This window comes from Herpailurus yagouaroundi, unplaced genomic scaffold (assembly GCF_014898765.1).
Source record: "Herpailurus yagouaroundi ecotype Mexico unplaced genomic scaffold, PumYag 211, whole genome shotgun sequence".
Taxonomy (NCBI): domain Eukaryota; kingdom Metazoa; phylum Chordata; class Mammalia; order Carnivora; family Felidae; genus Herpailurus; species Herpailurus yagouaroundi.
Window position 1 is genome coordinate 8788947 of NW_024412442.1, and position 60948 is coordinate 8849894.

General features: G+C 40.2%; 2 protein-coding genes across 13 annotated transcripts in view; one reads left to right on the forward strand and one right to left on the reverse strand.

Annotated features, from left to right (window-relative positions):
• Window positions 1–12289, reverse strand: part of ZNF248 (zinc finger protein 248) — a 20514-nt gene extending 8225 nt beyond the window's left edge. For 2 of the 5 annotated variants that reach the window (XM_040454285.1, XM_040454281.1), the window contains exons 1-6: window positions 12181–12289; window positions 11294–11365; window positions 10450–10551; window positions 10307–10348; window positions 2569–2695; window positions 2212–2307 (exon numbers count right to left, since the gene is read on the reverse strand). In XM_040454285.1, coding sequence (XP_040310219.1) covers window positions 2212–2307; window positions 2569–2695; window positions 10307–10321 — 238 coding nt within the window. In that variant the 5' untranslated portion in view covers window positions 10322–10348; window positions 10450–10551; window positions 11294–11365; window positions 12181–12289. The remainder of the gene's footprint in view (window positions 1–2211; window positions 2308–2568; window positions 2696–10306; window positions 10349–10449; window positions 10552–11293; window positions 11366–12180) is intronic. The other 3 variants (XM_040454282.1, XM_040454283.1, XM_040454284.1) reach the window with 3 other exon arrangements.
• A 17488-nt stretch (window positions 12290–29777) lies between these two features.
• Window positions 29778–60428, forward strand: LOC121016593 (zinc finger protein 345-like). Of its 8 annotated transcripts, XM_040454277.1 has the most exons (7): window positions 29885–29990; window positions 31425–31527; window positions 32221–32283; window positions 36306–36464; window positions 44549–44675; window positions 45123–45218; window positions 56597–60428. In XM_040454277.1, the coding sequence occupies exons 5-7, from the start codon at window positions 44642–44644 to the stop codon at window positions 58840–58842; spliced, it is 2376 nt and encodes a 791-aa protein (XP_040310211.1). In that variant the 5' UTR covers window positions 29885–29990; window positions 31425–31527; window positions 32221–32283; window positions 36306–36464; window positions 44549–44641; the 3' UTR covers window positions 58843–60428. The 8 variants fall into 8 exon arrangements, with proteins under 8 accessions (XP_040310206.1, XP_040310207.1, XP_040310208.1 ...); XM_040454275.1 differs by lacking the exon at window positions 36306–36464; XM_040454272.1 differs by lacking the exons at window positions 31425–31527; window positions 36306–36464 and having other exon boundaries at window positions 29778–29990.
• The last annotated feature ends 520 nt before the right edge of the window (window positions 60429–60948 follow it).

Sequence of the window (60948 nt, forward strand, 5' to 3'; positions counted from 1 at the left end):
AGGAGGAGGAGGAGGAGCAGGAGGAGGAGCAGGAGGATGAGGAAGAGGAGGAGGAAGAGGGGAAGGAAGAGGAGAAGGAGAAGGAGGAGGAGGAGGAGAAGGAGAACAAGCAGGAGGAGGAGGAGCTGCTGCTGGAGGAGCAGGAGGAGGAGGAGCAGGAGGAGCAGCAGCAGGAGGAAGAGGAAGAGGAGGAGCATGAGCCACCACTGGAGGAGAAGGAGGAGGGGGAGGAGGAGAACAAGCAGGAGGAAGAGGAAGAGCGGGAAGAGGAACAGGAGGAGCAGCCGCCACCGCCCAGACCACATGTGACCCACGGAACCTAAAATATGTGCTATGGTCTTTACATAAAAGTCCGCCGACCTCCGATCTAGAAGCTCTCTCCCAGCCTCGTGCCTTCCTCGCGACCCACAGCTGACGACTCTCGCGTGGGCACTTCTGGCTCTGGCCTCAACCACATCCAGCACACTCGCATACATCCATACTCTTGTTCAACACACAACTGGATTCTAGCAGCTCTCTGGAGCTTCTCGTGTCCAAATTTAAACATGTCGTGATTCCCCTATAATCTCCAACGTCTCTCTCAGTAAAGGGCACCCTCGTTGGCCCAGTTGCTTGAGACGGAGCAGTGGAGTCAGGCTGGACTCCTGTCTCTCTTCCACGCTCTCATCCTCGAGATACGCGTACAAATCTCCTGCTCCTCAGCACTTCCAGTATCGCCTTAGCTGCTATCCTCTCCCCTCTGGAGTTCAGAATAGTCTCCTAAATGATATTCTTTCCTTGCCCGCGCCCAAGCACCATCTAACCACCACGGTGTATTTACTGCATAAACAATAAATCACATCTGATGACTTAATCTGACTTACATTTACTCAAAAAAAAAAACAAAAAAACAAAAAAACAAAAAAAAAAAAAAAACACAAGGTTTTCTCATATCACTCAAAATAAAATTACCAAGGGCCTGGGGTGTCTGGGTGGCTCAGTTGGTTAGACGTCCGACTTCGGCTCAGGTCATGATCTCGCGGTCTCTGAGTCTGAGCCCTGCGTCGGGCTCTGTGCTGACAGCTTGGAGCCTGGAGCCTGTTTCAGATTCTGTGTCTCCCTCTCTTTCTGACCCTCCCCCGTTCATGCTCTGTCGTTCTCTGCCTCAATAATAAATAAATGTTAAAAAAAAATTTTTTTTAATAAAAAAAAAAAAACTACCAAGGGCCACACTACCTCTACGACATCATCTCCTACCAATCTTGCCCACACCTACTCACCTCCAGCCACAATGGCCCCCTTGCCATTCTTCAAACACTCTTAAACACAGCTGAGAAGTTTAGCACCTGATGTTCCCTGTGCCTGGAACAGCTCACACTTTCACTTCGTTAGAGTCTCATCTCTACTGTGGACCTCATCAAAAGGTTTTCTCTGATGTCCTTACCAAACAGCACACGCCATCATTCTCCCTCCCCATCACAAACTGTATGTACGTAGTCACAAGCACGCACGCGTGCATACACACATAGGCTCCTTGTCCTTCACTGTAATATGTGCTCCATGATAAAAGGGATGTTATCCTTTTAATTACCTAAAAACACAACCAGGTCATAGTGGGTGCCCACCACATGTTTGTTAAACAAATACCTACAAGCACAGCAGGAATACACACGAACTAACACAAGGCGTCCAAAGAGAATAAAACAATTTTAAAAGATAAACTAACCAAGAAAAATTATCTGAGATGAAACCAACTAAGTTTGCATCGTGGGCACAAGTAAATCACTCAAAAATGTTGAAGGACAAGGAAAGCATTTATGAGTGGAAGTGACATATGGAGGAGTATGATTAAGGTAATAGGGGGATGTGGGCCAACCGTCCTTACTCACTTCCAAAGCTCTAAGACTAAAAAAAGACATTTTTTAAGCATATTTATTTTGAAAGAGAGAGAGAGGGAGGGTGCAGGGGAGAGAAAGAGAGAGAGAGAGAAAGAGAGAGCAAGCAGGCTCCACACTCTCAGCACAGAGCCCAACACAGGGCTCGATCTCATAGACCACAGGATCACAACCTGAGCCAAAATTAGGAGTTGGATGGCTCAACTGACTGAGCCACCCAGGCGCCCCTAAAAAAAAGAAATTTCTGAAGAATGATTTCAAAAGTGATAAACCCTAAACCAATGGCCTAAGATCTCATCCCCTAGCCTTCCATCTGCCCATGAATTCACTAACTCACCTTGCTGGCAATGGCTTGGGAATCCTGCCTCTAATATCCAGGGCTCCTCTCCTTGCTCTATCTTGAAGACCACTTCTGGCTTAGTAAAGCAATATCCTGTTAAGAAAAAACAATACAAGACTGGTTAAAGAGCCTGGCTTCAAGAACTCTGAAAGGTACAGCTTTGGGAGCTACCCAAGGGAGATGCCCAAATCTCAACCCCTGAGAAAACAGCATTTTTTATGGGGGCCAGAGAGAGACGGGTCATCTCATGGCCCTGAATCTCGAGTTTCAAATCAGAAAATTCCACAGGCAATTCATATGTTTCAACAACCAGAAATGTACTGGTAGTCAGGCACGAGGGAAAAAAATTCTTACCTACTGAGACAAGGTGGCTGTAATTTTCTAGGATCACATCTCTGTATAGTATCTTCTGAGCAGGATCCAGCAGATACCACTCTTCCTGAGTGAAGTCCACACATACGTCTTTGAATGACACTTGTTCCTGTAATGGTATATTCCTTTTCTATATGAAAGTGTCAGAACTACAGGACACAGAAGAGATTTAAAAGAGCTTATCTCTTTCGGATTCACTAAAAATTGACATACGGGACGCCTTCTTTTGTGCTATACTATGTAGGATAAAAGAAGTATCTTGCACAAACTGAGTTTCCACTAAGGGCCTGGAACTGTTCCCCTTGCTGCAAATACTGCTGATGAAAACATCGTTCCTGTGCTTAAAGCGCTTATGATCTGAAGAGTAGATGCATACGTTAACCTTTACTAAATTACACACTGCAGGAGCCAAGAGTGTGCACACAGTACACTGGGAAGGAAGGCAAACCAAGAAAAAGTTAGCTCTTTAATATTATCATTTACGTGACAGAAGAAATAGGTAATAAAATAGAGCAGACCCCGAGGAGACCCAGATACTGGAATTAATAAACAAGAACTTTAAAACGAATTATGATTAATATGGCTAATAAAACAGAGGAAAACACGAACAAAATAAAGGAACAGAGGAGATAAGTTGACGGATACGTGGTATGGTTGCCGTGCAGAGAAGTAATAGAGTAGGCCGGAGACTGCTAGCCCCTGAAAGGTCCGCTGTGAGGCGCCCTTGACTGGCACCTGGGAACTTGGACTTCAGGAGACTCACCGTGCCCTAATACGAATGGTTTGCTGAGCCTAAACTGTGTGTAAGCAATATGCTTTATACACACACATGCGTTCCTTCTGGTCTCGAAGTTTCTGTGCTAAGCAGAGAGTACCGATGCCATCAGCTCCTGGTCTCTGAGCACTGAGTCTCCTGAGCTCCCGGGGCAGACATTTCCCATTTGCTGTCACATCTCACTGCTGGGGCACTGACGGGCGTCTCGGGCGTCTCGGGGGAAGGCTCTTAGAAGTCTGCTCCTGGCTTCCTCTCAACTCTGCTCCACGTGCCTTTTCCCGTCCCTGATTCTGCTTTGTATGCCTGCCCGTTAAGGAATCAGAGCCATAAGAAGGACTACCCGCTGAGTCACTGAACCTGGGGATGGTCTCCGGGCCCTCGGATACATGTGTCTACAGACACACAACGTACACACATCCGAACACAGATAAAATGGGCACTTTAGAGCTAAGAAACACAGCATCGGAATTAACTCATTACCTGGATTCAAGTCCTCACAGAGAACATACACATACATCTATCAAAATATGTACCTCAAAACTGACAGAACTGAACGGAGAAATACACAAGTTTATACTCATAGTCGGGAGACTTCTGACAGATCAAGGAGGCAGAAATCAGTTAAGTACATAAATGACCTGAACAGCACTATCTATCAACATGATCTAATTGACAGTTATAGAATACTCCATCCAAAATAGTAAAACACACACTTTATCATTCTATTTTAGCTCACATGGAACCTTCACCAATATAAAGCATAGTCTTGGCCACAAAACACACCTTAACAAATATAAAACAACAGCTATGATACAAAATACGTTCTCAGACTACAATGGAATTAAATAGAAATCAATAATCATGAGATAGCTGTCTGTGCTGACAGACAGCTCAGAGCCTGGAGCCTGCTTTGTATTGTGTCTTCATCTCTCTGCCCCTCCTCTGCTCATCTCTCTCTCTCTCTCCCCCAAAAATAAATAAACATCCAAAAAACAAAAACAGAAAGAAAAATTTTAAATCAGTAACCTAAGTTTCCATCTTAGTAAACTACAGAAGAAAGGCAAATTAAGCCAAAAGCAAGCAAAATAAAGGAAGCATTAGAATAAATCAATGAAATTGAAACCATGAAAAAAAAAATCAATGAAACCAACAGCTGCTTTGAAAGACCAATAAAATTAATAAACTTCCAGAAAACCTAACTAAGAAAAAAAGAAACAATTATGAATCTCAGAAATGATCAGTCAATACTGATCCTAATGACATTAAAATAATAAGAGAATATCACAAACAATTCTATTCCTGAAAAATTAGATGAAATGGACAAATTCCTTAAAAGACATGGCTACCATTTCCTACAAAAAAATAAATAGCCTGAATAGATCTATATCTGTTAAAAAAAAAACTTGAATTAGGGGCACCTGGGTGGCTCAGTCGGTTAGGCGTCCAACCTCAGGTCATGATCACATGCTCCGTGGTTCGAGCCCTGCATCAGGGCTGTGTGCTGACAGCTCAGAGCCTGGAACCTACTTTGGATTCTGTGTCTCCCTCTCTCTCTGCCCCTCCCCCACTCACTCTGTGAAAAATGAAAAAACCTTAAAAAAAATTTTTAATAAATTTTAAAAAACTTGAATAAATAATCAAATCACTCCCATTATAGAAAGCACAAAGCCCAAATGGTGTCACTGATGAATTCTATTAAACGTTTAAGGAAAAAATACCAATTCTTCACAATCTCCTCCAGTACACAACACTTGCAAATTCATATTATGAGGCCAGCAGTATCCTAATACCAAAACCAGATAAAGACATGAGAAACTAAAGACCAATATCTCCCATTAACATAGACACAAAAATCCTCAAATATTGGCAAATCAAATCTGACAATGTATAAGATGTATTTTAAACCACGACCGGGTGGAGTTTATTCCAGGTATGGAAGGCTAGATCAATGTTTTAAAAAAAAAAAAAAATCAATGAATACAATCTAGTACATCAACAGGCCAAGAAGAAAATTTACATGACCCAATCAATTGATGAAGAAAAAGCATTTGCCAAAATCTAACAGCATTCATGATGAAAATTCCCAGCAAACTAGGAATAGGGGGATCTTTCTCAGCTTGATAAAGACCATCTACAAAAATCTTACAGCAATATCACAGTTAATGTTAAGAGACTGGACACTTTTCCTCTAAGGGCAGGAATAGGGCAAGGATGTCTTGTCTCAATATTCCTATTCAACTCTGTGTTGGAAGCACTCACTAGTGCAGTAAGACCCAAAAGAAAAAAAAAAAAATATATATATATATATATACATATATATATACATACATACATGCATGCATAATTGGCTCTCTATTCTCCTCCACTGATCTATGTGTTTATTTTTGTGCCAGTACCATACTGTTTCAATTACTGTAGCTCTTTGTAGTCTATCTGGAAATCTGGGATTGTGATACCTCCAGCTTTGCTTTTCTTTCCCAAGATGGTTTTGGCTATTCGAAGTAGAACAGAACAGACAGCCCAGAAATAAACCCACAGTTATATAGTCGATTAGTCTTCAACAAAGGAGGCAAGAATATACAATGGGAAAAAGACAGTCTCTTTAACAAACGCTGCTGGGAAAAAGCTACATGCAAAAAAAATGAAACTGGACCATTTCTTACACCATACACGAAAGAGATTAAAAACCTAAATGTGAGACCTGAAACCGGAAGAAAACATAGGCTAATTTCTTTGACATCATCTGTAGAACCATTTTTCTAGATATGTCTCCTCAGGCAAGGGAAACAAAAGCAAAATTAAACTACTGGGACTACGCCAAAACAAAAAAGCTTCTGCACGGCAAAGGAATCCATCAATAAAACAAAAATAAAACCTTGGAAGAAGATATCTGCAAATGATATATCTGTTAAGGATCTGATTTCCAAAATACATAACTTATACAACTCAGCACAGAAAAAAACAAGCTGATTAAAAACTGGATGGAGGACCTGAATAAACATTTCTCCAAGGAAGACATATAAATGGTCAAGAGACACATGAAGAGATGCTCAACATCACTCATCATCAGGGAAACTCAAATCAAAACCACGAGACATCACTTTACAACTGTCAGAATGGCTAGACTCAAAAAAGAAATGACAGGAGTTGGTGAGAATGTGAAAAAGGAGCCCTCATATACTGATGGGGGGACATTAGGGGATAGGGGTGCAGCCACTATGGAAAACAGTATAAAGGTTCCTCCAAAAAAAAAAAAAAAATAGAACTACCATATGATCCAGGAATTCCATAACTTGGTATTTACTCAAAGAAAATGAAAACACTGAATTGAAAAGATATATGCACCTCTATGTTTATATATAAATGTAACATTATTTACAATAGACAAAATATGGAGGCAAGCCAAGAGTACATCGACAAATGGATAAAGAAGATGTGGTGTACACACACACACACACACACACACACACACACACGCAATGGACTATTACTCGGCCATAACAAGAATGATATCTTGACATCTGCAACAACATGGATAGATGTAGAGACTACAGGGCTAGGTGAAAGAAGTCAAATAAAGACAACTACCATATGGAATTTAAGAAACAAAAGAGACACAAAAAGAGACTCTTAAATATAGAGAACAAACTGGTTATTGCCAGAGGGGAGGTGGGTGGGGGAAAGAGATGAGATCACTGGGATCAAAGCAAAAATAAAACTCTCTATTTGAAGTCAATATGAGTGTCTATATAGAAAACCTCAAGAAATCTATAAAAAGAAAGAAAAAACCAACTGGAAGTAATAAGCAAATACAACAACATCACAGGATAAAAGTCAATATTAAAACGTCAACTGTTTTCCTATATCCAAATAAAGAACTGGAATTCCACAGGGCACCTGGGTGGCTCAGTCAGTTCAGCGTCTCACCTGATTTTGCCTCAGGTCATGGTCTCACAGTATGTGGGATCAAGCCATGGTTGGGCCCTTAGCTGACAGTGTGGAGCCCACTTGGAAATCTCTCTCCTTTTCTCTGCCTCTCTCCCTGACTCGTTTTCTCTCACTTTAAATAAATAAATAAACAAACACAAATAAAATGAAGAATTGGAATTCCAAATTTTCAAATGAATGAAAAAATACCATTTACAATAGTGCCAAAAAAAAGGTACTCAAGTATAAATATAACACAATATCTACAGGTGTTTGCAGAAAAACACAACTGATGGAAGAAATCAAAGATCTAAATACATGGAGAAATGTTCCATATTTCTAGGAAGAATGTTAAAATGTTCCATATTAATAGGAAGACTCAATACGGCTAAGATATCAATTCTTTCCAACTTAATCTATAAATTCAATGTGACTCAAATAAAAACCCCAGCTATTTTGGGGCACCTGGATGGCTCAGTCAGTTGAGTGTCTGACTCCTGATTTTGGCTCAGGTCACGATCCCAAGGCCACGAGATCGAGCCCCAAGCCCTGCTTGGGATTCTCTCTCTCCCTCTCTCTCTATCACTCTGCCCCTCTCTCCAGCTCACACACTATCTCTAAAATAAAACTTTAAAAAAATAATAAAATAAAAAATGTTTAAAAACTGCTATTTTGCAGATACTAACAAAATGACTCTGAAGCTTATATAGAAAGGCAAAGGATCTAGAACAGCCAACACAATGTGGAAGAAGAAAAATGAGAATTCACATCAACTGATCTCCAGATGTAGTATAAAGCTACAAGTATCCACAACAGTATGTTATTGCTGAAAGAGACACACAGGTCAATGGAACAAATGAGGGTCCAGGATTAGATTTACCAAAATACAGTCAAATAATTTTTGACAAAGGAACAAAGGCAATAAAAGAAGAAAAGATACTCTCAACAAATGGTGGTGGACAACTGGATACCCATGCAAAAGAAATGAACCTAGACAGAGACCCTACACCTTACACAAATATTAACTAAAGATGAATCAGAGATCTAAATGTAAGATGCAAAACCTTCTAGAAGAAAATATAGAACACAGGATATAAGAGAAAAATCTCTGTGCCCCTGGATTTGGTGATGAGCTTTTAGATACAAGAGAAAAAGCACATCCCATGGCAGGGGGTTGTGGGGGAGGGCAGGAAACATGGGCTGGGTGTTATTAAAAACAAAATCTGCTTGGCAAAAGGCATTTTCTAAGAAAATGAAAGGACAAGGCACAGACTAGGAGAAAATATTTGCAACACATATATCTACTAAAGGATTTGTATCCAAAAAATACAAAAGAACTCTTAAAGCTCAGTAAGAAAACAAATGACCCATTGAAAAATGGGCAAAAGATGTGAACAAACATACCACCAAAGACATAACGATAGCAAATAAACATATGAACAAATGTTGAATATCACCTGTTAGTAGGAAAATGCAAATTAAAACAAAAATAAGAGGTGCCTGGGTGGTTCAGTCGGTTAAGTGTCTGAGTCTTGATTTCGGCTTTGGTCCAATCTCACAGTTGGGGAGATTGAGCTCCGCATCGAGCTCTGAGCTGCTAGCACACAGCCTGCTTGGGATTCTCTCTCTGGCCCTCCCCTGCTCGCATGCATGCACTCTCTCTTTCTCTCTCTCTCAAAATAAATAAATAAACATTTTTCAAAAACCACACAAAAATGAGATGTCATGACACATTAGAATGGTTAAATCCAAAATAATGACAATACCAATTTCAGGTCCAGATGCAGAACAACAAGGATTCTGATTTGTAATTGGTAGGAATGGAGACGGATACAGCACCTTTGTAAAAATGGTTTGGCAGTTTCTTGCAATGCTAAACATACATTACATAATTGACCCAGCAATTTCACACCCTAGCATCTGAAACCTTATGTCTCCTTAAAACCTACACGTGAGGGGCGCCTGGGTGGCTCAGTCGGTTGAGCATCCGACTTCGGCTCAGGTCACGATCTCGTGGTCCGTGAGTTCAAGCCTGGCATCGGGCTCTGTGCTGACTGCTCAGAGCCTAGAGACCGCTTCAGATTCTGTGTCTCCCTCTCTCTCTGCCCCTCCCCCATGCATGCTCTGTCTCTCTCTCTGTCTCAAAAATAAATAAAACATTTAAAAAAATTTTTTTTTAATTTAAAAAAAAAAAACCTACACATGAATATTTCTAGCCCCTTAATTCATAAGGGCCCCGACCTGGAAGAATCAAGAGTCCAGGGGTTAACAACTCTGAAATCATGTACATGTACATGCATGCTCAAATTGAACTATCAAGTCAATAAAATCCATTTGATGTTAGCCAGATTCTCACTGTTAGAGTGGGAGACTACACACAAGCAAGGAGAGAAGGTTAGAAAGCTCCATGTGGTAATGATTACAACAGGAGAAAACAGTGTGAACTAATACGTAGCCTACTGTAGATATAGATGGTTGCATACTGAAGTATTTATAGACTTGTGTATATGCATGGGTTAGTACACACATGTATTTCCTTGTTCAGTTAGCTGGGAGGGTCTACCAGCAATCATGCACCACTAGCAAAAGCCGGATGCTTAACCGACTGAGCCACGCAGGTGCCCCTGAATTCTCTACTCTTGACGTACTGCCCTCAATATAATTCTTACCCACTTCTACTTTTTCATGTTAAAAATATGAATCCTTACAAACTTTAGACAACTCGTTTTAAAACAAAGTGGGGGGGCGCCTGGGTGGCGCAGTCGGTTAAGCGTCCGACGTCAATCAGGTCACGATCTCGCGGTCCGTGAGTTCGAGCCCCGCGTCAGGCTCTGGGCTGATGGCTCAGAGCCTGGAGCCTGTTTCCGATTCTGTGTCTCCCTCTCTCTCTGCCCCTCCCCCGTTCATGCTCTGTCTCTCTCTGTCCCAAAAATAAATAAACGTTGAAAAAAAAATTTTTTTTAAATAAATAAATAAATAAATAAAACAAAGTGGGAATACACAAACCAAAAAACTCACCTGGGATCTGTTCATTTTCCGCTCTTAGTGAAGGAGGCAGAGCTGAGGGGAACAAGGAAGAAGGAAGTTAGGAGACACTTGGCCTATCTTGCAGTTCCTGAATTTACCTGCCTACGCAACAGCTCCACATACAAGATACTTACGTGTCCATGTGTGGCTCCGATATATGTTGAGCTTAGACATGATACTTTTCACTGAGTGAATGTAAACATTTGTTTCTTATTGATTTATTACCAATTTAGGTTCTGTGACACAGAAAAATTAAAAACATGAGAAGATGAGTTTAACATAGAACAGTAACCTAAAGGAGGAAACACTATGGGTTTGTCAAAAAAACTGATGTGGTGGGGAAAAATTAAAAACCTCAAGCCACATTGTTAATATTTTCCTGTTAACACCATTAATCCCTTGAGGTCAGAGAATCCAAGAAACCTCTGGAAAAAAGATGGGACTGTTTAAGGCAACGTAAAAAATGTTTAATGTTTGTTCTAACCTGCTTACAACTTTCAAAAGGTCTTTTGGTAACAAACTATCTTTGACTTCACAGTGGCACAATGGGCAGTGGCCCAGCCATCGGCAGACCTAACTTTTCACCGTGTTCTGGCACTAACAAACTGCATAATCTCCGTCAGTCAGCTCCTCAGGCTCAACTTTTGCCTTCTCACTTTTCAAATAAGGTCAAAACAGACAACCCTACAAGAGACTTGCCTGCACTACCATTCTCTACGCCTGTAAGGTCAGGAAAGCGGGAACCTCGGCATCTTTCTAGATGCCATCAACAATGGGACATTGTTCGAGGGCAGCTCGCCTCCAGAAACAGTGAACAGAAAATGAGGGGAGAAGGGAGTGTTCAGAGAGGGGTGATGACAGAACTTCCTTAGCTATGGCTGGTGAACCTTTCATTCCCGACCATGCCCTCACAAACTCTCCAAAGAGGCGACGTTTCCTGCGCAGGCTGCGTGCCCACCCCTCTCAGCTCCAGCTCACCTCGCTCTTCTTAACTCTGTCCCAGACCTTCCACCGTCACACAGCCTTCGATGGCTTCAGGATACAGTCATGCTTATACATAACAAATAACAAATGAATACATAATAAATAATAACTTGGGATCTGGGGAATGTTAGAGCCAGGAAAGGGCCTTGGTGGCTAGCTAGTCCAGCCCCTTCCCTGTTCCATTGCACAAATGAGTTAACTGAGCAATGAAGGCCCTAGAGACTTGTCCACGCTCCAGCCGCACGTATTACACACATAACAAACAAATACAATAGCAGCTAACAAAATGCGAGTGCTCAGAACAATGCAGTGCGGCAAGGATTCCGGACACCCACACTTTACAGATAAGGAGCCCCAGCCTCACGTCGGCTATTCGGTCAGAGCCCTTCATTTACATCAGAAGCCCTGCCTGGCTCACTCGTTCTCTCCTACGACCGCGCCCCTCCTTAGGTAGCCAGGCGCCTATAAGACGCACGCGCACACGTCACAACGTGAAGCGCGCACGCACGTCGCGCACGCGCGTTCACTCTTTTCCGCAGCCCCACCCCCTCCCCGTGGGCCCAGCGCACACGTCACGCACGCGCACTCCCCACCCGCGGCCGCACGACGGCGCAGCCCGCTTAGCGCTGGAGCTGGACACCTGCGGACCCTGCAAGCCGGAGAGCCCACGTTCCCACGCGGGACCCCGGTCCCTTAATCTGAGACGCCCATGCCCCCTCCCCCCACACCCCGCGTCCCTTCCACTCTGCAGGCGCCGCAGAAGCCTGGGGTCCCTCCTATGTCCGCGGGGCCCCTACCCACCACTGGGCACCGCCGCCCCCGCCGGACCCCCGAGCCGCGCGGGGCCCTCTGGGCCCTCGCACCCTCCCTCCGGGGCTCACCCGCAGCTCCCTCGCCGCGTGGACCCGGAAACCAGGGAAGGTTTCCCACGAGGGGCTGGAGGCCGGGGAAGGACGAGCCGGGAGGAGTAGGCGGGGATGCACATGCGCAGAGGGAGGGAGCGGCGCGGCTGCGGCGGAGAGCTGGAGCTCTCTGCTCCTAGCAGCTTGGGCTGGGAAAGTGCCCGTATCCTCCTTAGAAGCGACGTCTCACTCCTAAGTTGTAAAAGCTAGTGGTAGTAGCCAGCGAACAGGGTTTTAGTGAAGCTTGGAGGCATTTGCGTTGTTAAAGCCCTTAGGATGTTGCCTAAATTGTTCAGTACCTCTCTCAAGATTCCCTTTCCCGATATACACCTGCCCACTCCTCGAGAAATCAGCTGGAGCGTAGCTGCCGAGTCTGCTGAGTTCAGAGCTTATCATCTGAGATATTCACTTCTGCCTGGAGCCAGCATTCTGTCCGTGCCCCCGACGCCTGCAGCAAAGCAGTGCGCCTTCTAGACACAAGCCAAAAGAAGGAAAGGTGTGCATGGATTTCAGTTATAAACGTGGGATCTGTGACCAGCATGGTTATCCTTTGGAATGAAGGAAGAAGCAAGCTAGCAATTCGGTATTCGTGCTAAAAGCCGTTGAAGTGTTCTTAAACCAAACTCGAAGAAAGCACCCTCTCATCTTCCCGGGACCTTCCCCTATACGCTTCACTCAATTTCCCCCAATGTGAACGTCTTGCAGAACTACGATACTTTCATCAAAACTAAGGAAGTAACTCGGGTGCAACTCTTTTAACTAAACTACAGAGTTTATTCAGATTTCGTCAGTTTTTCCACTAATGTCCTTTTACTGGTCCAGGATCAATCCAACATACCACTGTACAGTCACCATCCGTCACTGTCCCCTCCAATCTGTAAGAGTTTTTTTGATCTTTCACGTCCTTCAGATGGCTGAAGAATTATGGTCAGGTATTGTGAAGAATGTCCCTGAATTTATGTTTGATGTTTTCTCCTGATTAGACTGAGGTATATATTTGTAGGAAGATTCCCCCTGAGAGGATGCGCCCTACCTACGTATCAGGTAATACAGGATGTAAACATGATGTGACATACTAACCGTGATTACTTGGTTAAGGTAGTGTCTGACAGGTTTCTCCACCATATGGTTAGGATTTTTCCCTTTTCAGTCTACAGTTAAAAGTGGGTTGGGGGCGCTTTGGTGACTCACTTGGTTAAATTTCCGACTCTTGGTTTCAGCTCAGGTCATGATCTCACAGGTTGTGAGCTCAAGCCCTGCATCAGGCTCTGCGCTGTCAGGACAAGCCTGCTTGGGATTCTCTCTGTCTCTCTCTCTCCCTGTCTCTCTCTCTCTCTCTCTCTCTCTCTCTCTCTCTCTCGCCCTCCCCAGCTTGTTCTCCCTCTCTCTCTCTCTCTCTCTCTCTCTCTCTCTCTCAAATAAACTTTTAAAAAAGTGAGTTTCTAAGTCCAGTGCACACTCAGGGGCAGAGGAAATAAGCCCTACCTCGAATTTTTGCTCATATTTTCAAATATTTATTAGTAAATTTGAGGAGAGACCCTCTGAGGCTACACAAGTATACTGTTTGTATTTAGAGTTTTGGCCACTAATTTTAGCTTTCATTGCTGGATCTTGCCTGCAACCACTTTTACTACAGTGTTTTAAATGGTGACTTTTCTATTTTACTTCTTCTATATTTATTTATTGAGATTCTTCTGTAAAGCAAAAATTTTCATTTTCCCCATTTATTCCATCGTTTATTTCCGCCAGTACAGGCTCGTAGATATTTATTTTATTCTCAACCATTTTTACTCAACCCCACCTTTTGCACCCAACTCTGTGATGTGTTTTACATTTTATAATTTTACTCTTTTCAGAATGTCTGCAGAATTATCGAATATGTATCTTCTGGGTGTGGCTTTTTTCACTTGGCAAAATCCATTTAGGACTCATTTGTGCTGTTGCTCTTTTTCTTAAATTGGCTCCTTTCTCTCCACTCTTTTCATTTCATCCAATGCTATCATGTTATTATGTTGCTCAAATTGTCCCAGCTTTGGCATTGAGAGCTATCACACGTTAGCTTTGGGGTCCTTTTAACAAATCCGTATAACTGTTTTTAAAGCACTTCCTTACCTTTTGACACACAAGGTGCTCCCGGCTCCTTGAATTCTCCCTGTCTAGCCCTAGAATCAGGCCTTTCTCCAAGGAGCCCTGGTTCCTTTTATCGGAGAAATCGAGATCTGAGCTCTAGGTGTGCTCATTGGTGCTGGCTGAAATTGTTTCTAGACACTCTCAGCTGACACAGCTAAGAAATACATGTATGTACTAATCCATGCTAGTAATCTGTTTCACAGTATTCACTGTATCCATCCCAGTATGTTTCACAGTATCCACAGTATACATACACGTGACTGCCTATGTGAAAATTAGTAAGCTAACACTGATACCTTTTCGTTTAACTCGGTTCATTCTAGCCTTCCCACCCACCCCTTGCTTATTTTTAACTTCCCAGTTAGACACTGAGACACCTGCCTACCATTATGTACGATATGTTTATTCTTTTTGCCTTAATGTACTTGTAGTTTCAGAATTGCTAACCCCTGTGAGAATTTACCAAACTAGAGTGTTTATGTACATTTCTCTTTGTTTTGAGTCATAATGTATCCAGTCAAAATGTGGCTTTATGGAATTATTTAGGTCAGCTCCTATTTCCCCACTTTTTAAACTTAGGTTGTGTGATAATACATTTGTAAAAACACAATCACTAGGGGGCGCCTGGGTGGCTCAGTCAGTTAAGCATCTGACTTCAGCTGGGATCCTGATCTCCCAGTTCATGAGTTTGAGCCCCGAGTCAGGCTCTGTGCTGACAGCTCAGAGCCTGGAGCCTGCCCCAGATTTCTGTGTTTTCGTCTCTCACCCCTCCCCTGTTCATGTGCGTTCTCTCTCTCTTTCAAAAATAAATTTAAAAACATTTTTAAAAATTTTTTTAAAAAGATTTATTCCTGTGGTAGTGTGAGGCACTAGTTCATTCCTCTTTTTAGTACTGAACAGTATTCCATTTATAGATGATCCACAGTTTATTCACCTATTGAAGGATAGCTGAGCTGTTACCTGTTTTGGTGATAATGAATAGATAAGTATAAACATTTGTGTTGATACTTTTGTGTTTGACATAGTTTGCAATTCACTTGGGTAAATACGCAGGAGTGAGATTACCAGATTGTATGGTAAGTATATGTTTAAATTTATAAGAAATTCTAAAACTTTTCCAAAATGTTTGTATGATTTTCATTCCCACCACCAATGTGTGAGAGTTCCTGTCTCTCAAAGTCCACAGCGGTGGCATTTTGTATTTTCAGTGTTTGTTTTGTTTTTCTATTCTAGTAGGGATGTGAAGGCCTTATGGCAGCTTAAATTTGCATTTCCTTATAAACTAATGTACATGTTTTCACATGTACATTAGGTGCTAGCCATGAATCTTCCTTAGGAACTTGTGACATCTTTTGCCCATTTGGTTTTCTAATGAGTTTTAATAGACTTTTTAAAATGTTGGTTTATTTTTGAGAGAGAGAATGAGTGCAAGCAGGGGAGGGGCAAAAAGAGAGAGGGGGGCGGAGGATCCGAAGAGGGCTCTGTGCTGACAGCAGCGAGCCTGATGCAGGGCTCCAACTCACAAACCATTAGATTGTGACCTGAGCCAAAGTTGACGCTCAACCGACTGAGGCACCCAGGTGCCCCTTTTGTCCATTTTTAAAAAATTATTCTTTGTTTTTATTATTTGAGAGAGAGAGAGAGAGCACAAGCTGGGGAGAGGGGCAGAGAGAGAGAGAGAGACAGAGAGACAGAGAAAATCAATCAGACTCTATGCTTGGCACAGTGTCCAAACTGGGGCTCAATCCCACAACCCTGGGATTACAGTTTACTGACAGAACCACCCAGACTCCCCCTGCCTTTTGTCTGTATTAAAGATGAATTGTTTATTTTATTTTTGTTTTCAATAACTCTTTATTCTGATACAAATGCTTTGTCAGAAATGTGACTTGCACATATTTTTTTTTAACCAGTGCGTGGCCTATCTTTTCATTTTAACAGTATCTTTCTTAGAGCAAAAAGTTTCCATTTTCATAAAGTCCAGTTTATCTGAAGTTTTAGAATTTTAAATTTATGTAGGTCTAAAATCCATTTCAAGTTAATTTATGTACAAGCTGTGAAGTGTAGGTTGGCATTCTTTTTGTTTGTTTTTGGTTTTTGCATCTGAATATTTAAATTTTTTTTTGACCTTTACTTTTGAGAGACAGAGAGAGACAGAGCACGAGCAGAGAGGAGCAGAGAGAGAGGGAGACACAGAATCCAAAGCAGACTCCAGGCTCTGAGCTGTCAACACAGAGCCCGACACAGGGCTCGAACTCAGGAACCCGTGTGAGATCATGACCTGAGCCGAAGTCAGACTTTTAACTGACTGAGCCACCCAGGTGCCCCTGCATATGAATGTTTTAATGTTCCAGCACCATTTGTTGAAAAGACTGTCCTTTCTACTGAGCTGGCTCTGTGCCTATGTCAGCAACCAAGTGGCCATGTTTATGTGGGTTTATTTTTGTTCTCTCTGTTCTGTTCCACTGATGTTTCTGTGTACCCTTTCACCAATACCACACTGTCTTTAATATTACTGGTTTAGAGTAAGTTTTGAAACTGGGTAGTGTGAGACCAACTTTATTTTTCTTCAAAATTGTTTTGACTATTGTAGATCATTTGCATTTCCATATTAATTTCATAATAAGCTTGTCATATCTGTACATAGTTTTGCTGGGATTTTGACTGTATTACACTTGAGTCTATAGATTAACTTGGGAAGGATTAATGTATAATATTGAGTGTTAGAAGCCAGGAACATGGTATATCTCTATTTATTTGAATCTTCCTTAATTTATTTCATCAGTGCTTATGGATTTCACCATATAGTTCTTATACATGTTTGTTAAATTTTACATGGGTATTTTGTTTTTGACACTTTTAAATTTTTTACTTTTAAACTTTTTTAGAGTTTAAAAGTTTAAAACTTTTAAACACTTTTAAAAATTATACACATACACATGTTTACAAAAATCATACACTTTAAAGTTTAAAAGTTTAAAACTTTTAAACACTTTTAAAAATTATACACAGGGGCGCCTGGGTGGCTCAGTCGGTTGAGCGTCCGACTTCGGCTCAGGTCATGATCTCACGGTCCGTGGGTTCGAGCCCTGCGTCGGGCTCTGTGCTGACAGCTCAGAGCCTGGAACCTGTTTCGGATTCTGTGTCTCCCTCTTTCTCTGACCCTCCCCTGTTCATGCTCTGTCTCTCTCTGTCTCAAAAATAAAAATAAAAATGTTAAAAAAAATTAAAAAAAAAATTATACACATACACATGTTTACAAAAATCATACACCTGTAATTTTCTTTTCTGAAGATTTTTTAAAGCATTTTAGGGGTACTTGGGTTGGTTCAGTCAGTTAAGCATCCGACTTCAGCTTAGGTCATGATCTCGAGGTTCATGAGTTCCAGGCCCACATCAGGCTCTCTGTTGTCACCATGGAGCCTGCTTCTGAAGCTCTCTCCTTCTCTCTACCTCTCCCCTGTGCGCACACACATATGCATGCTCTCTCTCTCAAAAATAAACATTTTTTTAAAAAAGCATTTTATTTTTTTCTTTCCCTTTGTTTGTTTGTTTGTCTTTAAACCAAGTTAGTTAACATATAGTGTAATGATAGTTTCAGGAGTAGAACCCAGTGATTCATCGCTTACATATAACACCCAGTGCTCATCCCAACAAGTGCCCTCCTTAATGCCCATCACCCAGTTAGTGTATCCCACACCTCTCTGCCAGCAACCCTTAGTTTGTTCTGTGCATTTAAGAGTCTCTATGGTTTGTCTCCCTCTCTGTTTTTACCTTATTTTTCCTTCCCTTCCCTTCCCTTATGTTCATCTGTTGTGTTTCTTAAATTCCACATATGAGTGAAGTCATATATTTGTCTTTCTCTGACTGACTTATTTCGCTTCGCATAATACCCTCTAGTTCCATCCACATTGTTGCAAATGGCAAGATTTCATTCTTTTTGATCACCAAGTAATATTTCCTTGTGTATATATACCATATCTTCTTTATCCATTCATCAGTTGTTAGACATTTGGGCCCTTTCTATAATTTGGCTACTGTCGATAATGCTGCTCTAAACATTGGAGTGCATGTGCCCCTTGGAATTAGCATTTTTGTATTCTGTAGATAAATACCTAGCAGTGCAATTGCTGGGTTGTAGGGTAGTTCTATTTTTAATTTTTTGAGGAACCTCCATACTGTTTCCCAGAGTGGCTACACCAGTTTGCATTTCCAGCAACAGTGCAAAAGTTTTCTCCCTTCTCCACATCCTCACCAACTTTTGTTGTTCCTGAGTTGTTAATTTTAGCCATTCTGACAGGTGTGAGGTGGTATCTCATTGTGGTTTTGATTTGTATTTCCCTGATGATGAGTGATGTTGAGCGTCTTTTCATGTGTCTATTAGCCATCTGGAAGTCTTCCTTGGAAAAGTGCCTATTCATGTCTTCTGCCCATTTCTTCACTGGATTGTTTGTTTTGGGGGGAAGATTTATTTTTAAACAATCTCTACACGGCCCAGTGTGGGGCTCAAACTCACAACCCCAACATCAAGAGTCGCATGCTCCACCAACTGAGCCAGCCAGGCTCCCCTACACCTGTAATTTTAAAAAGCACTAAATTATATATAATTACATATATATATTACATATACATATGGCATATATTTTTTATGTATAACTTCAAATTCCAAAGGATCATTTCTGGTACCTGAAATACAATTGATTTTGTGTGATCACTTTGTATCTTGCAATCTTCTGTTATATTTTGAGCTTTTAAAAATATTTATTTAGGGAGAGAGAGAGAATATGAGCAGTGGACAGAGAGAGAGGGAGAGAGAGAATCCCAAGCAGGCTTCGTGCTGTCAGCGCAGAGCCCAATGCAGGGCTCCATCTCAGGAACCATGAGATCATGACCTGAGCCAAAATCAAGAGTCAGATGCTTAACTGGCTGAGCCACCCAGGTATTCTTTGAACTTTTTTTATGGGTTCCATGGGATTTTCCACATGGGCAAACCTGTCCTCTGCAAGTAGACATTGTTTGTATTTCTTATTTTTTATTTGTATGCCTTTTATTTCTTCTTCTTGTCCTATGCACTAGCTATAAATTCCAGTACAATGTTGTAAAAGTGGTAAGAGAGGCCATCCTTGCCTTGTTCCTGGTGTTAGCAGGAAAACATGAATTCTTTCATCATTAAGTATGATGTTAGCTGAAAGTTGGTTTCAATGCCCTGTATCAGGTTAGGGAAGTTCTCTTCTATTCCTAGTATACGGGACATTTTTACCATGAATGGATGATGAATTTTATCAAGTGTTTTTTTCCACATATACTGAGATGTGCATGTGGCTTTTCTTCTTCAGCTGTTAATATCGCAAGCTACACTGATTGCTTTTTTAATTTTTTTGTTTTAGAGTAGTTTTAGATTTACAGAAACATTACAAAGATAGCACAAGAGATTCTGTATCTCCACACCTAGTTTTCCCTATTATTAACATCTTACTTTAGTTTGGTACATTTGTCATAATTAATGAATCAATACATTAATACTTTATCGAGAGCACCTTACAAGCACCTTAGTAAGCATGTTCTAGAATGCTATCCAGGACAAATGCATATACTTGTCACCTCTGGCTCCTTTTGGCTGTGACAGTTTTTCTGACTTTTTTTTACTTCCTCTTTTTGACGATTTTGACAAATTTGAGGAGTCCTGATCAGGTATTTCATAGGATGTCCTACTAGAAACTGCTGTTTTTCTCATGATTAGACTGCAGTTCTGTGTTTTGGGGAGGAAGATCCCAGGGTTGAAGTGTTATTTGAGCACATGCTATCAACATGCCTTATCACTTTTGAGGTGTCCCTGTTAATCACCTGTCACCTGGCTAAGGGAGCATTGTTCAGGTTTCTCCTCTATAAAGTTACTCTTTGCTCTCCTCTTTTCATACTGTCCTCTTTGGAAGGAAGTCACTGTGTGTAGGCCATACCTAAGGAGGGAGAGTTATGCTTCACCTCCTTGTGAGCAGAATATCTCGAATGTATTTGGAATTCTTACAGAAAATTTGTGTGTTCTTCCTCATTTACTAATTTATTCAATCATTTATAACAGTATGGACTCCTGGATATTTACTTTATGCTTTACACAATCCTACTTTATTTTTTTTAATGTTTATTTATTTTTGAGAGAGAGAGAGAGAGCAAGCAGGGGAGGGACAGAGAGAGAGGGAGACAAGAAAATCAGAAATAGGCTCTGTGTTGACAGCAAAGACCCCATGTGGGGCTCAAACTCACAAACCATCAGATCATGACCTGAGCCGAAGTTGGACGCTCAGCTAACTGAGCCTCACGGGCACTTTGATCCTACCTTATTTTGTTGCTCAAATTGTTCCAGTTTTAGCCACTGGGGCTCTTTCGGTTAGCTCTTGTGCTACCCTTCCCCCATTACAAAAATAAAAATAATAAGTTTTATTGCAATATAATTTGCATAACACACAACTGACTCATTTAGAGTGTACAACTCAATGATTTTTAGTATATTCACAGGAAAGAGTGATCATCACCACAGTCAAACTTAGAACATTTTCATCACCTCAAAAGAAGCTCCAAACCTTTATTACCCCCGTCCCCATCCTAAGCAACTAGTAATCTATTGTTCTCTCTATAGATTTGTCTCTTTGGGACAGTTCAAATATGCGGAATCAAACAGTATGTGGCCTCTTGTGACTGATTTCTTTCACTTAGCATAATGTTTTTCAAAATTCATCCATGTTTTAGCATGTTTTAGTACTTCATTCTTTTTTTTTTTTTTGGACCAAATAATACTCCATTGGATGTACCACATTTTGCTTAGCCATTTGTCAGTTGATGGCCATTTGAGTTGTTTCCATTTTGGATATTATGAATAACGTTGCTATGAACATTCATATGTAAGTTTTGTATGGATATATGTTTTCATTTCTCTTGGGTATTTACCTAAAAATTAAATTACTGATTCAGATGGTAGCTATATGTTTAATATTTTGAGGAACTGATAGCCTGTTTTCCAAAGAATTCACCATTTTTCAATTTCACCAGCGTGTATGATGGTTCCTGTTTTTCCACACCCTTACACACATTGTTTTTACCTGGCATTTTTATTCTAGTCACTCTAGTTGGTGTGAAGAGGTATCCACTGTAGTTTTGATTTGCATTTCCCTGATGAATAATCAAGTTAACATCTTTTCATAAGTTTATAGACCATTTGTTATCTTCCTTGGAGAGTTTTTATTCAGATCATTTGCTTATTTTTAATTGGGTTGTTGCCTTAAGAATTGACTTGTAGGGGCACCTGGGTGGCTCAGTTGGTTAAAGCTTCCAACTTCGGCTTAGATCATGATCTCATGGTCTATGAGTTCGAGCCCCACGTTGGGCTCTGTTCTGAAAGCTCAGAGCCTGGCTCCTGCTGCGGATTCTGTGTCTCCCTCTCTCTCTGCCCCTCCCCAGCTTGGGTGCTCTCTCTCTCTCTTTCAAAAATAAACGTTAAAAAATAAAGAACTGATTTGTAAAAGTTTGTTATATACTCTAGATGCAAATTTCTTATATATGATTTGCAAATATGTAATCCCATTTTGTGGGTTGTCTTTTCATTCTCTTGATAGTGTCCTTTCAAGCACAAATGTTTTTCATTTCAAAGAAGTACAGTTTATCTATATTTTGTTATATTGCTTGTGATTTTAGTGTCATATCTAAGCGCTCATCACCAATTTCAAGATCATGCAGCTACACTCCTATCTAAGAGTTTTCTTCTAAGAGTTTTATAGTTGTAGCTCTTATGTTTAGGTCTTTGATACATTTTGGGTTAATCTTCTCATATGGTGTGAAGTAAGGGTCCACCTTTATTTGTAGTGGCTATCTGGTTGTACAGCACCATTTTTAAAAATATTATTCCTTCCCCACTGAATGTTCTTGACCAAAACCCCGCTAACCATAGATATATGGGTTTATTTCTGGACTCTCAGTTCTGTTCCATTGTCCCCTTATGTCCATACTATGCTGTCTTGATGCATCTGCTTTATGTAGGTTTTGAGATTGGTGAGTGTGAGTCCTCCAACTTTGTTTTCTTTTTTAAGATTACTTTGGCTATTCTAGGTCTCTTGCTAACCCATATAATTTTTTGAATCAGCTTGTCAGTTTCTGTGAAGAAGCCAGTTGGGATTATGATAGGATTTCATCAAATCTGTAGATTCACTTGAGGAGGATTGCCATGTTAACAATACTAACTTTTCTGCTTCAAAACTATGGGATGTTTTCCCATTTTGTTAGGTTTTTAAGTTTTCATCAGTGTCTTGTAGTTTTTAGCACAAGTCTTGTACTTCTTTTGTTAGAATTATTCCAAAGTATCCTATTCTTTTGATGCTATTATAAATAGTACTGTTTCCTTAATTTTATTTTCAAGTTGTTCATTACAAGTATATAGAAATACAGGGGCGCCTGGGTGGTGCAGTCGGTTAAGCGTCCGACTTCAGCCAGGTCACGATCTCGCGGTCCGTGAGTTCGAGCCCCGCGTCGGGCTTTGGGCTGATGGCTCAGAGCCTGGACCCTGCTTCTGATTCTGTGTCTCCCTCTCTCTCTGCCCCTCCCCCGTTCATGCTCTCTCTCTCTCTGTCCCAAAAATAAATAAAACGTTGAAAAAAAAAAAAAACAAGTATATAGAAATACAATAGATTTTTTTATATTGATCTAGTATCCTGCCACCTTGCTGAACTCAAGGATTCTTTAGGATTTTATATAAACAAGATAATGTCATCTTGGATGAAAAGAGATTTACTTCTTACTTTCCCATCTGGATGACTTTTATTTCTTCTTGTCTAATTGCCCTGGCTAAAATGTCTAGTACAAAGTTAAATAAAACTGACAATAACTGGCATCCTTGAATTTTAATTGATCTTGTTGGAAAAGCATCCAGTCTTTCATCATTGAATATGTTATTAGCTGTAGATTTTCCTGGGTGATCCTTCTCGGATTGAAGAAATTCCCTTTTATTCCTCATTTGTTGAGTGCTTTTATTATGAAAGGATATGGGTTTTGTTCCTTGTTTTGTGTGTCTATGGAGATGATCATGTGATTTTTGAAAGTTAAACCAACCTTGCATTCCTGAGAAAAATTCCCCTTCATCACAATGTGTAATGTTTTTGTATGTTGCAGGATTCAGTGTGCTATTATTTTGCTGGGGATTCTTGTGCCCAAATTCATAAAAGATTCTTGTCTTGTTTTAGTTTTTAATTTTTTTTAACATTTATTCATTTTTGAAAGACAGAGAGAGACAGAGCACAAATGGGGGATGGCCAGACAGAGAGGGAGACACAGAATCTAAAGCAGGCTCCAGGCTCCGAGCTGTCAGCACAGAGCCTGATGCAGGGCTTGAACTCACGGACCATGAGATCATGACCTGAGCCAAAGTCAGCCACTTAACCGACTGAGCCACCCAGGTGCCCCTATTTTTTATTTTTTTTTGTCATGACTTTGGTTTTGATAGGATAATACTGGCCTCATGGAATGAGTTGGGAAAAGTACCATCCTCCTCTATTTTGGTGAAGTGTTTGCAAAGAATTGGTGGAATTCACTTGTAAGCCATCTAGACCTAGGCTTTTCTTGCTGGTAGTTATTGATTAGTGACTTTGTGTCTTTACACGTTGTAGGTCTACTCAGATTGTCCATTTCTTCTTCAGTCAGTTTGGGTCCTTTATGCCTTTCTAGGAATTTTCCCATTCATACTAAGGTATCTAATTTATTGGCATGTAATTGCTCATATTATTTCTTACCATCTTTTTTTTGTTTCTGTAAGGTGGGTAGTAAAGTCCACTCTTTCGTTTCTTATTCTAGTACTTTGAGTACCACTTTCTCCTCTGTGCACTCCCCTCTCATCGGTATAGTTAATGTTTGCCAATTTTTTTTTTTTACCTTTTCGAAGCACCAGCTTATGGTTACATTGATTTTCTCCACTGTTGTTCTAGTCTCTATTTTATTAATTTGTACTCTAATCTTTTGTTATTAACTCTTCATACTTGCTTCAAGTTTATTTTACTTCCTCTTTTTAATGTCTTAATGTGGAAGTTTAGTTTATTGATTTGAGATCTTTCTGATTTTAAATATAGGCATATGCAACTATAAATTCCTCGCTAAGCCCTGCTTTAACTGCATCCTATATATTTGTTATGTTGTATCTTCAATTTCCTTCATCTCAAGGTATGATATAAATTCTTTCTTATTTTTTTCTTTGGACCATTGGTTATTAGGAGTATGTTGTTTAATTTCTACCTATTTGTAAGTTTCCCAGATTTCCTTTTGTTATTGACTTATAGTTCCAGTCCATTGTGGTTAGAGAACATACTTTGTATTATTTCTATCCTTTCAAATTTCCTTAGGTTTGTTTATGCCTAGCATATGGTGTATCTTGAATAATGTTTTATGTGGACTTAAGAAGAATGTGTATGCAGGTGTTGTTGGATGGAGTGTTCTATAGATATCTCTTAGGTGTAGTTGGTTCATGGTGCTGTTTGAGTCTTCTTTTTTGTTGTTGTTGTTAATCTTCTGCCTAGTTGTATCTTATTGGAAGTGAGATATTGAATAGTCTCTGACTACTATTTTGAGTTGTCTATTTCTCCCTTCAAACCTTGCAGTTTTTGCTTCATGTGTTTTGGAGCTTTGTTTTTAGGTGTATATGTGTTTATAATTGTTATATTTTCCTGATGGATTGACCCATAAAATGCCCCTCTTTATGTCTAGTAACATTTTTTGCTTCAAAGTCTATTTTATTTGATGTTAGTATAGCCACTCCAACTTTTTTGAAACTGCTATTTATATGATACAACTTTTCCATCCTTTTACTTTAAATCTATTTATAGCCTAGATCTAAAATATGTCTCCTGTAGATAGCATATAGGAGGAAATTGCTTTTTTTGCCTATATAACAAACACTTACTTCAGATTATATTGTTTAATCCATTTACATTTAGTGTTATTATAATATAGTTAGATTTATATCTGCCATTTTATTTTTTTGTTTTCTAAATATCTCATTTAAATTTTTTTAATGTTTATTTATTTTTGAGAGAGAGACAGAGAGATACAGAGTATAAGTGGGGGAGGGGCAGAGAGAAGGAGACATGGAATCTGAAGCAGGGTCCAGGCTCTGAGCTGTCAGCACAGAGCCTGATGTGGGGCTTGAACCCAACGAGCTGTGAGATCATGACCTGAGCTGAAGTCAGATGCTTAACCAACTGAGCCACCCAGGTTCCTCTAAATATCTAATTTTTAACCTACTCCTTCTTTACTATTTTCTGCATTAAGTGAATATTCTCTAAGGTGGCATTTCAATTTCCTTAGTGATTTTTTTCATAATAACTTTTGAGTTATTTCCTTATTGATTGCCCTAGGGCTTACTACAAACATATTTTGTTTTCCTGGTACAATAGTCCACCCTCCGCCATGGAGATATGTCCCAAGACCCTCAGTGGATACCTGAAACCACATACAGTACCAAACCTTAGTCATACTAATTTTTTCCTCTATATGCATACATGTATATGATAAAGTTTAATTTATACAGTAGACACAGTAAGAAATTAACAAAAATAACTAATAATGAAACAAAAATTATAGCAATATACTATAATAAAGGTTATGTGAATGTGGTCTCTCTCAAAATATCTTATTGTACTGTACTTAGCCTTCCTCTTGTGATGATGCGAGATGATAAAATGCCCACATGATGAGATGAAATGAGGTGAATGACATAAACATTGTGACATAGCATTATGTTACCATTGACCTTTTGATAATACATCATGGGTAACTGAAACCACAGAAAAGGAAATGCAGATAAGTGGGGGACTGCTACATATAAAAGCTTATTTTTGTATAACTTTTAAAATCATGGTAAAAAATCATGTAACGTAAATTTACAATCTTAACCATTTTTAAAAAATGTTTTATTTATTTTTGAAAGAGAGCAAGTGTGAGCAGGGGAGGGGCAGAGAGAGAGGAGGACAAAAGATCCAAAGCACGCTCTGCATTGACAGTAGTGAGCCTAATGTGGGGCCTGAACACACAAACCATGAGGTCAACCTGAGCTGAAGTCGGACACTCAACTGACTGAGCCATCCAGGTGTCCCTCAGTCTTAACCATTTTTAAGTGTATGGTTCAGTAGTCTTAAGTATATTCACATTGTTGGGGAATGAACTTTTCCATCTTGCAAAACTTAAATTCTAAACCCATTACACAACACCTCCCCATTTTCCCTAGCCCCTCAACCACCATTCTACTTTCTATTTCTATGAACTTGACTGTTTTACAGACCTTCTATAATTGGAATCATACAGTCTTTGTTTTTTTATGACTGGCTTATTTCACTTAGCACAATGTCTTCAAGTTTCATACAGGTTATAGCATATGAAAAAATGTCTTCCTTTTTTTCTCCTATTGGAACACCACATAAAAAGTATTAGTCCTGAATTTTTTCATTAGAAAAATAGCAGAGGGTGATAGTATAGGAAATCTGATGACTCAAAAAAAAAAAAAGGGGTGAGCTCATGGGTTGAAGATGAGGGCAACTAAAATACTAAATGAATGATGAAAGAACTTAAACTTCTATTAATATCATTAGATTACAAAAGGAGGACATATGAAAAAAGAGCTCAGGGTGCCTGGGTGGCTCAGTTAGTAAAGCATCCGACTTCAGCTCAGCTCATGATCTCACTGTTTGTGGGTTTGAGCCCTGCATCAGGCTCTGTGCTGACAGCTCAGAGCCTGGAGCCTCCTTCAGATTCTGTGTCTCCCTCTCTCTCTGCCCCTCCCCCGCTCATGCTCTGTCTGTCTCCTTCAAAAATAAATAATGTCAATTTGTTTAATTTAACTTTTCATATAACTTTCAAAAATGTTGCCAATCTTACATGTCATAAGAATTATTATGTGGTATTTTAAATCCTTACATTTCTGTTATTTCTTATAATATACTTTAATATACAATAAGTGGATTGCTCATTTTTTATTGTGTTTTAGGATTATTTTGTATGGTTTAGATATGAATTTTTTTTGCAAATTTTGTATCAAATGTGTGTTTAGCAAATATTTTCTTATAATCTGTTGTCTGTTTTTTCATTCTCTTAGCACTACTCTGTCTTCCACAGAGTAGATATTTATAATGTCAGTAAGTCCCGTTTATCCATTTTGTTTCATGGATTGTTTTGTAGTGTATATAAAAATATATCACCAAACCTGAGGTCTCTTAGATTTTCACCTGTTATCTTCTAGAAGTTTCTTAGTTTGCGATTTTGCATTTAGGTCTATGATCCACTTTGAGTTAATTTTTGTGAAAAGTGTAAATTCTATGTCTAGATTCATTTGTTTTGCATGTTTGTCCTAGCATTATTTGTTGAAAAATTATCTTTTCTTCATTAAATTGCTTTTGCCCTTTTGTCAAAAACCAGTTGACTGTATTTGTGTGGGTTTCTGAATCTGTTCTAAAGACAGTTAAAGACATTGATCTATGTCTTTATGTGCTAATACATACTGTCAAAAATCAATTGACCATGGATGTGTGTAGTTATATCTAGGCCCTCAATTCTATTTATTTTTCTATATACCTATCCTTAAATCAGCACCACACTGTTCTCTTTTATGTAGTTGTGTAGTAAGTTTATAAATCACAAAGTGTGAGTCATCCAACTTTGTTCTTTTTCAACATTGCTTTGCTATTCAAGATGCTTATTTCTTTATGAATTTGAGAATTGGTTTTTTCATTTCTGTAAAATGGCTGTTGGAATTTTGATAGCGATTGCATTGAACCTGTATATGGCTTTGAGTAATATTGCCATCTTAAGAACATTAAGTCTTCCATAGCATGAACATGGAATGTCTTTCCATTTATTTCAGTCTACTTCAATTCTTGCAACAATGTTTTGCAGATTTCAACCTACAATTTCTTTATCTCTTTCTTAAGATTGTTCCTAGTGTTTTACTCTTTTGTATGCTATTGGAAATGGAATTTCTTAATTTCCTTTTCCATTGCTGCTGTACAGAAACACAAGTGATTTTTCAGTATTGATCTCGTATCTTAAAAATTAACCTAATTCATATACTAGGGCTATTTGCTAGTATTTTATTAAGGATTTTTATAACTATACTAATAATTTCCATCTGTAGTTTTTCTTTGTGATGTCTTTTTTGTTGTTGTTTGTTGTCTCTTCTTAATAAGGAGAATGCTGGCATAATAATGAATGAAATGTTCTCTCCACTATTTTATGGAAGAGTTTGGAAAGATTGATATTAATTATCCTTTTAAATATTTGGTTGAATTTATGAGTAAAGCCATCTGATCCTAGGCTTTTCTTTGTTGAGGGGTTTTTCATTACTGATTTAACCTCTGTCTGTTATGGATCTGTTGAGATTTTCTATTCTTGAGTTTAGGTAATTTATGTGTTTCTTGGTATTGTTTGACATTTATTGTCGGTGTATTTGTCTTTTACCTTACATGAGAAATAAAAAGAGGAGTTACTAACACAAAATACAGTGATACTGGTTTTTATATTTACCTGTGTAGTTATCTTTACTGGTATTCCTTATTTCTTAATATGGCTTCAAGTTACTGTCTAATGTCTAGTGCCCTTCCTTTTCAGGCTAAAGAAGGCCTTTTAGAATTTCTTATAGGTCAGGTCTACACTGACTTAGCTTGACTAAACTTTGGTCAGGCCTCTCTTCCCTTCACAAGCCCTGAATTTTGTTTTGTCCCAGGTCTGAGCCTGAACAGCAACCTGAACATGCACCCTGAACAGCTCATCCCAAGGTTGGCTGACCACAGTGGGAACATTTCATGTCAGACTACCCCATCGTGCTTTTTGTTCACCTCCCCAACTCACTTGCCCAGTTTTCTCTCAAAAATTTCTGCTGAGCGTTTTCCATCCTCCATATAAAAGAAAAACCTTTTTCTAAAGTTTATTTCCTTATTTAAGTAATCTCTACACCCAACATTTGGCTTGAACTCACAACCCTGAGATCAAGAGTCACATGCTCCCCCAACTGAGACAGCCAGTTGCCCCTTTTTTCTATTCAATTTTGAGATGCTTTCAGATTGAAGTCAGAGCATTGTTCCTATTGCAATAGTCTTTTTGAAGTTTCTCCTTACCGAAGTCTGGATTTATTTTTATTTGATACTTGAAGGGTACAGTGCTTATCTTCCTCACTGCTGAGAGAAATGGTATTATTTTATATATTTTTTACTATTATTTTTATTTCATTGCTAGCATTTCCTAGTATTTAATTCGTTTGGCTTTCTACTATTCAAGGTAACTTTCCTATTTATGTTAATAACATACATCGATTTACATTTTTGCCTCCTTTGGTAGCTTGGTGTTCAAAAGGCTTTAAGACTTTTTCTCTGAGGTACTGAAAAAATACAGGGCTGCATACAGAAGTGACAACCACCTGCCACAATCTCTGAATTGCTAAAGAAACATCAACGTTTTCAAAATTCTCCAGGTCCTTAGCGAGCGGACTTGTGGGAAATGGAGTCCGGAAGTTTGAGAGTCCGCCGCGCGTGGTCATGGGAACGGGTCTTCTGCGGCTCCTTCTGCGCATGGGCAGAACTTCGCAGGCCCTTCTAGGTTCTCCCGCTTACGGTGAGAGACGGTGCGGAACCTCCACGATCCTGCAGGTCTGCTTGCCGCTCTGGGAGCTGGTGCGGCCCAAGTGGGAGGGTTGGCGAGGCCAGAGGGTTGGAGAGCTCCCAAAGGATCCCTGAGCGGCTCCAGGGAGCGTTGGTGCCTAGCGTGGGGAAGAGGCCCGCGAACTCCGGCGGGACCCTCGGCTGTTGTACCCGAGAGACTGGGTGGGGGAGGCTTCTGCCGGGTGGAGGGACTCCGGGACCGGAGAGTTTATGTTAGGGGGAGGGGCCGGCGTGGGATGCGGGGATGCGGGGACCAGGTACCCCGGGGAAGATGCACATTCCGCGTGGATCCCGGGGCGTGGCTTGTGCGGCCGCGGGAGGAGCGTCCGGTGCGCATGCGTGGTGGGTGCGCTCAGCCGCAGAGAGAGGGGGCCCGGGTTAAGCGGGTGTTTTGATGCAGGGCAGCACCGGGTATAAAAGAGTCATCTGGGAAAAATAACCTACCTGAGACTTTACGTCTGTAAAACTGAAGGTATTCATAACACCTGCCTCCTGGAGTTGTTCAGAGGCCTAGCAGTAAATGTTAGCGACTGTTAACAGACTTCTTATTCGTTACTTTATGCTCAGTTAGGTGGGTATAGCTCTCCCTGCTGTAACAAATTGGAAAACTGAGACCGAGAGGAAAGTTATATGCCCGAAGTCACAACATTAGCAGATAAACTAGAAGACAATTTTAGTTGTTTCTCCAAATGTCATGGTCTTTGCAATTTACTATCTTGGTTATAAAAGCCAGCACTGCATCCTGCACAACGCTTAGCAGAAGTAATTTGGCATGTGAAGAAACAATTTGAACGATTGAATCTTACCATGGCAGTTCTGTTTGAGGGATTTCTAGATGTCTTCAGAGCCTCTGAATGACAGGATAATTGTTTGAGTTAGGTCTGTAACTGTTCTCAGAAGCCTTGATTTGAGTTTATTGAAGGTCTGACCTGAGAGATTCCATGGAGCAACAAATACAGTTGAACTGTGGGCCTGGGTGGCAATTCAGTTAAAAAGAATTTTACCCTTAGGTGCATTTCTCATCTACCTTTGAATGAAGCACGTTTTGTCAAGTAAGGAAGAGTCTCTGGGAACAGAATCTTACCTGGAGAGAACCATTCCATGATTTGACTGAGTTTTTGAGCAGAGGCAGTGTAGTTCCCAGAGAGGAGCAGATTCTAGGTTTGCACAGCCTGTTCAGAATGAGTGAGATTTGAGAATGTTGCCACCTTCAGAATCCTTCAGGGCTGCCTAATGAAGGGAAGTCTGGACCAGGTTTCAGAAGAGAGGCATCTGGGTCGCACCAATGGAGGACAGTTAGGCTTCATTGGAGGCGCTCCAAGGACATGGAGGAAGGGGCCTTAAAACCAGATCTGAGTCAGTCTTGTATCACCAATCCCAGCTCATCCCCCACTCTCTTTATTTTTCACTCACTCTTCCCAGATTCCGAGCTGTCTTTCACATGATGAATCTGACATTTAAAGGTGTGCGGATGAGTTCTTTATAGGATAGCAGTACAAGAAGAGTTTATTTTTCTTCTTAAAAGGTGAGGAAAAATTGGTGCTGAGGGTGTAAGTGAATTTCCCTGGTTTTGTGTTAGGGGCAGAGCCCAAAGTAGATACTGAATCTCCCCACACCCAGGCCAGTGCTGACCACATCATCACTGTGGAAACACATTTCTTAAAAGACAGCCATTTCAGAGTGTACATCTATTTTAGAAAAACAATTAAAAAGTACCCTTACCTGAAAGTGCCTCCGTCCTTTTTTTTCACAGCTTTGGTTGAGTTCTCTAATTTGGGGAGTAAACAAGGAAATATACATGTAACAACTTTTATTATAAAACCTTTGCTGAAGGTGTAGTGTTCCTTCATTTAGCATATTGTCATTTGTTTAACCAATTTTCTGATTTTTAAAACTTCTTTGAAGTAGAATAAAGGGGTTATTAGTTTAAACTATTTTAAAATATCAATATTGTAAAATATCAATAGACAAGAGTTCCATTCACCCAGTGAAAAATTGCACACCCAAGCTTTGCATGGCCAAATCACAGTCACATGTGGACATGTGGGTGCTTTATCTTATGTCCTTTCCTGCCCCTTCTCCAAGGTGAAAAGGGTATAAAATGCCTATAGAGAGGCATTTTATCCTGGTGATGTTGGTGGCTTTTTAAGAAGGCAAATCCAGGAACTGCAAAGCAATCTGTATCTTTAATGACTTCATTCCTGTTTTTCTATCCCAGCTATACTTTCAGAGATTTCAACATTTTTCCAAGAAAGACCAGCAAATTATGAAGAAATCCTATGTGAGTTGTTGTTGAAGTCATTTTATGCTTTGTTTTATAATGGATTTTATGAGGGTAACGACTCCTGTATTTTATTTTATTTTATTTTATTTTTGTTTAATTTTTTTTTTCAACGTTTATTTATTTTTGGGACAGAGAGAGACAGAGCATGAACGGGGGAGGGGCAGAGAGAGGGGGAGACACAGAATCGGAAACAGGCTCCAGGCTCTGAGGCATCAGCCCAGAGCCCGACGCGGGGCTCGAACTCACGGACCGCGAGATCGTGACCTGGCTGAAGTCGGACGCTCAACCGACTGCGCCACCCAGGCACCCCACGACTCCTGTATTTTAAATGAAAAGTAGAAATAGATAAAATGAACCTGAGGGAATCAGCATGACACAATGGTTCTCAAACTTTAGTGCACATCAGATCAAAACTGGAAAGTTTATTAAACCATAGAATGGGACCCGAAAATTTTCATTTTGAACAGGATTGCAGGTGATGTTGAGGTCTATAGACCAGTAGCATTGGAGTAACAGATCAATAGGGCAAAGTTGACGAGACATACACACACACACACACACACACACACACACACACAGTTCAAATGAAATTAGATGGTTAGCAAACTTAAGTTGCAAATATTTCTGACCTTTAGCCATGACCAAAAAAAAAAAGAAAAAAAAAAAAAAAGACTGTTACATTGATCATGCACCAAGCAATCTGACTCCATTTGGAGCCTGAAGACTTTCTGGCATTGAGAGGTGAATAAAACAACTTTTGTTTCTTTTATGTAGATGATAAACAACCTTCTGGTGGCAACCAGAATGCCTGTAATTATCTTTCAGTGGAAGCAAAAGACAAAGAGCTGAGCAGAGCCCAGTTAATGAGGTTTTTTAGGAGACAATGTTACTGAAGCCACATAGACAGCTTTCCGATGATCTTGATTTATTTTTGTTTTTGTTTTTCCTTGATAAAACCTAGAGCTCCTGTAGGCTAAATGGATGGTGTGTCCTTAAAGTTACTCCGGAATTCTCAGTCCCTGGCAACCAGTAAAATACATTCTGTTGCTGTAGACTTGCCTCTTCTGGGTCTTTTATATAAATACAGTCAAATGATACGTATTTTTGTACGTCATTCTTCCTTCACTTAGAATGCTTTAAAAGTTTGTTCGTATTGTAGGATGTTACAGACTTCATTTTCTTATCCAACTTTATTAAGGTGTATTTGACAAAACTCTAAGAGATTTAAAGTGTACATCATGATGATTTTGATATTTGTATACATTGTGAAAGGACTCCTCCCGTCTAGTTAGCAAACATGTCCGTTACCTCATGTAGTTCTTCGTTTCTTCACGTAGCAACTTTTTTTTTAATGTTTTATTATTAAAAACAATTTTTTTAATGTTTATTTTTGAGAGAGAGAGAGAGAGAGAGGAGACAGAGTTTGAGTAGGGGAGGGGCAGAGAGAGAGGGAGACACAGAATCTGAAGCAGGCTCCAGGCTCTGAGCTGTCAGCACAGAGCCCTATGTAGGGCTCGAACCCACGAACAGTGAGATCATGACCTGAGTTGAATTCGGAGGCTTAACTGCCTGAGCCACCCAGGTATCACTGGCATAGCAAATTTTAATTGTACAATACAGGGATACCAGCTCTAGTCCCCATGTTACACATTAGATCATCAAGCCTTCTTCATTTTATAGCTGAATGTTTGTGCCTTTTTACCAAGACTTCATTCCTTTTTATTGGTGAATAATATTCCATTGCATAGATGGACCACATTTTGTTTATCCACTTATTGGTTAATAGACATTGGGTCTTTTTCTGCCTTTCCACTATTGTGAATAGTGCTGCTCTGAATATTTCATGTGCAAGTTTTGCTTGAATACGTGTCTTTAGTTCTTCTGGGTGTTTACTCAGAAGTGATAATGCAAGACCATATGTTAGTTGTATTCTCACCTTACTGAGGAACCGCCAGACTTTTTCACAGTGGCTGCACAATTTCACATTTCCACCAGCAATGTATGCAAGTTCGTTTCTCCTCGTTGTTGACAACGCTTGTTGTCTTTTTATGTTAGCCATCCTAGTGGGTACGAAGTAATATCTCATTGTGGTTTTGATTTGCTTTTCCCTAATGACTAATGAGTACCTTTTCATGTGCTTGTTTGGTATTTGGATATCTGCTTTGCATGCATGTCTGTTCAAATCCTTGGCCCATTTTTATTACTATTATTACTCCTGGCACCCTTTATTTTTATTTTTTTCTGCATTATTCTTTTAATGTTTATTTTTGAGAGAGAGCGATTATGTGAGAGTGGGGGAAGGGCAGAGAGAGGGAGAGACAGAATGTGAATCAGGTCTGCACTGTCAGTGCAAAGTCTGACGTGGGGCTGGAACCCACAAACCGTGAGATCGTGACATCAGCCAAAGTCAGATGCTCAACCGACTGAACCATCCAGGCGCCCCTCAAATCCTTGGTTCATTTTTTAAATTGGATTTTATGTTAGTATTTTGGGTACTAGATTTTTTAAAAATGTTTTTATTTTATTTTTTGAGAGACAGAGAACTAGTCAGGGAGGGGCAGAAAGAGAGGGAGACACAGAATCCGAAGCAGGCTCCAGGCTCTGAGCTGTCAGCAGAGAGCCTGATGCGGGGCTCGAACTCACAAACCACGAGATCATGACCTGAGCTGAAGTCGGATGCTCAACCGACTGAGCCACCCAGGCGCCGCATTGGGTACTAGACTTTTATCAGATGTATGATTTTCAAATATTTCTTCTCATTCTGTGAGTTGTCTTTTCATTCTTTTGATGGCATGTCCTTTGATTCACAAAAGGTTATAATTTGGTAAAATCTGGTTTCTCTTTTTCTTTATTGAATTTGCCATTGATGTCTTGTCTAAGAATCCATGTCAAGTCTAAGATCATGAAGATTCGCTCCTGTTTTCTTCTAAGAGTTATAGTTTTTAGCTCTTACATGTAGGTCTTTGATCTGTTTTGAGATAATTTTTGTGTATAATATGAGGGAGGGGTCCATTTTCATTCATTTGCCTGTGGATATCCGGTTCCAGTGTCATTAGTTGAAGAGACTATTTTTTTTCTCCCACACCCCTTAGGCTTGTTACTGTTAGGTAAGGTGCAGTTTTGTTGTTGTGTAATGAATTTCTGGAAAGAAAGACTTTTTTGTAAAGACTGTATTTGCTCTATTTCATTACAGAAGTGTATTCCATTTACCAATGGTGAACTAGTAATTAAAAATTTTTTTAATGTTTTTATTTATTTTTGAGAAAGAGAGTGCGCACACATGCAAGTGGGGGAAGGGCAGAGGGAGAGAGGGAGACACAGAATCCAAAGCAGGCTCCAGGCTTTGAGCTATCAGCACAGAGCCTGATGCGGGGCTCAAACTCATGAACCGCGAGATCACGACCTGACCCCAAGTTGGACACTTAACCTACTGAGCCACCCAGGTGTCCCCCAGTGGTGAACTAGAGATTTTCTTAAATGCCTGGGGCCAACAAAACCAAAAATCTCTGAGTCCTTGCTGCTGGGGTCTAGGTGTGTTGGGTTATACCACCACCACCACCACCACCACCACCACCACCACCACCACCGGCATGAGACCAGGCCGTTGACAACTCTTCCCTCGCGCTCACTTCCTGTTGGCGCAGAGCTGATGGCCACCAGAGGTGAGAGCCTGGGGCTTTATTGGGTCTTTTCTGAACATGCACCCTGTCCTGAATACGTGTGTCTTCTAGATTTCCAGGAACATGTGGAAGCTTTTCAGTCTCAAGCTATTCCACTCCCCAGCGTTTCTCGCCAGACTTTTTTGGCATGTCTTGTTCGCCCCACGCGTTATCTTTTGCCCCTGGTGGCAGCAGCTGGTTCATTTGCCTTCAAATGTTTTCAGTAGGTGCCCTCCCCGTATCCTGTGATGTGCGAGAGTTATATGAGTATTTTGCCTTAGTCTTTTCACGTCTCCACTAGACAGGTCAAAACAGACAGTCCCCATTGTTTGAGAACCAGCTCTGTTCTATTCTCTCCAGCACCAGGAATCCACACCAAGAATGTGGGATTTCATCTTTCAAGACTGTTGCTGAGCCAGTTCGTGGGTTGAATTGTGTCTCCCGAAAATTCATGTGTTGGAGCCCTAACCCCCGATACCTTAGAATGTGACCTTATCTGGAGGTAGGATCTTTACCAAGGTAATCAAGTTAAAGTGACATCATTAGGGTGGGCCCTAATATGGTATGACTGGTGTCCTCATCAAAGGGAGATTTGGACCCAGAGTTGCGTACAGAGGGAAGATGATGAGACACAGGGAGGCGGTCGCCTGCAAGCCCATGGAAGAAGCCTTGACCGGCTTCTTCCCTCACAGAAGGAACCACCTTGCCAGCACCATAGTCTTGGAGTCTAGCCTCGGCACTGCGACCGTAACTTTCTGTGAGGACAGCCGCCCAGTTTGCGTTCTTTGCTGTGGCGGCTCTGGCCCACGAGGGCCCCCTGCAAGGCTGAGGTGGAGCAAGGCTAAGTCAAAGCCACACGGGTCTCCTACCAGGTTTCAGCTGCCTTCTGTATCCGTCCTTCGGTAGGTGGTTGTCAACCTTTGCCTCTTTTCCGGAGGTCTGATAAAATTCATTCTGATGGTTGTTGCCATTGTTCTGATGTTTCTGTGGAGGGATGGACCCTGGGCGGTTCCCCGCTCTTACCTTCCTGACCCAGACCCGCTTCGGGGATCGTTTGCAGGGCACGAGTTGCTCGACCTCTCTGCCTGTGCTCTTGTGTGGTCCCTACTGCTGGCTCCTGTGACTCCACACAAGCCCCTTCCTCCTGTCAGTGAGATTTCCCTCGTGGAATCTTGACTTGGCAGACCATGTTTCCTATTACATTAATTTCCTACTAGAGCTGTAACAAATTACCTCGGAGGTAGTGGCTGGAGCCGACACAGATATGTCCTCTTACAGATCTGGAAGTCTGACGTCTGAAATGACTCTGACGGGGCTAAGGTCAAGGCAGTGGCAGAACAGGTATCTTCTGGAGGCTCTGAGGGGAGAATCTGTTTCCTTGCTTTTTTGGCGGGGTGGGCGGCGGGGGGGGGCTCTTATGGCATCTTCCTCCATTTTCAAAGCACATTACGTCAGTCACTGCCTTTTTGTCTTCACGTCGCCTTCCTGTCTGTAGTCCAGTCTCTGCCAGCTTGTTAGGACACCTGTCATTATGCTGCAGGCAAGATCTGGATAATCCAGGAAAATCTCTTTTCAGGATTCTTACCTTAATCAAATATGCAAAGCCCCTTTAGCCATGTACAGGAATGTTCACAGGTTCCAGGGATTAGATGTGAATATCTCTGGGGCCATTAATCACCCTACCACTCCTGGCTTTTCATCCCTGACTCACTGTTCGCTTCTATTTGTGTATGTACATTGATTTGTCATTCCATTTGTGTAGGGAGACAACCGTATGTATGTATCATGAAGGAATATATATTTTTGTTGTATATGATTTTTAGAATTCTGAAGGCTGTATCTCATTTGATGTGTACGTTACCTCAGCTCTGTGTTTAAAATTTAATATTGCATTTAAGATCTATCCAAGTTGATTAATACTTAATTCTTTCTAATGTTGTTATGACACCATACATTTTAGTTGTCCGTTTCTTTAAGGCATGCCATTTTCATTTTTCATTTTTATGTATAATTCTCCAGTGCACATATTTTACGTTTTCTCTCCCCGAATAAGAGCAAGCATTTCAAGCACACCAGAGCCTACACACATGATTAGTATTGTTGAACCATGAAAGGAAAGGACTTGCACTGTCACTTGGTACTGCCTGATTGGTCTCCTAAGTAACCATACGGCTCACTGCCAGCTTATAGGATAGCACAGAGTTCTTTACCTCCTTATTGATGGTTGTTATTGTTATTTAAAAAGTATTGCTTGGGGCACCTGAATGGCTCAGTTGGTTGGGCTTCTGACTGCAGCTCCAGTCATAGTCTTACAGGTTGTGAGTTCCAGCCCTGTGTGGGGCTCTGTGCCGACAGCTCAGAGCCTGGAGCCTGCTTCGGATTCTGTTTTCCTCTCTCTCTTGCCCTTCCCCTGCTCTCTCTCTCTCTCTCTCTCTCTCTCTCTCTCTCTCTCAAAAATAAATAAACATGTTTAAAAAATTAAAAAATTATGGCCAGTCTGATGGATAATGAAAGCCTCATTGTGATTTGTATTTCTCTGATTATTTTATCAGATTGTGTCTTTCAGTTTTCTTCTGTGAAACGGTGGCTTATATATTTTGTATATTTTTACATATTTTTCTCTTGATTTCGTTCTTGTGTTTCTTACTAATTTATAAATATCCTTTATGAGTTTTGTATAGTAATCTTTGTTTTTATTCGTTGTAACTATCTTCTCCAGGGTTTGTTCTATCTTTTAACTTTACGGTATTGTTGGTCACGTGGAAATGTTGTATTTTGATGTAGGCAGATTTGTGAATCTCTTTTTTCAAGGTTTTTGTTTTTATTTTTTGGGTTTTTGGGTTTTTTTTACGTTTTTTGTTTTTGTTTGTTTTCTGCAGTTCTTTTATCCTTCGGGTGTATTCCCATTGTGATATGTAGTCACATTCCTATGCCTTAAATTCAGCAGATATTTTCTCACTGAGGTGTACCATCAAATTGAGACACAATTAGATTCATTTGTTTCATTTGCTATTTGTTTTAGGGTTTTGTTTTCATTTTGATAATTATTTTTGTTTAAGTATAAAAAACACAGTTTTCTGAAGATGAACTATACATATAATACACAGCATATTCAGAAATCAGTCTGGCTTCTATCTCTGTCCCCTCCATCCTGTTTCTTGTTCCTTCCCTTACCTTTTGAGGGTGACCATTTGGTTTTAAGTTTTTTTTTTTAATTAAAAGAATTTTTTATTTTTTTTTATTTTAGAGCGCACATGAACAGGGCAGAGGGAGAGAGAGGAGGGAATCTCAAGCAGGCTCCACATTCAGTGCAGAGCCTGATGTTGGGTTCGCTCCCACAACCTGGGATCTTGACCTGAGCTGAAATCCAGAATCAGGCAGGCAACCAACTGAGCCACTCAGGTGCCCCAAGTTTTCATTTGAATTCCAGTTAATTAACATACAGTGTTATGTTAATTTTACTTGTACAATACAGTGATTCTCATTTTGTTATTTTTAATTAAGCAGACCCATGTGTAGGTCTTTGTGGGTCACATATTATACTTGATTTTCCCACTTAAACTTTTTGTCACTTAATAATATATTATGGAGTTCACTCTGTAGCACTATACGGAGCTATTCCCCAGTTCTTTTTCCAGTCGCTCCGCACCACTCCATGGTGTGAGTCTATCACAACACATTCAACCAGTTCTTTATTAATCAGTGTTTGGGTGGTTTCTAGTCTTTTGTAAATATAAATAGTGATGTAGCCTTGTGCCTATGTCTTTTCTTTCTTTGGCTAGCTTGCCCTGTGGTTGGTTCCCAGAAGTGGGATTTCTGCGTTAAGTGGTAAATTCATCTGTAATTTAGCTAACTATTGCCATATTCCACTTCTTAGTGGTTAATCATTTTACATTGTCAACAGCAGGATATCAGGATGCTTTTATGTCAACAGCAAATTAAATTAAGTATATATGCTGTTATTCTTTTGGATTTCTGCCAGTCCGATAGGAGTGAAATGGTTCGGTATAATTTTTATTTTCACTTTTCTTTTTAAAGGGTGAGCTTGATTTTATAAGGTTTAGTTAGTGCCATTAGTGTTTCTCTTCCTATGAGTTTTCTCTTCTCAGTTCTTGTCCATATTTCATGGGGCAGTTGCTTTTTTCCTTTTAAGGAGCTCATTATATAGGGATATTAACCCTTTCTTTGTCACCTAAGTTGTGAATACTTACCTCTGAGTTGTCATTTTTGTTTACTTTTGATTTTGTTTTTAACTTTATTTAACTCTGCAGAGGGTTTTCTTTGCTTGTTTTTTAATTTTTTTGGTCAAATTTGTTATTTTAATTGCATCAGGATTTTTAGTCACGGTTAGGAAAATGTTATTCTTTCTTAAGTTATTGGGGAACTCACCCATGTTTTCTTCTATACCTTACGGAGTCTTTTACATTAACCTTGACCAATCCATTTGCAGTTTTCTTGATGTATAGATGAGAAAGGATCCCATTTATCTTTCTTATCCTATTAAGTTATCTTATCACTGTCTAAGAAAATTTTTTTTACCGTTTATTTATTTTTTGAGAGACAGAGACAGAGGGTGAGTGGGGGGAAGGGCAGAGAGAGAGGGAGACACAGAATCTGAAACAGGCTCCAGGCCCTGAGCCATCCGCACAGAGCCCCATGCAGGGCTCGAACTCACAAACCGTGAGATCATGCCCTGAGCTGAAGTTGGTCACTCACCAACTGAGCCACCCAGGTGCCTCAAGTTATCTTATCAGTGTTAATGAAAGATTCTTTTTCCTATTCTATGATATTGTCTTTATCATTTACTAAATTCCAGATGCATTTGAGTCTCTTTCCATTGATCCCTTTTTTTATTTATGTGTCTTGTACCACGTTATTTTAATTATGGCAGCTTTATGTTTATATCTGGTACTGTCTGGTAGATTAATTCCTCCTCATTGCTCTTTTCTCATGTTTTTCTTGGCCTACTTTGCTTTTCTTCCAATTAAATATATAACCAACTTGTTTTATGCCCACTTAGAAGCTTGATGGTATTTTTTTGAGACTGCATTAAATTGCCCTATTAATGTTACAAATCAAAATCTTTTTGATGCTAAGATTTCTTATGTGAGAACATGGGCTAGCTTTCAGTTTCTTCTAATAGCTTTTTAAAGGAGTATTTTCACAGCTTTCTTTATGTAGGTTTTGTTCATTTTTTGTTATGACTTCATGTCTAAGTATTTTACTTCAGCTTTTATATTTTCAAAGTTAAAAAGATAGAAGCATTTTCCCCACATACTTTCTTTGTCTGTGATATCCCTATTTGTACCCAAAGTGTCCTTTAAACTTTAGTGGGTTTAGGATCCAGTTAAAGATCATACCCTTATATTCTTTCATATGATAGATTTTTATTTTTTAAGTCCTGGTCACATGTCTTGCTGAGTAGTTATTCTTGAACTTAATACTTTAGAATCATCTGAAACTCTTCGAATATTCCTGGACCCAGACTATGCCTTATACCAGTTAAGTCCGAAGGTCTGGGGATGATGCCTGGCTGTGGGCAGCCATGTCGAGAAGCAGGTCTGTGGAGTGCCCCCCCATGTCTGGTTCGACGGATCTGTTTTTCCTCATGATTAGAGTCAGATTGTGTATTTTTATTAGGCTCATTTATTGTATACTTGTAAGGTATGACTGTACCATTATTAATAATACCACCAAATACCCCACTCGAAAAGTAGAGTTTTCTTGTCTCCTTTTGTAAACTCATAATCTGTCACAGGACACTTGGAGACTGTGTGAATGTTCTTATTCCCAATAGCCTTTCACTCAGTGGTTGATGGTGTGGGTTGAGCATTTTTCTCATGTTGATTGGCCATGGATCTTTTCTTTTGTGAAGTCACTGTGTTAAGTCCTTTTCCCATTTTTCCATTAGTTCATGTTGTTCCTTACTGATTTTAGGAGCATTTTATATATTTTGGATATAATCCCTGTATCATTTCAAGATGTTGCTAAAATTTCCTGTTCTCTGGTTTGCTTTTTTAAAAAATTATTTCCTTTTGATTAATAGAAGTTCTTAACTTCACTGTCCTCCTATTAATTTCACTCTTTTTCTTTATGGTTAGTGTTTTTGGTGTCTTGCTTAAATTTTTTTTGCTTGTCTACAGATTGTGAAGATAGTTTTTTGTGTAATATTCTGGAAGTTTTACTGATCGCATTTCAACCTACAGTCCATCTGGAATTGATTTTCACATATTATGTGAGATTGAAATCAAATTTTTTTTTCAATGTCCTTTTCTCACTGCTTTATTAGTAACACCTTTTTTTCTTTTTTTTAATAAACCAGGTGTCCATGTTTGTGGGTCAGATTCTAGGTTATAAATTTAGCTCCATTGATCTTTCAGTTTATTCTTTTTTTTTTTTTCTTTTTTTTAAATTTTTTTTTTTCAACGTTTATTAATTTTGGGAAACAGAGAGACAGAGCATGAACGGGGGAGGGGCAGAGAGAGAGGGAGACACAGAATCGGAAACAGGCTCCAGGCTCTGAGCCATCAGCCCAGAGCCCGACGCGGGGCTCGAACTCACGGACCGCGAGATCGTGACCTGGCTGAAGTCGGACGCTTAACCGACTGCGCCACCCAGGCGCCCCTTTCAGTTTATTCTTTTACTGATAGTGCACTCTGTTAAATTACTCTAACTTTGGAATAAATCTTTATATCCACTAGTACATCAGTTTGTACTTCATAATAAATTACCTCAAATTTTACAGGTAAGAACAACACAAATTTATTATCTCACAGTTTTTGTGGATAAGGAGTCTGGAAATAGGTTATCTAGGTCCTCTTGGGCGTAAGGTTGCAATCAAAGTGTCACCTGGGTTCCCTTCCATACATATATGGCAGAATTTATTTCTACATAGCTCTAGAACTCAGAGTAGCCTGCTTCTTTCAGATCAGTAGAAGAATGTCTGATATTTTACCCTCTTTAAGTGACTCACATGATTAGGTCAGGCCCACCCAAGGCAATCTCCCATTTAGATCAGAGTCAGCTGATTAAGGGATCTTAATTATACTTGCCAAACCTGTTTTGTCATTGAATATAACATAACACAAGGAACACAGTATCACAGGAACACAAGTCTGTCCCACTTAAGAGAAGATTATATCAGTGTGAGGCTCTTTGGAGGTCATCTTGGAATTCTGCCTACGTCATTGTGAGTTGACTCATTTTGTTCTCCAAGATGGCTTTGGTTATTCTTGGTCATTTGAGTTTCTTCATAAGTTTGAGAATGAACTTGTCAGCTTCCACAGAAATATCTGCCAAGATTTTAATTCTGATTGTCTGGATTTAACCAATCGTTCTGATTTATAGGCTAATTTGGGGAGAAATTAGGTTTTTGTAATATTGAGTTATCCCATCCATGAATATAGTGTATTCATTTATTCGGGTATTCCTTGTTTATTCTCAATAATACTTAAAAAATTTCTGGGTAATAGTCTAATCTTTTCCCTGTTAACTAGTTTTTAATATATGGCATGAGCATTTATTAGCTGTTTGTTTTGATAACCTGGGAATGATACGTCTCTGTCTCTGCCTGCTTATGTCTGTTTCTTGCAATATTTTCCACAGTGGTCATCTCCTAAGTGGGTCATATATAACCCAGGGACTGTGCAAGAGTCTGTTCAGTTATGGGAAGAAAATACTCAGATGCCTCCCTACATTTATTTTAATCCAAAAAAAAAAAAAAAAAAGAATGGAGAAATCTAATGTACGGTGAAATGAATATAGACAGAAATACCATATATTATCATTAGATAATGTGGTAAATAGAGCTATGCCGGCAATCATTATAATATATAGGTGTATCAACGTTACACAATGTTATGTACCAAATTTATTCAGTTGAAAACAATAAAAGTGACTTAGAAAAAAACTAATGAGGAAACTTAATAGATTCACATTATATATAGATTCACATTATAAGTTGACAATCCTATGAAAGAAAGATTTCTTAGAAGAGTTACCAAATATTTTGGATGCCCCTATTCTACTGGAGTTACGTCCAGAATTGCTCGTACCACGTTCCCTGAATACCACTATAGCTCTTTATCTTCTCAGAGTCCCAACAGTACTCCCCTGTGTGTTCATTGTTACTGCTTTCACTACATATTTTGGACATATACGTGGTGATGCTGTTGCCCGAGTTTCATGAATGATACTCTGTTATCAGTGAAACCCACCCCAGTAGCAGGAGTAGAACTTTTCTCCCCTCTGTAACCTCCATCTACATCGTGCATCTTTTTCCTGTAGTAACATCTCATCGCAGTTACATGCTTACACGTTTATGTGTGTTTGTCATATTATGTGCTCCTTGAGGACAGTGACGTGGTGTTATTGGTCTTTAGATTCTCAGAGTAGGAGAGGTCTTTATGGCACGTAGGCACGTACCACGACCCCGGTAACTTAGCACAACGGTGAGGACCTTTTCAGTCAAGTGCACAAGTAGACATGCCATAACACATTTTCTAATTGCCTGTGAATGGCGAATTTCCTAACGGTTCTCTGACAGCTGTTCCATGCCTTCCAGTTCTGATTACTTACACTTGAACACAAATGTGCTGTTTCAGGGATCCTTATCATTTGAGGATGTGACTGTGGGCTTCTCCCAGGAAGAGTGGCAGCACCTGGACCCTGCCCAGAGGACCCTGTACAGGGACGTGATGCTGGAGAACTACAGCCACCTTGTCGCAGTGGGTAAGGGATTGTTTGCCATGTAGACTGCTAGTATGCACATCCTTTCTTGATTTGAAACCTGTAGAAGCTTTGTTGAATTTAGTGATATGGAGGCTTGATACTCAAGTATTAAGGGGAAGGATTGTTGAAACACCATAAAGAATGTTTTCTTTTTCGGGGCTCCTGGGTGATTTAGTCGGTTAAGCGTCTGACTTTGGCTCAGGTCATGATCTCACGGTCTGTGTCAGGCTCTGTACTGACACCTCAGCCTGGAGCCTTCTTCGATTCTGTGTCTCCTTCTCTCTCTGCCCCCTCCCCCCCCAAATAAAAAAACATTAAAAAAAAAAAGAATGTTTTCTATTTCAGTGAAAGATTGTATTTGGCCCCTGAAGCTTCGTTTTCTGTGTTCTTCAAAGGCCCTGAAACCCATGGGCCTAGCCCAGTTGCCATGTCGTTTCCCATTCACAGGGTGCTGCGTCCCTAAACCAGACGTGATCTTCAGGCTGGAACAAGGACAGCAGCCATGGCTTATAGAGGAAGAGTCCCTAGACCAGAGCTGCCCAGGTGAGTTAGTATGTGTTAAGCGGATGGACACCCGATGGCATGGTATGAATTCCTTTTATTCTCAGGTGTTTGCTTGTATGTTCATTTTCACATTCAGCAAATACTGAGTACCCACTGTGTGGCACGAAGGTTTTAGGTGCCAGAAATACTTCAGCAAACTAAACTTGTTCCTCACTTCGTGGACCCTGCATTCCGATAGGGAGAGAAAGATAAGAAACAAACAACAGTTCATACGTAACACGCAAACGCATAATATGCCAATAAAATAGCGAGGAAGTTAAAGATGAAAACTAATGAAATGTTATACTTGAGAAAAGAGGTTCAGGAAGGCACTTGGGTGATATCAACTTGAATGGAATGAGGTGAGGATTATGGATGGCAGAGGAGACATTAAATGTCAGTCCACCGAGGCAGGAATGTGCTTGGTGTTTTTGAGGACACACACGTGTCACTGTGGACTAGGGGGAATGAGTGAGCAGAGAGTGGTAAGAGTTGACATTGTGGAGGTAACGGAGCTCAAATTACATAGGGCCGTTCAGGCCACGATAAAGACTGATTTTATACTGAGTCAAATGAAAAGCCATTGGTAGGATTTTACCTACTAAGCAACATATGCCTATTTTTCTTTTAACTTTTCTCTCTGGCCACTGGGCAAAGAAAATACTACTGGGGCAGAGGGATGAAAGGCAGACCAGCAGGACAGTACTGCAGTCTCTGAGGAGGGGGGATAGGTTACCCCCGGTTGGGAGTGGCGGAGAAGAGTAGCCATGGTTGGCTTCTGGTTATGGTTTGAAGGTGGGACCTATAAGATGTGCTGTGAGTTGGATGAGGAATGTGAGAGAAAGAAAGGAGTCAGCAACTCCAAGGATTTCATCCAGAGCAATTGGATGAATGGGTACCGGTTGCCAAGATGGGGGGAGATTGGGGAGAAGCAGTTTAGAAGTCATAGGAGTTTAGACTGCACATACCGAGTTTCAGGTGATTATAAACTGTCCAGGTTTACCTGGGAAGAAGTAAGCGACTGTTTGAGCAGAGGTAGTTTAGGGGAGACCCCAGGTTGGAGATGATTTATTTGGAAATTATCAATTTATGGTAGTACTTAAAGTTTTTAAATTTAGTGTCTGAGCCTAAGGGACCAGACAGCCTCTCCTGAACAGATCTGAGAGGTCTGAAGACTGTCCCCTGGGCTACCAGCTTTCAGAAGTCATTAAAATGAGAAAGCTCAGTGAAGAGAGAAAAGCAGTTTGGGGATAAGGTGGAAACAGAGAATGTGGCGTCCTGTAGCCAAGTTAGGACAGTTTTCAAAAACAAAATGAACGTTTTGAAGAATATGTAACGTCAGCCTTTTTTCTCTCTCTGCTCACAAACCATCCAGAAGCATTCAGGAAAATGAACCACATACACGTCACTATGACACGAGAGGATATCTGAAATCCCAAATCAGTACAGGTGTAAACGGTGCGAAATTGGACAAATCAAGGAGCGTGTGTATCAGCAGGCGGGTAGAAAACAAAGCATTTCTGATGCTCCGGGGGACTGGCACAGTGCTTTTCGTGAACAGAGTGCATAGTCTGAGGTGTGAAACGTAAAACTTAGGTTAACAGCAGTGCTGTGCCCTAGATGGCTGAGCTCCCTCGGGTGCAGTTTGCTTCTGCCAAGCAGATGTAGTAAAGTGTAGAAACGAAACATATCTTCCAGTAGCCTCTTCTGTTTCTGTGATAGCGCAAGAGAGGCTTTACGTCTGGGAAAACCGCCTCACAGACGTCTAAATGTGGAGAGAGAATCTTACGCGCTCTTAGCGGGTACTTGCAGGACACAGGATTTGAAGCAAAAACTCACTCGGTAACAATTGGTAAGGATGTGCAGACCTTCTACAAAAATGAGGGAAGCAGTTAGGAGGAAAGGAAAGTTCCAGACGGCAGTTGCCTTGGTGACCAGAGCTCTGTAATTAGCACATCGGGTCGCTCGGACCAACAGGGTATTGTCAGAGTCTTCATGTGAACCGCTGTGTCCCAGAGCGGCGTGTCGGAGAGGTGGAAGGGAGAATGATGGATCTGTGGTCTTCTTCCTGTTCTCCCTTATTAGATGCAATTGTTCTGTAGAGGTTTAACTACCTTTCTTTTCTGGATTGCATCAGACGGTTTGTCTGGGCAGATGCTGGGGCCCCAGAGCCTCCGTGGGTCCAGTTTGGTTACCGGGGCACGTAGTTTCTGGAAGTCAGCTCGACACCCGCCGTTCCTCACTCTGGAGTGACAGCAGTGCCAGCCCGGTGACCCGACGCAGGGATCGCCAAGAGAGAAGCCGCTGCCAAGGCCGCTCTGGCTACGAAGGAAGGCAGGGTTTGGCTGATCTATAAACTGAGTCCAGTACATGTGCAAAATGCTTGTTCATAAGGAATTACCTCGTCAGCCTAAGACGTGACTCTCTTCCCTTCTCTCGAGTAAACCTTGTGCAGCGTGCTGTTCCTTACAAAGCTCACCTCCTTTCAGCCTGAGTAATTGAACAGGAACCAGCACAAAATACATACAAAACTGTTGCAAGAAAAAAGGGAGGACAAAGATCGGCAAGAAAGATAGTAGGTGATTGAACTGTCATTTGATCAGAGTAGTCATAAAGTAGATAAATAGTGTGACCAAATATTAAATAATGAGTTTCAAAAGAGAGAACTAATGGAATTAATTACCTCTGTGATACAAGTTTTTTTTTTAAATTTTTTTTTTTTAACTTTTATTTATTTTTGAGACAGAAAGAGACAGAGCATGAACGGGGGAGGGGCAGAGAGAGAGGGAGACACAGAATCGGAAGTAGACGCCAGGCTCTGAGCCATCAGCCCAGAGCCCGACGTGGGGCTCGAACTCACGGACCGCAAGATCGTGACCTGGCTGAAGTCGGACGCTTAACCGACTGCGCCACCCAGGCGCCCCTGTGACACAAGTTTTTAAGAAAGATGTTAATAGAAAACAAATTGTGGGGTGTCAAAGTCAGAAAAGAATTGAAACAAAAAATAAAATCACAGTCAAGAAAGGAAATCGGAGGAATCATGAGAAAGAACAGATAGTGTTGAAATTACACTCAGAAGGAAGTGAGACATGCGAGCGAGAAGCAGCTGAAATGAGTCCTGAAGGTTAGAGCTCACCCGCATGCTCTGCCTACAGTTCGTCCCCCAAATGGGAAAGTAAAGGAAATAGAACAAATATTTAAAATAACCCAGGAACACTTTTTGTGGGGGGGGGGGGGGGTGGAGGGAGAGGTGCAATTGAATCTGTATAAAAGGGCCAGTCGCATCCACATTAGGATAGATTCTTTTTTTTTAATTTTTTTTTCAACGTTTATTTATTTTTGGGACAGAGAGAGACAGAGCATGAACGGGGGAGGGGCAGAGAGAGAGGGAGACACAGAATCGGAAACAGGCTCCAGGCTCTGAGCCATCAGCCCAGAGCCTGACGCGGGGCTCGAACTCACGGACTGCGAGATCGTGACCTGGCTGAAGTCGGATGCTTAACCGACTGCGCCACCCAGGCGCCCCGTGGATATATTCTAATAAAGGGACGGGATTTCAAAAACAGAGAGTCAATTTGATAACCAGCCAATGTAAGAGAAAGTCCAACTAGCTTCAGACTTTTCCATAGTTAAATCTGTAGGTAAGAATTAACACAGCAGTTCCTACAAAATCCTTAGTGTGTTCCATTGACAGTATTATACCCATTTAAGAAGATCTTCTTTAATGAGGAACAAATCTTTTTCGAATAGGCAAGAACCCTAGGATCATTGTTCCTGGAAGCCTCTATTAGAGAATGAGTATCAGGTAACCAAGGAGTGACAGAAAGCATGGTGAAAAGACTGGTGGTGGGCTTTGAATTTAACTGAAGAACTAATTAAAGCAATTGTGGGAGCTAGCTGACAGAAGAGAATGTACCAGTTGCAAATCTGGGCAACACAAAGGCTGGGTGTCTGTGTAGATAAAAGGAGGCTAAAAACAAGTGGAGAGCAATGAAGGTGTACGAATACACCTGTTATAACACGATATGTGCATTCCTGAAAAATCACTGCTCCATATGAAGCAGTAAACTAAAAGTCACTGGGCTGATGGCAAGATGGGATTGGGGCTAGAACACTCAAAAGCTTTGTCAGTGACACAGTGAGATAGCACCGTTCGAGTCTCCAGCTAGAATTTTGTATTCATTTATTTCTCCTTTCAGTTCTGTTAGGTTTTGCTTTATCTATTTAAAGATTTATTATTGGGGCGCCTGGGTGGCTCAGTTGGTTAAGCGTCGACTTCGGCTCAGGTCATGATATCATGGCTCATGGGTTGGAGCCCCGCGTTGGGCTCTGTGCTGACAGTTCGGAGACTGGAGCCTGTTTTGGACTGTGGATCCCTCTCTCTCTGCCTCTCCCCTGCTTGTGCTCGCTCGCTCTCTCTCTCTCTCTCAAAAATAAACATTAAAAAAACTTTTTTTTAAAGAATCATTAAGAATTATTATTAAGTGTATAAATATAAGGATTTTTATGTTCTTCTCTTAATGAGATGACCCCGTTATGATGATGTCTCTATCTCTCGTAGAACTTTTTGCTCTGAAGTGTGCTTTGATATTCATACACCTACTCCACAAATCCTAGGTAAGCCATTTATTAGCTTAGACAAGTCACTTAACCTCTGTGAGCCTCTGTTTCCTCATTGTATATTTCAATAGTAAGACCTTTGTCACAATACGTACGAGCATCAGATGAGGCAAGGTACAAATCACAGTGCCTTGCTAAAATAGGCATTCAGGAAGTTTACACCTCCAGCTAACATTTAACTAATGCTCTCCAAAAAGCTTGGGATACATCAAAGATACATCAAGGATTCTGCTTTCGTGGAGCTTAGATTCAGGAGGGAGGCATAGAGGTAAGGACCATAGATGAAGAAGTAGACAATAAACAAGGGTGCAAATAATTTAATCTTATAATTTCAGGTCATGCTGAATGTTATGAAGGGTTTTATTTTTTATTTTTTTTAAATTTTCTTTTTAATGTTTATTTTTGAGAAAGAGAAAGAGCCCCCGCGTGCACGCACACATGAGTTGGGAGCATAGAGAGAGGGAGACACAGAATTGGAAGCAGGCTCCAGGCTCTGAGCTGTCAGCACAGCACTCGAACTGATGAACCGCAAGATCATCCCGAGCTGAAGTCGGATGCTTAACCAACTGAGCCACCCAGGCGCCCCATTATGAAGGGTTTTAAAGATAAGAAATGAGGTGATGTGATCGAGGGCATTTGGGATAGGTGGACTGTTTAAGCCAAGTGGCCCAGGTGGCTTCTTCAGAATTTTAGTTGAAAAGGACCTAAACCACGTGATCCCTGAGAAGAGCATTTTCTGAGAGAGAAGGGAGCGTGCTTGACTTGTCGGGTCAACGGCAGGACAGCTGGTGTGGCTCTGGCGTGGCAAGTGCAGTGAGCAACAGCATGGAGTAAAGTTGGAGACCTCAGCATGAACTTGATCTTGATGTTCTCAGCCATGCCGCTAAATTTGAATTTCATTCAGATAAAACTGTGGGGGTCTATCGCAGTTTTCAGGTAGTGACAGAGGCTAGAATATAACAAAATTTTGAACTTCATATGTGATTCCTTGTACACACAGCTCCATAATCCCTTGGGGTCTCTGGCATGAGAAGAGGGTCTTTGGTATACTGGGCTGACTGGATGCTGGGGGCCACTAGAGCGCTTCAGCAAGGGGCTGGCTGCCACCAGCGGCCTGTGATTTAATCATTCAAGCCTGGGCAATGAAACCTCTGTAAACACTTCTAAACAACAGAGTTTGAGGAGTGTTGAGTTGCGTGCCCGGAGTTCCACACGCTCACACACCGCTCACCTCCCAAACCCTTGCCAATGTGTGTTTTCCTTCTGGCTGTTCCAGAGTTGAATCCTTTATAAGAAACTAGTAATAAATAAGTAAATTGTTTTCTGAGTTCTGTGAGTTGTTGTAGCAAATTATCAAATCTGAGGTGGGCTGGCTAGTCACAGGAACCCTCAGTTTTTAGTCAGGATGCTGGAGGCAAAAAAAGAAAGACGCATACATAGTACCTTCACCTTTCTTTTAATTAACGTTTCCATGTGTATCTTTTTCCATCTTTTTACTTTTTTTGTTGTTAAGTTGATTTATTTATTTTGAGGGTGAGAGCACAAGCAGGGGAGGGGCAGAGAGAAAGGGAGGGAGAGAATCCCAGGCAGGCTCCACACTGCCAGCTCAGAGCCCAACTCTGGGCTTGAACTCCCGAACCATGATGTCTTGACCTGAGCTGAAATCAAGAGTTGGAAGCTTAACCAACTGAGCCACCCAGGTACCCCTCCATCTTTTAACTTTTAGCCTATTTATATTTAGAGTGGATTTTCTATCGATAGCATTCAAAGACCCGTATGGTTGGGTCTCTTTTACCTAGTGTGAAAACCTCTATTTTTTAATAAGAATATTTCAAGCATTTAAGTGTTTGCCCTATGGAATACAACATCTTTAATTTATCAGTCTGATTTCAAATGACATACTAGTTTACATGTAGCTTTGCAATCTTATGTCAATATACTTCTGTTCCTCCCATTCTATGTGATATTTTACTTCAAACCCCACAAGGCATCTTTTATTTACTTTCTTTTTTTAAACCATTAGCGCTGTATTTCTTTGTGCAGCTTACTCTTTCTAATACTCCTTTGAGTATTTCTTACAACATGGATGTGTTGGCAGTGAATTCTCTCCACTTTTATTTGTCCAAAGAGCCTTTATTTCCTCTTCATTTATGAAACATGTTTTCTCTAGATACAAAATTCTGCGTTGACACTCATTTCTGTACATACTTGAAAGATTCACTTCATTTTCTTCTGGCTTAATGTCCCTACTCCTGTGATTTTCAAGTGTTCTTCTGTTCTTTAATATTCTGTTTTGTTGCCTTCAAGATTTTGTTTTCATTTTGGTTTTCAGCTGTTTAGCTTTGATTTGATTTTTGAGATTTTCTGGGTATTCCTTGCTGTTTTCTCAGTTTCCTTTTTCTTTTTTTTTTTAAGTTTGTTTATTTTTAGAGAAAGCACGAGTAGGGGAGGGGCAGAGAGAGAGAGGGAGAGAGAGAATCCAAAGCAGGCTCTGCGTGGCAGCGCAGAGCCCGATGTGGGGCTCAAACTCGCAAACTGTAAGATCATGACTTGAGCCAAAGAGTCAGATGCTCAACTGACTGAGCCCCCCAGGTGCCCCTGCTTTCTGTTTCTTAAATTTGTGGTTTGATGTAGTTCATCCTTTATTTTTGGCAGGGACTACAGTTACTTATGTGTGGCTGTATTTGATTGTGTTCCATAGTCCTTCAGTGTCCTGTGTCAGGAGAATTTCATCAGTGTCTGTGCTGCATTTTCAGCCGCCCTTCCAAGCCTGTGCCACAGAGGGTTTACCTCTCTGTTCCTGTTTCTCTTGCAGCAGTTGACTGAGCTGATGCTATTTCAAAGAGGATAAAGCCAGACTCCAGCTAAAGGTGATAGATACAGATTTTATTCAATAGCTATGGGAATAGTAAGTGAGAAGCTTCAGTAAAACTTAGCTCAACTCCAAATACTGCTAAGGCAGCTAGGGACTTATAGCCAACAATCTGGGGGGATCACTGGATAGAACAGTACTAAGAGGGACATCAGGGGTAGGGGGATTCTTGCTAAATGCAGACCAGGCACATCAAGGGCAGGGAATAAGGAACTTGATCAGATATCAAGGGTGAGGGGCTTCCCTCTAGACTGACTTAAAAGGACTCTTGCTAGAACCGAATTCAGCATGGATAAACATGGAAAGGCCTAGTTGAGAACAGGGCTCAGAGGAGCCTAAGTAAGGTTTAGTCAACGGGAGAGTTCTTGTCGGAGCATATCGTAAAACTTGGGTTGATCCTGAAATAAACAATAGAAGCCGTACCTTTTATTGTGTAATTTCATTGTAAAATTCTAATGGAGATACTACTAGAAAAGACAATATGATCCCCAAAAGGATGCTGGAGATGAGAGAAAGAGCAGTTAGTGATAGGAAATTAGAAAACATCCAGGTAAATCTGAACAATAATGTGTATAAAATGATGAAGATATCTAATGTGTGGGACTAAAAAAGACACTATGATCTGCAAAACAATAACTGCATATAAATGAGGTGAGAGATGGTCAAATTGAGTTTGATACTTCTTTTATTCAGAAAAAGAGGTTCAAGATTTTGAATTACTTTAGATTTTAAGTTAAGTATTTATGGTAAGATTAACGGAAAGCCACCTAAAGCTGAGAAACCAGTGTGTGTAACTTTCAAAGTTGTAAAGAAGAAAAAGTAGAAAAGATACAAAATTAGCCCCAAAAGGAAAGAAGAATCAATAGAATGGATAACTATGGCCAATATAAAGTACCAAGTAAAACGCAAGAGAGGACTTTGCAGCATTTCAATAATCACCATCAAACTGACTAAATTTATCTGTTAAAAGACATCTTGTCAAATTGGATCTTCAGAATAGGGTAATACCTTCCTGTGGCTAAGATACCAGGTTTTCATTTATCCTGAGAAGTCCATGTTTCTATCTTCATCTTTTGCCCACTCAACATTCAGCGTTCTACTTGCCTGTGTGTAGGACGTCCTGGGTAGGATATCCTGATCTCTTCAGTGTGGCGAGAACTAATATTACAATTAGCATTTACAAATCATAGATTTTCCCCACTTCATTTGTTACATTCTCTGAGTCTTCTACTCTTACAACTGACCGTCATAGTATTTTATTTTTCTGCCTTCTTCCTTCCTTCCTAATGTTAGATCAGTATTGTTATTATTTTGTAAATGTTGCAAATTATTTTATATTCTCATTTTGCACTGACATCCCCCAAAACACTTAGGCATACTGTTTTACTCTTTGATGGTCTCATTCCTCAATGAAATTAGACTTTGCCCCACAAAGCATCTGATTTATCATGTTAATATCCTGAGTTATATTTTCCCTAATATGTAATATAGCAAATTTAAGTTTTCCTCATTTAATGACCCTTAAATGTGGCTACATCTCATCTGTGTGGCACAGAACTGGTGCTAAACTCCCATTTAATCCTTCTTCCTGAGTTTTACCCCCAGATATGCTTTCCTGCCCTACAGCGTCACATTTCATTTCTAATGTATTTGGTGATTTTTGTGAATTAATACATGAAGAGTACATGGAACACTACCTGGCTCACGGAAACGGTCTGTTACTGTTCCTGTTGTGAATATCATTGTCAGGAATTTTAAGTTTACACTCAGCTTTCCACACCTTTTGTAATGTAAAACGTTCCTTCATTGCTTTGGTTTACATTATCTGCTGTAGAACCTGGTTCCTGATGGTGTATGGATTTTGAATGAAGCTAATTATTTGGATTATAATTTTTTCTGAGAGCATACTTTTTTTTGTTATATAACATAGAGTAGATATTGGATCATTACTTAATTCATTAACTGTGACTCTTGAGTGAGAGAGCCGATATACATTCATTCAGAAAATACTATGAGAAATTAATTTCTAAACCCACATGTTGGGTTATAAACCTGTAGATTCTCGTCCAAAATTATAAATTTGATCAAGAACAAACTTGATCTTTGTTTTGGAAAGCACACCACTTGTTAAGGACCATTACTTTCAGAATCCACTCAGATGAATTTAGAGGAAATCAGATATAAATACTTCTGATACCATAGTTTGCGGTTGGAAAAAGAAAAAAAGACTACTGAGTATTCTAAATTTCAGCAATTAACAGGATATGTTTATGTTTCAAGGGAGTATAATCTAACGTTGTGATAGAATGAGATGTATAGAATGTGATTGATTTTAAATTTCAGTGTATGTGGGACTTGAAATTGTAGAGAAGTTTGTGAAGACATATGAATTACGAGACATGTCATTTTCCTGAAGAATGAAGTTGTGAGCAAGTCCAAAGTGGGAATGTAAGCTTGCTGAGTGAAAAGTCTTGGTTGAACTTGAACAAGTTTTGGCAAATTAATAGTCTGGCATTTCTAGAAAGAAGACATTTATTATGGACTTGTGAAGTGATTAGTTGAACAACAACTAATTATGTATATTGTTAGTAAAAAGAGCCCGCCCCCCCCCCCCCCCCAGAATTATAACTGCAGTCTGTTTGCTGTGATGGCACTTGGAGACAATGGGCTGTGAATAGGTTTTACATTGTATGTACTAAGCAAGAAGGTAACGTGAAGTATGGCTGAGAATTCTTAGGGTAAATAAATATAAATATCTTTTAGTGTTTTAGGTCAGGTCTTCAAGGTAGAGATCTGAGTGTCAAGAAAAAATTTTTACTATTATATCAGAGCATGTTTAAAATGGGGGAAAACTAGCATCTGGTGGTAGTAGAGGTTCCCTTTTGAACAAACTCTGAGACTAAGCTGAATATACCACAGCTAAAAACAGTTGATGGATTTGGTCATTTCAGCCTTTTTTCTCATCTGATTTCATATTTCCTGGTCGACATTTGTAAGTAACATGACTGGAGGGAAACTTAGAAGCTATGTTACAGGAGTCCTTTCATAAGCACAAAGAAATCGGTGTTTTGGGGATTTAATTTGGCATTGAGAGTATAATAAGTTAACGTGTAACAAAATAGACATAATTAAAAAAAATTTTTTTAAGTTTATTTATTTTGAGAGATAGAGAGACTGGAGGAAGGGCAGAAAGAGAGGGAGGGAGAGAGGGAATCCCAGGCAGGCTCCACGCTGTCAGCACAGAGCCTGATGTGGGGCTCGAACTCACGAACTGTGAGATCATGACTTGAGCTGAAACCAGGAGTCAGACATTTAACTGACTGAGCCACCCAGGCACCCCAAAACAGAGATAATTTTAAAAAGAAGGGGATGAAACTGGAAACATGTAAACCATAGAATTTAGGTGCACAATGTAAGGATGGGAAGAAAATTACCTAAAGTCTGATCCTTCAGAATATCAGATCATCCGTCTGGTACCTCTTTAGGGCATTCTCATCTACTTCTTTAGGGCCTCTCTAGTTCTCTGTATTTCCCATTCCTAGATCAGCCCCCTTTTTTTTCAATGACTGTTTCCTTTTCTTCACCGTGCTTTATATTTATTTCTACTGTGTATATGAAGTCTTGAAGTACGTATTTGTAAATTGCCAAATATAGTTGTGTTTGTTATAAGTTTCTACCCCCCTTTTTCCACCCTGTCAGGTTTTATTTCTTCTGATACAAAAGGATGGGGCAACACGACTATTTGGATCTGTCTTATTTCATAAAACTAAGTCAACTGTGTAAAAGGGCATTTGTTTGTAAGTGTAATTTCATCATAATTATCATAAGATTCGTTACTTATGATTGTTGTGGTTGTTTTGTTTTGTTTTGTTTCCTTCATTTCTAGAAGTCTGCAGAGTTGATAACCAACTAGAACAGAATCAAGAAATCCAGCACAGACATTTCTGGCAGTCTCCATTTATCAACAACAAAACACTGACTGTACACAGAGGTAATGTATTAGGAAACATTTTTAATTTCAGCACGGACAGCATTCCTTCCATAAAAATGCCCTGTAAATGTGACTCATGTGGTATGAATTTGAAATGTATTTCAGAATTAATTATTAATAAGAAAAACTATTTAAGTAAGAAGCCTGATGACCTCAATCCATGTGGGAAATTGTTCCTTCATAGTAACCCTGAAAAAACTCAAATGGGGGAGAAACCTTGTGAATTCATTCAGAATCAAAAATATGTAAGTCGTAATGAAGATTTCATTCCATATCAGAAAATTAAAAATGTACAACAATGCTTAATTCAAAGGAATAAGGAACATGAGGAATACGGGAAAGAGTTCCATGAGAAGGCACTTGTCCCATATAACCAAACTTGTATAGGAGAGAGTCCTCGTGAACATAATGAATCTGATAAAACGTTCTGTAATAATGCAACCCTCGTGGTCTGTAAGATAGCACAAAGAATGGAAAATCTTCATGAGTTTAATGAATACGGTAAAACATTTGAGAAGTCCTCCCTCTTGAAACCTAGAGTTCATTTAAAGGTGAAGGGTTATGAGTACATTGATAGAGTGGTTAGTTTCAATAGGAGATCAGACTTCCCTGACACAGGAGATAGAGTATTTGAATATAACAACTTGGGAGAACCTTTCTGGGAGAAGTCCGTTCTTAATATAACTCCGAGAACACACGTAGGAGACAAAGTCCATGAATGTAACGAATGTGGAAAAGCATTCTGCAAAAAGTCAAAACTCACCAAACACCAGAAAATACATCCAAGAGAGAAACCATATGAATGTAAGGAATGTGGGAAATGCTTCTCTCGGAAATCCCTCCTCACTTTACATCAGAGAATCCACACAGGAGAGAAACCCTACGAATGTAAGTCCTGTGGGAAATGCTTCTCTAGGAGTTCACACCTCATAATTCATCAGAGGACTCACACAGGAGAGAAGCCCTATGAATGTAAGGAATGTGGGAAGTGTTTCTACCATAAGTCCTATCTCACGGTACACCAGAGGATTCACACAGGGGAGAAGCCCTATGAATGTAACCAATGTGGAAAAACCTTCATAAGCAACTCAGTCCTCACAATACATCAGAAAACACACACAGGCGAGAAACCCTATGAGTGTAATCAGTGTGGGAAATTCTTCTCCAGAAACTCGTACCTTACGGTACATCTGAGAACTCACACAGGGGAGAAGCCCTATGAATGTGAGCTCTGTGGGAAAACCTTCTGTCACAAATCAGATGTCACGAAACATGAGAAAACTCACATAGGGGGAAAACCCTATGGATGTAATCAGTGCGGGAAAACCTTTAGTCGTAACTCGGGCCTAAAAGTTCATCAGAGAACTCACACAAAGGAGAAACCCTATGAATGTAACGAGTGTGGAAAATCCTTTTCTGAGAAATCAGTTCTCACAGTACATCAGAGGATACACACAGGCGAGAAACCTTACAAGTGTAATGAATGTGGGAAAACCTTCTACAATAAATCGGACCTCACTAAACACCACAGAACTCACACAGGTGAGAAACCCTATGAATGTAAGGAATGTGGGAAATTCTTCTCTAGGAATTCATACCTTACAGTACACCAGAGAAGTCATACAGGGGAGAAACCCTATGTGTGCAAGAAATGTGGGAAAACTTTCTACCTTAAGTCAGACTATACAGTACATAAGAGAACACACAGAGGGGAGAAATCGTATCACTGTAATCAGTGTGGGAAGACTTTCACTTGCGGTTCAGTCCTCAGATCACATCAGAGAACTCACACAGGTGAGAAGCCCTATGAATGTAACGAGTGTGGGAAATCATTTTCGGAGAAATCCGTTCTCACCGTCCATCAGAGGATACACACAGGGGAGAAACCTTATAAGTGTAACGAATGTGGGAAGTCCTTCTATCATAAGTCAGATCTCACTAAGCATCAGAGAACACACACAGGAGAGAAACCCTATGAGTGTAAGCATTGTGGGAAAACCTTCAGTTGCAACTCAGGCCTCAAAGTACATCAGAGAAGACACGTAGGAGAGAAACCCTATGAATGTATTGAGTGCGAGGTAACTGCCAAGAAATCAGTTATCACAGCACATCCAAGGTTACACACAGAGGAAGAAAACTAATAAATATAGCGGTGAGAGGAATCTTTCTCTCGTGAGTCATACCTCAAAATACCATGGAAAATTTACAAAGGACGTGACTCAAAGAATGTAAAGAATGGCAAATCTCTTACCAGAAGTCATCTTCCAGAGCAAACGAGAATACTCATAGGGGAAAACACTCTGAATTTGATGAATGTTTGAAAATCTGATGTAAATAAGACAACTAAAAATGACTGCATGTGGAAGAAAGCCTACTAATACGTGTAGGGAGTATGGGGGATTATTTTATTATGAATTAGAGCTTATTAAACCAAGAATTTACATAGGAGGTAATCCTGTCAATCAGAGATATGAAAATGTTCTTCCAGAATTTGGCCATTAGTAATCAGACCACATTTGGGAAAAACTGTCAGCATCTTACATTTTTTTTGAGACCTTTGTCCACAAGTTGTACTCATTTGTAAGTCAGAGGAGTAATAGGGGGGATACCCAAAGAATGCAGCAAATGTAGTTGAGCAACTTTATCAGAAATGCCCTTTGTTGAGCAACACAATTGATAGTGAGAGGAAGTCCTAAACATGTTTTGAACATACAGGCTTTAACAAAATTCAGACTTTATTATATCTGAAGATTGTATTGAAGGAAGTATGTCTTTAGGAAATACGGACAGAAATTTTCTTTTAGATCTCTTATCCCTAAAGTTATGCTTTTCTCTGATCTCAAAATTCTTTAATAGAAATAAAGCTGATGGTAGACATTTATAAAAATACTAACCATGCAACGTGAAGCTTTTTGAAAAGAACAAATAAACAGAATAATCTTCTCAGTCTCTGATTTCACTTTTGGAGAAACACGTGTCACCCCATGACATTCCCTATCATGAGCCATCGTATGTTTTTGATTAGTCCGCCCCCCAACTATGCTGTTACCTCTGCAAATAATGTGTGATGGTCTGGTTCCTCCTGGGATCTACTATAGGGGTTCCCACCGTGGACTAGCCCAGCCCAGAATGTACACCGCCACCAGCCAGGGGCAGTCTGAAGGATGTGTCTGCTTCCTGTTCGTAGGTTCTGGAACCAGAAATAACATTGAGTGTATACTCTGTAGTACTCTAGTGCATATGACCTTTGTGCCCCAGTTCAAATTTACAGGAAGGGCATCTTAGCTTTGTGGCTTGAATTCAAGCCTGTTGACCCAATTATAGCCTGTCTCTCCAGGGGGGAGAAACTTGACATATTTCCTATGTGTGTCAAATTATGAGCAATAGCATAACCATTGTGTGCCTGTGTGCCTGATGCAGGTTGGAAGTAATGTACTACGAGAATAGTTGAATTCTCTGCATACCGTCCTCAAAACTGTCCCATACCCTATAACTTTTTCCACCTTCAGCACTTTTCTCGATTTACTTAATATTGATCCATGTCTCATTACTTTTACAATAATATTTTAATGTGTGTGTGTGTGTGTGTGTGATGATTTGCTAGGGTATCGGTGGGAACACGTGTTTTCTAACTTGTTTTTGTCTTCAGATGTATGGTTTTGATATTTATACATATGTTTAGTTGATTTGTTTTAATAAAGCATAATATATGATTATGTAACTGTAACAATAATGTCTATTTTCCTGTCTGTGATTTTCAAAATTTTACGAGTTTCATTATTAAGACAATAATGTTTCAAAATTAAAAAAAATCAACTCTGGGCAGTCATTTAAATATGGTAAATATACCCTATTTAAGTATCCAACTTGAGTTTTATTATATATATGTGTGTGTGTGTGTGTGTATAAATTTACATCCAAATTAGTTAGCATCTAGTGCAACAATGATTTCAGGAGGAGATTCCTTAGTGCCCCTTACCCATTTAGCCCATCCCCCCTCTGACAACCCCTCCCATAACCCTCTGTTTGTTCTCCATATTTATGAGTCTCTTCTGTTTTGTCCCCCTCCCAGTTTTTATATTATTTTTGTTTCCCTTCCCTTATGTTCATCTGTTTTGTCTCTTAAAGTTCTCGTATGAGTGAAGTCATATGATATTTGTCTTTTTCTGACTAATTTCACTTAGCATAATACCCTCCAGTTCCATCCATGTAGTGCAATGGCAAGATTTCATTCTTTTTGATTGCCG

Bases quoted from the DNA above. Each gene is read 5' to 3' on its own strand.
- LOC121016593 (XM_040454272.1), top strand. From the start codon at position 29,880: ATGGGAACGGGTCTTCTGCGGCTCCTTCTGCGCATGGGCAGAACTTCG. The intron at 29,991-32,220 runs GTCTGCTTGCCG...TTTCTATCCCAG, and splicing joins GAACCTCCACGATCCTGCAG to CTATACTTTCAGAGATTTCA. The intron at 32,284-44,548 runs GTGAGTTGTTGT...GTGCTGTTTCAG, and splicing joins AAATTATGAAGAAATCCTAT to GGATCCTTATCATTTGAGGA.